The 72,089-nt window shown below is 47.6% G+C and overlaps 1 protein-coding gene across 1 annotated transcript; it reads right to left on the bottom strand.

Annotated features, from left to right (window-relative positions):
* Positions 1-36,920: 36,920 nt before the first annotated feature.
* Positions 36,921-44,625, bottom strand: LOC127034035 (C-factor-like). The gene is made up of 6 exons (XM_050922460.1): positions 44,461-44,625; positions 43,023-43,074; positions 42,129-42,316; positions 39,067-39,225; positions 38,228-38,338; positions 36,921-37,136 (listed from the first exon to the last, which is right to left on the bottom strand). The coding sequence occupies exons 1-6, from the start codon at positions 44,605-44,607 to the stop codon at positions 37,023-37,025; spliced, it is 771 nt and encodes a 256-aa protein (XP_050778417.1). The 5' UTR covers positions 44,608-44,625; the 3' UTR covers positions 36,921-37,022.
* Positions 44,626-72,089: the final 27,464 nt, after the last annotated feature.

Genomic DNA, 72,089 nt, shown 5'->3' with positions numbered 1-72,089 from the left:
GAGACTGTCCAGTTTGGCCAATGTACATAGCAGAGGGGCATTGCTGGCATATGATGGCGTATATGACATTGGTGGATGTGCAGGTGAATGAACCAGTGATGGTGTGGCTGATCTGGTTAGGTCCTGTGATGGTGTCGCTGGTGTAGATATGTGGGCAGAGTTGGCATCGAGGTTTGTTGCATGGATTGGTTCCTGAGCTAGAGTTATTATGGTGCGGTGTGCAGTTACTGGTGAGAATATGTTTCAGGTTGGCAGGTTGTCTGTGGGCAAGGACTGGCCTGCCACCCAAGGCCTGTGAAAGTGTGGGATCATTGTCCAGGATGGGTTGTAGATCCCTGATGATGCGTTGGAGAGGTTTTAGCTGGGGGCTGTATGTGATGGCCAGTGGAGTCCTGTTGGTTTCTTTCTTGGGTTTGTCTTGCAGTAGGAGGCTTCTGGGTACACGTCTGGCTCTGTTGATCTGTTTCCTTATTTCCTCGTGCGGGTATTGTAGTTTTGAGAATGCTTGGTGGAGATTTTGTAGGTGTTGGTCTCTGTCTGAGGGGTTAGAGCAGATGCGGTTGTACCTCAGTGCTTGGCTGTAGACAATGGATCGTGTGATGTGCCTGGGATGGAAGCTGGAGGCATGAAGGTAGGCATAGTGGTTGGTAGGTGTTGGGAGGCGACCATGGGGAAGTAGCCCAGGAAGATGTACCTGTCGCGCAACTGTACCAGGAGTCACTCTAGACAGTGGCAGAACACAGGGGCCTGTGCTGGAACCCGGAGTAGAGAGCGGACCCAGGTTCACCCCAAACCTCCCAACTCCTGATCAAACACAGGAGGAATTGATCTGGACTGTGGCTTCTACCAGAGGAGAAGGTCTCTGGGCTGTTTCCTGACCCACAGGGTGAATCTGTGAGGTGAGCAAATAAAAAAAAAAATTGGAGATATACCTATCTCCTAGAACTGGAAGGGACCTCTAAAGGTCATTGAGTCCAGCTCCCTGCCTTCACTAGCAGGGCCAAGTATCCTGTCAATCCGCCAATAAGCGCAGGACCCACCAAGGTAGAGGAGGAACTTTGTCACAAGAGGGACCTAGACAAATTAGAGGATTGGGCCAAAAGAAATCTGATGAGATTCAACAAGGACAAGTACAGAGTCATGCACTTAGGATGGAAGAATCCCATGCACTGCTACAGACTAGGGACAGAATGGCTAGACAGCAGTTCTACAGAAAAGGACCTAGGGGTTACAGTGGATGAGAAGCTGGATATCAGTCAACAGTGTGCCCTTGTTGCCAGGAAGGTTAACAGCATTTTGGGCTGTATAAGTAGGGGCATTGCCAGCAGATCGAGGGATGTGATCATTCCCCTCTATTCAGCACTGGTGAGGCCTCATCTGGAGTACTGTGTCCAGTTTTGGGTCCCACACTACAAGAAGGATGTGGAAAAATTGGAAAGAGTCCAGCGGAGGGCAACAAAAATGATTAGGGGTCTTGAGCACATGACTTATGAGGAGAGGCTGAGGGAACTGGGATTGTTTAGTCTGCAGAAGAGAAGAATGAGGGGGGATTTGATAGCTGCTTTCAACTATCTGAAGAGGGGTTCCAAAGAGGATCTCGACTGTTCTCAGTGGTAGCTGATGACAGAACAAGGAGTAATGGTCTCCAGTTGCAGTGAGGGAGATTTAGGTTGGATATTAAGAAATGCTTTTTCACTAGGAGGGTGGTGAAGCACTGAAATGGGTTATCTTGGGAGGTGGTGGAATCTCCTTCCTTAGAGGTTTTTAAGGACAGGCTTGACAAAGCTCTGGCTGGGATGATTTAGTTGGGAATTGGTCCTGTTTTGAGCAGGGGGTTGGACTAGATGACCTCCTGAGGTCCCTTCCAACCCTGATATTCTATGATTCTATGATTTATGTGAAAGACTGTATTTCTCCTTCTATTCTTTAATAGAAATAGCTAAAAGTTATCTTGCTGAATCTATACTCCCTAGTGAGACCTCAAGTAACCATATTTTAGATTTTAGCTCCTTTATGAAGCCAAGCAAATTGGCCCAAGAGAGATTGAAAACAATTGTTTTAAGGCAATTGCTTTTAATATTCTAAACTTGTCCCTTTTGGACCAATCTAATCAAACCGAAGTAACCACCCTCTTCAAAGTGCCTTAAAGACAAGTTCACCCATGGAAATGTGATAAATCTGTTTAGGTACTAAAGGATTGAGAACTGACGGTAGTAAGAAATTGCGGCAATTTGCATTGTTCTTTGTGTAATTGCTGAGCCTCAGCTGGTTGTGTCTATGTTTGAGTGATGAATTGTTGATTAAATATTAATATGGTTCTGGCTGAATTAATAAATTGTTAGTTGGTTAAGAGTGCGAAAGTATCATGATTTGAGAAATTCTGGTCAGGTTAAAAGTTGACCTGAAAAGAATCCAGCATCAAACAAATAAGCTAACGCTCCCTGGACTCAATAGAAAGAGGTTATCCCATTGAATCCCATTATATATTGGCAAGCCCTAACTTGTTAGGTTTCAGCTTAAAAATCCAACTGGCACCAGAACAAATTCACAGATTGAACCCCCTTACACTTACAGCAATTGGGACCATGATGGACCCACAGATGGTGGATATAAGAAATATTCCTGAAATAGTTGCTGATTTTCAGAGTGGGCTTTCTGTTCTGCACTGGGACCATTAATGGTATTCATGTGCCTATAGCTTGCGCACCACAAGGAGTACGTCAGCATGGGAGATGGATGGAGCCCCCCTTCAGGAAGACTCTGCCCCTTTCGCCTGAAACCCTCTCCCCCTCGTGGCCTGAGCACCGAGCTCCCCTGCTCCCCCTTCCCACAGCCTGAGCTCTGAGACCTCATGCCCCCCCTGCAGCCAGAGAAGTCCCAGTCCCCTCCCCCACGAGGGCCAGGCCAGCCAAAGCCCTGAGTCCTCCCCCCACCTCCGCCTGCCAGGAGCCGCCCAGGGCCAGCTGGAGCCCTGAGCCCCGCCCTCCGAGCACCCAGAGGAGCCCCGGCCCAGCCGGAGCCCTCCCAACTGCACCTCGCTTCCCCAATCCTCAAGTCACCCTGTGGGAACAGCTCTTTTCTCTTCTGGAAGAAGAACCTGAACTTTTGATATGTGCCATGCAGTTTCTGAGGTGGCTGAGAAGTCGGTATGTGCTACTGAGCTTCCTGGGTTCATCAGTAATCTCCATGTCCTTGGCCTTTCTGGCATGTTTTGTGGGCAGTGCTGGACAAAAGTAGCTGAATGAACAGGGTACATTTATCCATTCCACATGCTACTGTTTTCTGGTGACCATGCTCCAGCTGCTCTCTGAATTGTCCAAAGAAGGATGTGCTACAGACCATGATAGCAATGAGGTGATTCAGACCAGAGATCATCAGCAGGAGCTGGAGGCTGCACTGAAGCCTGCAATCTGGTAGCCATGAGCTCAAATAATTGCTCTAACAGTTGCTTCTGCTGCAATCTGTCTTCGTCTCTCAACCAGCAGTTGTGTTCCATGCCAATCTCTCCTCATGCTGTGCAGCCTCTGTATTTATTTCTACTCTGTGAACATTCTACCTTTTGGAACTCTAGTTGGGCCCTCTTGACTTGGATGTGCCAATTAGTTTGAAAAGATATCACCTGTAAATGATATTATCTCATCCCTGTCTCTCTAATTAGTTTTATCTAGCAGCTCATCTCTCATCAGCTCATCTCAGACTCTCTTTTTCTTCCTCCACAGCAAGTGGTCCATATACCCCGGCTCCTGGTGCTATGTATTTGCTCTGTGGAGCTGGAAAGGCCTTGAAAGGAGGGAGACAGAGAACTTTCTTGTCTGAGCATGGTGCAAAATACATTTCACAGTTTATGAAAGGGGCTACTTTAATTCAAGGTTGAAAGATGACACTTAGACCAATTGGCGGTGGGGCAGAGGGTGGGAGGAATGTATGAATGCATGAATTTACAAGCTGCAGTTGTTCAATCCTGCCAGGCAGGACAAGCTCTGGAGAACATTGATATTCTGGAGGTCCCTGAATAGAAACATGAAGCATGAAATTCTGTTCTAGACCATCAATGGACAAACATCTGTGTATGCTAAGGAGCTATTTCCATGTCTAGTGACTGACCGGCACTTCTCAAAATGAAATGGTCTTGTGAACTACAGAGGAACTCGTAATAAGTATGCCCTGCCCCTGAAAAGAACCGACTGGCTGGATTTCCTACTCCTGTGAGTTTACTTTCATCACAGCCAGCAATGGGTGAAAATTTGTGGTAAAATCAACAAGATGCAGAATTAGCCTGGAGATGCAGTCCAGCCTCCTTCCAAGCACCCTGCAACCATGCAAATGCCTGATTGCAAGCCAGCCATGGGACTCCTAACACAGACAAACTGACACTCTCCTCTTCAGTTCAGACTCATGCATTAAAGCCAGCAATGGACTAAATACACACTCCAGTTTTGTCTGGACTCATTACAGCCAGGTTTTGGGATGACTCATTTTACAGGCAGCCCAGAACTGTGCATGCATAGCTGAGGGGCTTGGGAGGCTATGAAATGTGGAGCAGCAACCCATACATATCCCAATCAGCACTAGTAACAATTTCATATAACTGTTCTTTCAAGTTATCCATTGTGAAGCATACATGGGAAGAGGGGAAAGGTGGGGATGTGCTAGGGTAATTGCACAAGTCCCTTCCTGAACAGAAACACATATAAATCCCAGGTTGTATTAATAATTTAATAGGCCCAGAAACCCAAACAACAAACATGGCAGCAGAAATTTACCAGGCTCTGGCTTTGGCACTTCTTCTGATGCCAGTTCTGCAGCAGATTGCTCCCCAAAGCCATCCCCACATAGTTCCTCAAGCATGGGCCCAGGATTTGAGTGTGATGTTGCACTCTGTATGAATTTATGAAAATATGCCATTGAGTGTGAAAATAATGTAACTGGAATATGCTTCATGCAAAAGGTTTCTTGTAAGTTATCTTTACAAAGCTTAGAATCTACTGAGTGTGGTCATCCTATTTGTATGTATGTATCATTCTTGTATCTGAAACTAGAAATATGAAATATAACTTTGAGGGCCTATTGTAATTATGCAAAGTGTGGGCCATTAATAGTGGTTTGGTATCTTGATGGCTCCCATCAACCAGGACAATTAACTGTGGATGGCTCTGTTTGTTTGCAGGTCTTCCTGTGAGTCAGGCTGGGAGGAATGAAGGCTTGGGGTCTCACAGGACATGTGACCATGTCACCTGGTACTGAACTCCATCTAAAACCTGGTGCTTTTCCATTTAGAAGGAGGGGTGAGGACCCAGAGAAACAAAAGATTCCCGCCTTGTGCCGAAGCTATATAAGGAGGTGGAACAGAGCAAAGGGGGCTGCAATCATGAGAAATCCCCTAGCTATCACCTGAGCTGGAACAAGGGCTGTACCAGGGGAAAGGATTGTGCCCAGACTAGGAAGCGTCCAGTCTGTGATAGAAGCTTATTGAAACATCTGAGGGTGAGGTTTTATCTGTATTCAGTTTTCTTACTGTACTAGGCTTAGACTTGTGTGTTTTATTTTATTTTGCTTGGTAATTCACTTTGTTCTGTCTGTTATCACCTGGAACCACTTAAATCCTATTTTCTGTATTTAATAAAATCACTTTTTACTTATTAATTAACCCAGAGTATGTATTAATACCTGGGGGAGGGAGGGCAAACAGCTGTACATCTCTCTCTAATAGTGTTATAGAGGGTGAACAATTTACGAGTTTATCTTGTATGAGCTTTATACAGGATAAAACAGATTTATTTGGGGTTTGGACCCCATTGGGAGCTGGGCATCTGAGTGTTAGAGACAGGAACACTTCTTAAGCTGTTTTCAGTTAAGCCTGCAGCTGTTGAGGGACGTGGTTCAGATCTGGGTCTGGGTTTGTAGCAGGCAAGTATGTCTGACTCAAACCAGGCAGGGCACTGAAGTCCTAAGCTGGCAGGGAAAACAGACTCAGAGGTAGTCAAAGCACATCAAGTGGCAGTCCCAAAAGGGGTTTTCTGTGATCCAACCTGTCACATTGAGGACTTTGGTAACTCAACCAGAGGTTAGGAGTCTATTACAGGAGTGGATGGGTGAGGTTCTGTGGCCTGCGATGTACAGGAGGTCAGACTAGATGATCATGATGGTCCCTTCTGATCTTAAATTCCTTGACTCTACATTCTGTAGTGACTCTGGTGGTGTAGCTTCTTTGGTTACTGACCTGAGTTCAGAGTTGCTTCTTGCCCTTCATGCAGCAGCTGGCTCACTTCTGGCAATGCCTGGGATGAGGGGGTTATAAGGTTGCCATCCATCCTCAGAAGTATTGTGCACCACTGGCGGCTCAGCACAATTCTCATTGCCTGATTGAATTCCTTTTAAAGAGGATGAATGACAGAATTCCCAGAGGAGCCTTTAGTGTCCTTTACTTAGCCGTAGTCTGTCCTCAGCCACTTGATCCGCTGTTCGGTCAATTCCCAATGCCACCAGCCACTTGGATATAGTTTTGTAAATGTGATCACTTGTCATGCTCTTGCTGAAGTTGAATTTCTTGCCATCTATAGCTAATACATGTTAGTGTTGGCTGTGTTTTTTCCAGTTGAGCTAGTCCTTGTGAAATGTAGGGTTAAATGCCAAGCAGCTGTATTTGAACCAGGAGGTTTGTTTCTGGATCCTAGGAAGTGAATTTTGGAATTGAAGGGCTGGGAAGCACCGTCCCAAGGGATTGTGGGATAGCATTGGCTGACTCTCCAGATCCAAGTCTGGCAACCTGGACTTAAGCTGTGTCCACACTACAAAATGCCTGCGCTTTTATCCACATCACAGTGGGACTCAGGCTCTGACCCACTTCTTTAACAGCGTCCATATGCCTGTGTCAAGAGGGGTTTCTGACCCAAATCAAATTAATTTCTGTATGGACGGAAGAGGGGCTTGGGCTAGAACTTAAGTCAAAGACTGGGCTTGGTGTGCTATGTAGACTGTCAATAACCTAGTCCCAGATTTGGACCTTAGCGTCCAAAATATGGGGGTTAGCATGAAAACCTCCAAGCTTAGTTACCAGCTTGGTCCTGGTACTGCTGCCACCACCCAAAAAATTAGAGTGTTTTGGGGCACTTTGGTCCCCACAAAAACCTTTCCTGGGGACCCCAAGACCCAAATCCCTTGAGTCTCACAACAAAGGGAAATAAATCTTTTCCCTTCCCCCCTCCAGGTGCTCCTGGAGAGATACACAGAAGCAACCTCCGTGAATCTAAGCAGAGGGAGTCCACCCTCTCTAATTCCAGTCCTGGAAACAAAAGCACTTCCCTCTTCACTCAGAGGGAATACAAAGTCAGGCTAGTAAATCTAACACACACAGATCTCCACCTGACTTCTTCCTCCCACCATTTCCCTGGTGAGCTGCAGACTCAATTCCCTGGAGTCCCTCACTAAAGAAAAACTCCAACAGGTCTTAAAAGAAAGCTTTATATAAAAAAGAAAGAAAAATACATACAAATGGTCTCTCTGTATTAAGGTAACAAATACAGGGTCAATTGCTTAAAAGAAATATAAATAACAGCCTTATTCAAAAAGAATACAATTTAAAGCACTCCAGCAACTATAGACATGTAAATACAAAAGAAAAAAAAACAATAACCCCTATTGTTTTTATGATCTCTGTACTCACAACTTGGAAACAGAAGATTAGAGAGCAGGAAATAGAAATCACTCCTCATAGCTGAGAGAGAGGCAGACAGAAGATAAAGAACTCAGACACAAACTTCCCTCCACCCAGAGTTGAAAAAATCCTGTTTCCTGATTGGTCCTCTGGTCAGGTGCTTCAGGTTACTTTTTTTCCAGGTGAAAGAGACATTAACCCTTAGCTATCTGTTTATGACATAGACATACTGTCAGTGGTTGTGAGTGGGGAAGCACTGCGGTTAAGGGCTCCAAGGGATGGCATTTGGTTTTCCTGGTGGAGGCTCGAGTCACTGTGTTAGCTAATTTTCAGAAGGATACATTGAGTGATGATCCATTATGGGGTTTGTTGGTTCAAGACTTGAGTGTGGGAACTGTGTTCCAAAAATGGATCACATGACAATCACCACACCAATTTTTATGATGCCTGCAGTTGAGAAGCGGTTCCCTTGAACACTTTGAACTGGTTAGCATGATAAATTTTATCCACTTTTCTTTTATTTCCAGTGACATAGATGAACTTAATTAAGCCAAATGCAATACAATACTGTCATAAACAGATGGTTAAGGGTTAATGTCTCTTTTACCTGTAAAAGCAGCAAAGAATCCTGTGGCACCTTATAGACTAACAGACGTTTTGGAGCATGAGCTTTCGTGGGTGAATACCCACTTCTTCAGATGCATCCCCCACGAAAGCTCATGCTCCAAAACGTCTGTTAGTCTATAAGGTGCCACAGGATTCTTTGCTGCTTTTACAGATCCATACTAACACGGCTATCCCTCTGATACTTTACCTGTAAAGGGTTAAGAAGCTCAGTGAACCTGGCTGACACCTGACCAGAGGACCAATTGGGGGACAAGATACTTTCAAATCTTGATGGAGGGAAGTCTTTGTTTGTGTTGTTTGTTTTGTTCGTTGTTCGCTCTTGGGGCTAAGAGGGACCAGACGTACACCCAGGTGTTCCCAATCTTTGTGAATCAGTCTTTCATGTTTCAAAATTGTAAGTATAGCCAGGGAAGGCGGATAAGTCTTATGTTTATTTTCTTAACTTGTAAATCTGTCTTTTGCTGGAAGGATTTTTACCTCTGTTTGCTGTAACTTTGAATCTCAGGCTAGGGGCGAGGGAGTCCCTCTAGTCTATATGAATCTGAGTACCCTGTAAGCATTTTCCATCCTGATTTTACAGAGATAAATTTTACCTTTTCTTTCTTTAATTAAAAGCTTTCTTTTTAAGAACCTGATTTATTTTTCCTTGTTTTAGAATCCAAGGGATTGAGTCTAAACTCACCAGGGATTGGTGGAGGGAAAGGAGGGGGTGGTTAATTTCTCCTTGTTTTAAGACCCATGGGGTTTGGGTCTTGGGTTCCCCAGGGAAGGTCTTGGGGGAACAGAAGTGTGCCAGACACAGACTTCTGGCTGGTGGCAGCGTACCAGATCTAAGCTAGGAATTAAGCTTAGAAGGGTCCATGCAAGTCCCCCACATTTTTTCTCTAAAGTTCAAAGTGGGGGAAAAAACCTTGACAAATACTTTTTAATACCTTTTTTAAAAGTACATTTTTGCTTTGCATTTTGATGTTCCCAGTTCTTTAGCTAGATGCCAGTGCAGTTGTTTATTGCTTTTGGCAATACTGTAGTCCTGCTTCTGCCGTGCCTGCACATCAGAATAAATTTCTGTAGTGTTAATTGCTGATAGGTGAGCTCATGATTTTGCACAAAAGGTTCAAAGTGCTAGGACCCATTATTACCCAAAGACCAATCTACATATTGCAATTGCCATTTTACTGATAGACTAGTCACAACCCTGATTAAAAAGGGCTTTGACTGAACCCTGATTATCGACAGTCAGCTTACGTGGCAATTTCTAGTTAAAATGTTGGTTCTTTTATTGATAAGACATGAAATAATCACAATCAACCAAATGTATTCGCCAATGAGTATTAGTTAAAGATTAATCAGCACAGAAAGATAAGCTCCCAGACAGCTGGCGCTGACATTCTGGTGGCAGATGCTGCTGGAGCAGACTTCCATGCAGTGAGATATGCAGCCATCTGTGTTCCCTAGTAACATGAGAGCATAGAACAATAGAACACGTGTTTTTATGCAACATGACCAAACTCTGCCCTATTTTAATGAGGTTTAAAATAACAGATATATACATAACTTCACTTTGCTGAACTATGTACAGCTGAAGTAGCATGCTTTGTTTTTATCTTCAGGTAGTAATTTAACTGGTAGTAACCCTATATTAAAAAGGGCTTTGATTGAACCATGATTATTGACCCTCAACTAGGGGGACAATTTCTAGTTAAAAGATTGGCTCTTTTATCGATAAGATGTTAAATAATCACAATCAATTAAATGTAAAATGAGTGTTAGTCAAAGATTAGTCAGCACAGAGATAAACATGTTAAATACTTTTACAGGACAGGTATGTGTATCTGGTAGTGTGAGCCCCTTCTGAGGCTCTGAACACCATTTTGACCCTGCCTCTCTCCACTCTATAATAGCAGAGCTAATTTTGACTCCATTAGGAGTCTTGTTGCATGCTGCAGAGCTGACATCACTGAGTCCTAGGTCTAAACATTAGACCTACTTTGGGCAAGTGGTTCTGAGTGTGCCAGCACTGCTGCTGCCCCCCTCACCCTGAGATCTGAAATCACTGAGACCTGTGTTAAGATGTGGGGGGGAGGTGAGCCTGAAGACATATTGGTGAGCAGCTAGTGGAGAGGTGGGCAGAGGCATGGCTAGCAGGATAACTGGTGGAGAGGAGCAGCTGTCAGGACTGCTGGTGGAGAGGAGCGGCCAGCAGGATGGCTAGTGGAGAGAAGTGGCCAGCAGGACGGCTGGTGGAGAGGAACAGCCAGCAGGATGGCTGGCAGAGAGAAGCAGCTGGCATTGAAGACGGTGGCAGAACCCCATGGAGAGGCGGAGCAATTGGCCGTCAACCCGAGCAGCGGTGCATGTAAGCTGTCCCCCATACCTCACCCCACTTCTGCCCAGGCTGGAAAGTAAACTGCAGATGAACTTCTGAATTCTGGGGGATGCACTGACCAAGGACAGAAACTGTGGGTGGGGGTGACTGTTGGGTTGCTGGACTTAAGACCCTGAGTCTAAAAGGACACTGTCAAATTTACTTGGGGATAGGTCTTTTGCTCATGGTTTGTGCTATGAATCCTGTTTGTGGTGTTTCCCCAACATAATGCCACAATGTTTTGTGTTATGGTTTGTGTTATGAATCCTGTTTGTGATGTTTCCCCAACATAATGCTGCAATGTTTCCTCCTTTATTAAAAGGCTTTTGCTACATTCAGACTCTGTGATTGCGAGAGGGGAAGTATTGCCTCTTAGAGGTGCCCAGTGGGTGGTGTGTAATTGTCCCAGGTCACTGGGTGGGAACTCGAGCCGGTTTGGCATTGTGTTATTGAAACAGAAACCCTAGATACTGAACGCGACCCTTGTTGCTGCCAATTCTGACAGGCAGAAGGTTTACATTTTTGGGGACTTGTCCGGGATCCCTGGGTCAGTACCCCTCACAAATATCCGTTGAATGTTCCAGTACATTGGGAAACAATTGTGTTTATATGTTGAGGAAATTACTGTTTGTTTAGTGGATAATATATCAGATTTGTTGGGCCCTGGCTCAGCAGCCTCTAGCTCAGGGGCCACAGCCTTGGCCGATGTTTGGGCAAAAGCACTGGGGCAAACATTGGAAAAGGTTGTGCTGGCCCATGCTACATCAAACTCTTGTCATAAGTTAAGGTTATTTGCTGGGGAAGAGGAGTTTGAACCCTGGTTGGAGCATACCACTGAAATGCTGCAAGAGTGGGCCGTACCAGATGCAGAAAAGCGAAGATGTCTAATAGAGAGACTTAGGGGCCCAGCATTAGATGTGATTCACATTCTGAAGCCTAGAGGCCCTTGATCACACTTTTGGGAGCATAGAGGGCCCTGAAGACAGTTACTGTAAGTTCCTTAATTCCCAACAAGAAAGGGGCAAGAAGGTTTCAGCCTATATACAGAAGCTGGAGAGACTGCTTCAGAGAGCTCTCATGAGGAGAACAGTGACTGCTAAGGAGATGGATCAGACCAGACTGGCTCAAATGATAAGAGGAACTCAGTATCAGAACCTGATTCTACTTCATCTCTGGCTAAGAGAATGACAGAAACATCCCCCAAGTTACTCCCAGCTGATAAAAGAGGTCAGAGAGGAGGAAGAAAGGCAGGCTGCCAGCGAGTTTTGGGAAGCCCAAACGTCAGAGCCAGCCAGCTGATGGTGAGCACCAAAGAGGAACTTGCCCAACAAATGCAGGTCGTGACAGAACAGATAGCTGAGCTGCAAAGCACCATTGACTGAGCTAACACTTCTAGGAATAAGGAGCCTCAGACTGTGGCGATGAAGTCGTCAGCATTTAGAGCCATCGACCCACCCAGGTGAAGGGGGAAAGGACAATTCTTCTGCTACCGATGTGGTCAGGATGGGCACAGTGCTGCCAGGTGCCATAATGAAGAAAATCCCTCCATAGTGTATGGAAAGCTGAGGATTAGTTGGGAGAGATTCGGTAGCTGTCAGAGGGTCTCAGGATGGGGACCACCCAGGCCTGCAGGATTTGAAGATCCCCCCAGAAAAGACCGTCCAGGTGGGATCCCTGCAGGACTGATAGGGCCTCAAGCAGAGGTCACTATGAGGATTGAAGGGGCGGAGTGTAAAGCCATGCTTGACACTGGATCTCAGGTGACTATTATATTTCAGTCATTCTACCAACAGATGTTTTGCACCTGCCTATACAGCCACTGACTGGCCTTGGTCTGTGTGGCTTCAGCATGGATGAATACCCCTATCAAGGGTAGGTCATAGTGCACCTGGAATTCCCAGAGGAGGTTGCTGGGGTAAGGGAAGAGGTAGACACAGCTGCCTTAATATGTCCTGATCCTAAAGGGACCTCTGTGTCTGTGCTGATAGGGACCAACTCCAGTCTCTTTAAGGTGCTCGTGGATTACTGCAGACGACGGGCTGGGGCCCAGTACCTGAGTACCCTGATGATCCATACGCTTTGTGCTGAAGCTTATAGGACGATTGAGAGCGCCAAGAAGGAGACATCTGAGCTACCGATTGGGGCACTGAAGTACATGGGTACAACCCCCTTAGTAGTGCCTGCAAGGACGGAGCAAGAAGTACTTGTCATGAGTACCAGGCTGAAAGGCAGTAAAGGGGCATTAGCAATGGTAGAGCAGCCGGCTGAAGGAGAGCTCCCGGAAGGAGTGCTGGTCCCCAACGGAGTCATAACCCTACCTGCTGAAGCCCAGGAAAAGGTGACTATACTGATTACTAATGAAACAAGTAGAGATGTTGTTGTGAGGCAAGGACAAAAGATAGCAGACCTCTTTGAGCCTGAATCAATTGTAAAACCCCAGTGTGAGACTCAAGTGCTGACAATAGACCCAGCAAAGTTTGACTTTGGAGATTCACCATTGTCCGAGGAGTGGAAAGATCGCCTGAGGAGAAAACTTTGTGAAAGATCCAAGGTGTTGTCATTGCATGAGTGGGATGTGGGATGTGCAAAAGGAGTAGAGCACAACATCAGACTACATGACTCTCGACCTTTCAGGGAGACATCTAGGAGGATTCCTCTCTCTGAGATGGAAGATGTGCGACAACATCTTCAGGAGCTGGCTGTGAATGGCATAATTACAGAGTCCCACAGCCCATACGCCTCACCCATTGTGGTGCTTCATAAAAAGAATGGGAAAATTCGGATGTGTATTGACTACCGCCCCCTAAACCGCCGTACTGTGGTTGATCGGTATACAATGCCTCAAGTCCAAGATGCCTTAGACTGTTCACTGGGAATCCAGGCGTTCTCTGTGTTGGATCTTCAGAGTGGATACTACCAGATCTCTCTGGGAAAGGAAGATAATGAGAAGACAGCCTTCATCTGCCCATTAGGGTTTTATCAGTTCGAACGCATGCCGCAAGGGATTTCTGGAGCACCTGCCACATTTCAATGTCTTATGGAGAAAGTTGTGGGAGACATGAACTTACTGCAAGTGTTAGTTTATTTGGATGACCTGATTGTGTTTGGAAGAACCTTGGAGGAACATGAAGAAAGAATTTTTAAAGTGCTTGATAGGCTGGAGGATTATGGTTTGAAGCTTTCAATTGACAAATGCCAGTTTTGCAGAGAGTCAGTGAAGTATGTGGGTCACATTGTGTCCCAAGAGGGTGTGAGTGCTGATCCCAATAAAACAGAAGCACTCACTACATGTCCATGTCCAAGTAACTACAGAGAACTCAAGACCTTTCTTGGATTTAGTGGCTACTACCACAGATTTGTGAAAAACTATGCTACGTTTGTAAAACTTCTGAATGATCTTACCAGGGTATACCAGTGCAGCAAGAACAAATATAAGACCAAGAATAAGAGGAGGTCCCCAAACCTCCTGTCCAGAAACACTATGGCCCCTTCCAACCATTTGGGCCACAGTGGGATGAGAGATGTGAAAGAGTGTTTCGAGAAATTACTTGTCTAAATCATGATCCAGTTCTAGTCTTTGCTGACCCAAGCAAACCATTTATCCTGCATACTGATGCCGGTTTGGGAGTAGTCATGTACCAGGAAGTGGAAGGAAAACATAAACCTGTAGCCTTTGCCAGTTGAAGACTGTCTGATAGTGAAACCCGCTGTCCCACCCACAAGCTGGAGTTCTTGGCCTTGAAATGAGCCATCACTGAGAAACTTTAGACTACTTGTATGGTGCTCAGTTCCAGGTGTGGACAGATGACAACCCACTGACCTATGGGTTAACAAGTGCTGAGCTGGATGCTACAGGGCAAAGGTGGGTGGCCACTTTGGCTAGCTATGACTTCAGCAATCAATACAGATCAGGGAAAAGCAATGTAGAGGCAGATGCATTGTCCAGGCATCCGCAGGCTCTAGAAGTTTCTATGATACCCATGGATGGAGTGAGATCTATTTGCAGTGTGAGTTGTCGAGAGCCAGAGGCCCATGAGAGCCTTCATGGATGTGGGCCTGCTCCCTGAATGCGTGCCTTCTGCCTCAGTGAACTATATTGCTTTGAACCAATCTCCCTTGCCCATGCTCATTGCAGCTGACTGGCAAGAAGCCCAGCTGCAAGATATTGACATTCGTTATACACCACTTGCCAAAAAGGAGGGGCGAAGCCCAGCTGCGGTTGTTCCACTTAACCTTGAGGGTAAATTACTATTAAGAGAATGGACCAAACTAAAACTGATTCAGGGAGGGCTACACCGAGTGACCACGGACCCTTTACCACTGTCGCCCAGGTATTGCTGGAGATATATTTCTCTGTTTATGGATTCTTGGCTCGGATACACTCTGACCAAGGACAGTAGAACTATACTTGGCATTTTATGATGGAGGGACTCTCCCTCAACTAAGTAGCACTTGCTAGGCAAGGGACATGGATTCCAAAGCCCTATGAGCTGGGAGAGGCTGGGGACAAGTATGTGTGCCTGGTACTGTGGGCCCCTTCTGAGACTCTGAACACCACTCTGATCCTGCCTCTTGCTACTGTGTAATAAAATCACTGAGTCCTAGGTCTAAGCATTAGACCTACTTTGGGCAAGTGGTTCTGAGTCTGCCAGCACTGGGGCCCCCTACTAACAGCTGAAATCACTGAGAGCTGAGTTAAATTGGTTGGACTGAAGACATATTGGTGAGCTGCCAGCAGGGCGGCTAGCAGAGAGGTGCACAGAGGTACGGCTAGCACAGAGGAGTGGCCAGCACGATGGCTGGCAGAGAGGAGCAGCTGGCATTGAAGACTGTGGCAGAACCCCATGGAGAGGCGGGGCAATCGGCCGTCAACCGGAGCAGCGGAGCATGTAAGCTGTCCCCCATACCTCACCCTACTTCTGCCCAGATGGGAAAGTAAACTCTGCAGATGAACTTCTGAACTCTGGGGGATGCACTGACCAAGGACAGAAACTGTGGGTGGAGGTGGCTGTTGGGTTGCTGGACTTAAGACCCAGAGTGGAAAAGGACACTGCCAGTTTTACTTGGGGATAGGTCTTTTGCTCATGGTCTGTGTTATGAATCCTGTTTGTGGTGTTTCCCAATATAATGCCGCAATGTTTTGTGTTATGAATCCTGTTTGTGATATTTCCCCAACATAATGCTGCAGTGATTCCCTCCTTTATTAAAAGGCTTTTACTACACTCAGCCCTGGTCTACACTACAAGTTTAGGTCGAAGTTAGCAGCGTTAGATCGATTTAATCCTGCATCTGTCCACACAACAAAGCCATTTTTGTCGACTTAAAGGGCTCTTAAAATCAATTTCAGTACTCCTCCCCGGACAAGGGGATTAGCACTGAAATCAACCTTGCTGGGTCGAATTTGGGGTAGTGTGGACGCAATTTGACCGTATTGGCCTCCGGGAGCTATCCCAGAGTGCTCCGTTGTGACCGCTCTGGACAGCGCTCTCAACTCAGATGCACTGGCCAGGTAGACAGGAAAAGCCCCGAGAACTTTTGAATTTCATTTCCTGTTTGGCCGGGGTTAGAGGGCTTATTCCTTCACTCTCACCCTTCCCTGGTCCTTCTCGCATGAACAGAGAGCAACAATACCCGAAGGCCGAAGGTGCAAACAATTCGATGTTTATTGGGGTGAACTTCCAGCAAGCTTAAATTCAAGTTCCTTTTCCTTATTTTCGAATCCCAATTTACTGAATTAACCTGTAATGCACACACAGAATTTACACGTCCCCTTTTCCAATCCCCTGTTTATACCTTTTTATTTGCGTGCAATGAACCCACTCCCGTCCTTCATTTTCAGTACCCGATAATAGCAGACTGGGCGCTAGCTGGTCAAGGACAAGATAGGGGCCCTTCCATTTAGGAGCTGGGAATGGATGGTGTTGACCAGGAATTTTGTACATCGCAAGGTCTCCCACCATGAGTAAATTACGATCCCCGGGCAGGTCATACCATGCTTTGACTCTTGCTGCTCCTTGCTCGTCTCGGCAGGCCTGCTGTACCTGTTTTACATGGTTGATTAGAGTTAAAATTCATTCTTGTGTTAAACCGTGTGTAGTGACTTTCCCAGTTACTGGGGTAAATAGATTTTCCCACCGTTCCACGGGCCTTCCCATGAGAGCCTCATATGGAGAAAATCCTGTGCCCTTTGATTCTCGGGCCTTTATTCTCATTAAGACAAAGGGCGGTAACTGTGACCAGTTTTTTCCTCCCATTTCCACTCCCTTTCTTAGCTCACTTTTAATGGTGCGATTCATGCGTTCCACCTGCCCTGCAGCCTGTGGGTGATAAGCAATATGGAACAGCTCCCCTAACAGATCTGACCGGAAAGCAGCTCCTTGGTCTGAGTCAATCACCTTTGGGACCCCCCAGCGAGTGAATACCTCATTTACCAGTATTGCAGCAGTTACCCAGGCAGTTTGATACTTTGTGAGGAAAGCTTCCACCCACCTGCTGAAAGCATCCACTACCACCAACATGAACCGGTTTTTCCTGTGATCCGGTGGTAGAGGTCCTGTGTAATCAAATTGTATTCTTTCCCAAGGTCCCCTTGGGGCTAGTTTCGTTAATTTTCCCCTTAGGACCTTGTGAGGTGGGTTGTTTCTGGCACAATCCAAACAACATTCCAGATGTGATTTTAAATTAGCTGCCATTCCTGGCCACCAGCACAACCTTTTTAAAGTTCCCAGTGCCTCATCAAACCCGAGGTGTCCCCCTGCCAAGCTTCCATGCACCCAGCTTAAGAAAGCCATCCGCCTTCCCTGAGGGCACAGCATTACTGGTCCCTCAGCTGTCAAGACACACCAAAATCCTTTCATTAGTTCCACCTTTGGCATATTTTTGTTCCCAAGTTTTATGATGCCTGCCAGTCCTGGGTTAGATTTTTGCAACTTTCGAATTTGTCCTTTTTGATCTGTATCCACCCCACTTGTTGTTATCACTGCTACAGGCACATTCTCTTCTGGCTCCCAGGGCCATGGGGGTGCCTATGTTGCAGCCCGCTTGGCCTCTGCATTGGCCTGATTAGTCCCTTTGCTTAGGGGTCTTGTTTTCTTGTGTGCCTTTATCTTTACCACATTGATCTGTGTAAAACGGTGACTGAGCTCCTCCACTCGCTTCCACCAGTTAGCCTGCTTGATTGTGGAGCCATCTGTTGCCCTGAAATGATTATCTGCCCACCTTCTTAGCATTAATGTGGCCCCACGAAATAGATAATCTGAATCTACCACCACCCAACATTCTGGCTTAAATTTGGGATCCACTTTATTTAAAGCTGTTAGCAAGGCTGCCAGTTCTCCTTTTTAGTGAGAAACCCATAGTGCTGACTGTCTCATTTCCTCTGATTCCCACAACAGCTAAACCTGCAGTCTTCTGTCCCCCCTGATACCTACAACTTCCATCTAAAAACCATACCAGTGTCCCCTCCTTTACCTGATTGGGGTTAGCTACCCGAAACACCTGAAGTTGGGCTTTACCTGGGCTGGCTTCACATTGATGTGGGGTGCCAGCCAGATGGAATCCGGCTACCCAGACTATGGGTTCCTTTAACACTTCTGCTTTAATGTTTTCTGCCCGTAGAGCCAGCCACCATCTGGCAATACGCTGCCCACTCACTTGTCCCTGTAAGCTAGTGTGCGTGTTTAACAGCCTCGGGGGGTCCTGATGAGATCGGACTATTAGTTTCTGCATCCCTGTGAGGTATTTGAATTTTCCTACCCCCCAGTAGATGCACAACAGCACCTTTTCACACCATCCAGACTTCAGTTCCACAGCACTCAAAAGTCGAGAGGCAAAGGCCACAGGTCGGTCCTTTGCTCCATACTCCTGTGTTAATGCACCACCAATGGTAGTGTCAGATACCAAAGGGTACAAATAAAAGAGTTTCTCCCCATCCAGGGAGGCCAGCACTGGAGCACTGGCCAGGTTTTCCTTTAGTGCTCTCACTGCCTTAGTACACTCTTCTGACCATTCCCAAGTTGAGGTTTGGGTTAGGTCAAATAGAGGCTGGGCTATTTCTGCATAATTGTCCACAAAATCCCTGCAAAATCCAGTTAGACCCAGAAAACTCTGCAAGCTTTTAACATCCTTTGGCAGTGGTAGGGACTGGATTAGTTACCCCTGTCCCTTATTGATTTCCTTTCCCATCTGGAACACTTTTACTCCTAAGTAGGTCACTTTTGTTTGTCCCATCTGAGCCTTTTTTCCATTGACCTTTAACCCCACTTTTGCCAAAGCTTGCAGGACCTGCTTGGTTAGTTTCCTGTCTTCCTCCTCTGTCTTTGACATTAGCAACAGGTCGTGTACATATTGTATGCACCTTGCAGAATCCACCCCCTCCAGACCTGTCTCATGTATCTGTGAAAAATTGCAGGGGAGTCCCGATATCCCTGGGGTAGGACTGTCTAACAGAATTGTCTGCCCTCCCATGTGAATGCAGTTTTATACTGACATGAAGTAGTTAGTGGCAGAGACCAAAACCCATTTGCTATGTTCAACACAGTGAACATTCGGAATTGGGGTCCAATGCGGGCTAGCATTTCAGGGTACGCTGCCACTACTGAGGCTGGTGAATTGGCCAGAGCATTTAGTGCCCTGTAATCCACAGTGAGGCACCAGGTGCCATTTGGCTTTCTCATTGGCCACACAGCAGCACTGCAAGGGGATGCAACCGCTCTAATCAGTCCCCTCTGTTCCAATTCCCCAAAAGTTGCCCCCACCTCTGCCAATGCCTCCCGAGCAATAGGATATTGTTTCTGTGGGGGAGGGTCCCCTCCCTCTAGTAGTACCTCCATGCTGCCCCTACCACAATCCAGGTTATCCGTGGTCCACACAGGGATGTGTTCCCACCCAGCCGGGGGTGGTGGGAGGGCATGTGCTGCTTTAATGGTCATAGTGGCTATCCCCACAGGAATGGTATAGCCCTGACCATCCTGCATCTGCCCCAGTAAACACACCCAATTGGCTAAGTCCAGTACAAGTCCCAGCTTGCGTAAATCTCCTGCCCCCAATGGATTTAGCACATCATTACAACCCCACATAATCTCCCCTTCCCCCCAGATTCCTTTGATCTGTCCCCACCTCAGGGTTAACTGTGTCTCCCCTCCCGTTGCCCCTACAATTGTCACAGTTCCTTCTGAGGGCCTTCCCTGCCCCCATGTGGTTAAGCTGATGGCTGCTCCAGTGACTATCAAAAAATCCCTCATGGGACTCCCTTCGATTGCTCCCTGGAGCTTGGGGCAATCAGATGCATCCAGTCCTAAACTGAGAACATGGACAGGATGTCTCCCAGGGCACCCCTAAATCACAGCACCCACCTCTGTCCCTCCCAGTGGTTCACAGGGCAGGCGGGGGTCCTGGCACCGAAGACATTCCTGTCTCCAAGCAAAATTGTGTGTCTGGCATTTCAGGCAGTCCCAGTCCCCTGGCCTTCGGGGCCATGTTCCCCCTGATCTGGTAAGATCCTGGGTAGTTAGTCTAGCCTGCAGTCTCTGGATCTGTTGCTCTATAGCTGCCCGCTCATCCCTGACTACCCCCCCAAAGCCACGACCTCGCCCTCTACCTCCTCCCCTCCGGGCTGACCCACCCCTTTCCACCTTGTACTGATCCCCTTCAGTAATAACATGGTCCGGCTCTCCCCCCGATGCATCTGTCTCCACACATCTGCCTGTTCCAGAAACCGGAGGAGCTGTTTGGGAGCAAGTTCAGGATGCTGCAACCTTAAATGTCCCATGAACTGAGGATCGCTCAGCTCCAGCCATGTTTCCAGCAATTCCACACCCCTACCATGCTCCACACCCCCACCAGATCCTGGTGCCCCTGTCTGGGGTATCACCCATGGACCGTCCAGGGGATCCACCCAGCACCGTGCCCATACCTGTATGCGATTAAGTGCATCTCGCCCTATTTCCCCAGGGATTCGCTTCATCTTATTCATCCCCGCAGTACCAGAGTACACTCCAAACAACTGTTTTGCCACCTGTCCAGGGATTAGAAATGAGTGTGCCACCCTTGCCACATCAATTCCTAAGGTGCCCCGTCCCAAAAGACTACGCCATATGATCACCTGGTCCTCACGAGTTAGACCCTCCATCTCCCTGCCCACCTCCACTAGCCACAGCACAAACTGATCCCAATCTTCCCTGGGTACCTTTCCCAAATGGCCCAGTACTGCCTCCTGGTCCTTCAGGGAGAAGGGGCTGCCACTCACCTATCCGATGCGATGTATTCTAGTCACTGCACCAAGATGTTAGAGAGCTTATCCCTTCACTCTCACCCTTCCCTGGTCCTTCTCGCATGAACAGAGAGCAACAATACCCAAAATCCGAAGGTGCAAACAATTCAATGTTTAATGGGGTGAACTTCCAGCAAGCTTAAATTCAAGTTCCTTTTCCTTATTTTCGAATCCCAACTTACTTCCTGTTTGCCCTTAATTTATATAGTAATATTTTCAGCTATACCTTAACCAATCATTCTACAAAAATTTACCTAACCAATCCTAACATATTGTAACATGATTAGCTAACCAATTATATCCCACCACCTTAATTAGTTTACACCTAGAAAAATTAATTATACAGCAGACAGAAATAATCACAGAACCAGACAGAGACCATGCAAATAAACATACAAAACAATACAGAAGTGAGGATTTCACAACTACATCTATACAGACATAAGGGTTTTCCAGCTGTGTCTATTGTTAAGTGAGTTCTTACCAGACAGGAAACTATCAAACTACATTTCTAGGCTCTTCCCTTTCTCTGGAGGCGATAGATTGAATCACCTTCCTAACAGCCCCAGATTGCCTAATTTTAATATGACTAGTTTGTAATGTGAGGACGTGACCATACATTTCCCAGTTTATGGCTGCTAAAGAACCAGGCCTCAGACTGTCACAGTAAGAGAAGGCCACTACACAGACAGTGATTTTTTATTCTTTCTTTTATACTTCTATAACTAGCTAAGTGACAAGAATACACCTAAATTCTTAAAGTATAGGCCTTTGCAGACAGGCCTGAATATCTGTATCCTAACAGCCGGCGTGGCGAGCTGCTCAGCACAGGTGACCAAGCAGAGCTCATCAGCACAGGTGACCATGCAGTCCCAGAATCGCAAAAGAGCTCCAGCATGGACTGAATGGGAGGTACTGGATCTGATCACTGTATGGGGAGACGAATCCGTGCTATCCAAAACTCTGTTCCAAAAGACGAAACACCAGAATATTTAAAAAAATCTCAAAGGGCATGAAGGACAGAGGCTATAACAAGGACCCGCAGCAGTGCCACATGAAACTTAAGGAGCTGAGGCAAGCCTATCAAAGAACCGGAGAGGCAAACAGCGACTCTGGATCAGAGCCCCAGACATCCCGTTTCTATGATGAACTGCATGCCATTCTAGGGTTTGCCCCTACAGCTACCCCAGCCTTGTGTGTGGACTCTGACAATAGATTCTCATGCAACAGGGATGTGGGTTTTAGGGATAAGGCCACTAATAGGGGGAGAAGGTAGCTCAGTGGTTTGAGCATTGGCTTGCTAAACCCAGGGTTGTAAGTTCAATCCTTGAGGGAACCATTTAGGAAACTGGGGTTAAAATCTGTCTGGGGATTGGCCTTGCTTTGAGCAGAGGGGTTGGACTACATGATCTCTTGAGGTCCCTTCCAACCCTCATAATCTGTGATGAGGATATTGACAATAGTGCATAGCATGCAAGTAGAGAAAACATTTTCCTTGACAGCGTGAAAGTAGAATGAATTATATAGTAAGAATAGAAAGGATTAAAGAAATGTTGTCTGTACCTTTAAGCAAAGTTGTTGGAATGTTGCAACCAGGTGTCAGGAATACAGACATTAACATAGAACAATTGCACCGTTTAAGGGCAATTGGTGAAGCATTAGCCTTAGATCGATAACAGTTAGTAAGGAAATAGGATATGCATGCTGTGCCCCAGGTAAATTTTACTGTTTTGATTTCTTTGTCCCTTTGTCTAAATTCCCGCTCTTTTATCTGTATAAATAAGACTGTTTGGGCCTTGCATGGCCACTCATATATTCTGAATGTTATTGGCAGAGCGCTGCGCTAATAAACAGAGTGGTCTGACAAATTGTGAGTCCTGATTCTAACTTTGACAATTTGGAGGTTCCACTGAGATGGCAACCGTCTTCACTGGGGCTGTGTGATTCCTGACTGTTTTCGTGGGATGATCGTGGCAGCCGGCACCTGGGCATTTGGCCCAAGCGGTCCCCCACTAGAGCGGAAAGGCGCACAGCCACAGTGAGGTCTACGCCATCGAACCTATTGGTTCCCACTCTGTTCTGGTAGGGATCCTGGGATCTGACATCAGGAATCTGGTCAGGTAATTATTTCTGTGTTTTGTCCGGACTGAGGACTGTCCTGTCTCTGTGTCTATCTGTCCTCTTGTGGAGTGTTTGAGTCTGGGTGCCGTCTCAGTTTGGGGATCGGCCGACCAAGGGGTTCCTGTCCCCGCGGTCTGAGTGAGTGGAATCTGCACAATCGCAGCCGCACCGTACTTTGGGTAAAACCCCTGGTGTGAAAGCAAGGAAGATTGAGGCAGTAGTCTGTGGGCTCCTTTTGTGTGTTGCGCTGGGCATCGCTCTGACGAACCCGAATTTCCTTCTTGCATGATGGGTGTGTGAAGTCCTCCTGTATGGGTAACCAGACGTCTAAGTCGGGACAGTTCCCTAAATGAACGCCGGCTCATTTTATGTATTTAGGATGGGTCCAGACTCCTGTAAAAAGGGTCCAGACTCCTGTAAATTTTTGGGAAAATGGTCTAGGCTAACTCAGGGGGATCCCAAAACTCATTGGCCACTGTTAAAATCTTGGAACAAAGACTGAGTGGACGTCTTAAAGGACAAACTCGGCCAACCTAAAACTAAATTGGCTAAAGGAGAGGTTAATTGTTTCATGCAGTGGTGGGAAGAAGCATATCGTAGGTGGACAAAATCAAAACTGGCCTCTCTCAATTATTCAAATAATAAGTTAAAAGCTTTATTAAAAGCCTCCTCTCCCACCACCAGACCGAGCGCTCCCCTTTACCCCGTTCTCCAGACCCCGGATCGATCCAACCCCCTTCATACTCCCATCGCATTGTAAAAAGGACAAAAAGCTCCTTGTTCTTGTCCCCTTTGTCTGCCTCAGAAACTGATTCGTTAGTGTTCCACTACCAATTCAACAAGAGGGGGGACTCCTCATCTAGCCCCCACCTTTCCTGGTCCCTTTCCTTGAACACTTCTTTCAAAATTGTGAGGTGACCGCAATAGCACTCACAAACGGTTCATTGGGAAAAAAAAAAGCAGGATCGGGCCCAGACAAGCAGGCAAGCAACAGATAAAGAAACAGGTTGAAAGCCCTAAGGGAATAGTGTCAGGAGTAAGAAAAGCAGTAAGTGCAGGCATGAATCCCTGGAACAATACTTAAAATGGTGAAATCTGAAGTGATAAAGGTGTCATTTTGGGACATAAACAAGTGATTTAAGGGAAGAGAGTGAAAAGTTAACTCTACAGAGGCTGGAGAGAATTAAGCAGTTAAACTTTGTGGAAAATGTTAAAAAGGACCATGTTAAAGAGAGAATTCTTGGTTTCTTTGCAGCCATTCTGAAGGGAAAATGGGCCCTTTTCCAGAAGAATGCCTGTAAATCATCCAAATATATATACAGCTATGTAAAAACAAAGTAGTGTAAAGAAATGTTAAGGAAAAAAAAAGTGTATGTATCTATTTGTCTGTGAAAATATGTAAAGTTCTAAGAATCTAAACCAGCACATCTGGTTTGTAAAACTCCTGTTTTGTAGGGATAAGATAAATTGATTTTGTTTTTGTTTTTAATGCCACTAAAAATTCATTTAACTCTAATTCAAAGTTGCAAAACTGACAGACCTTTTTGCAAGACACAGGCAATTAGTGTTGTTTGGCTTTGGGGTTTAGCATTTAACCCTTAAGGGGTAACTTCATTCTTTACAAAAATTAAAATGTTTTTAAATAAAGACCAAGTCATGGCTGCAATAGGGCAGTCAAAATCAGGAGAATAGGTAGAGATTCTGGAGTCTGTTTGTTTGTTTGGTTTGGTTTTTTTTTTGTAACAATAGCAGATAAGAGCTGTAGTGAAAGAATAAGAAATTAACAGTGACCCTCTGAAGCAACAGCAGAGGTGAGGTGCACAAAAAAAAAGAAGCAATGTTAAAAACACTGAGCCTTAATATGGCTCTGTGGAATCAGACTGTCACTTTGATAAGGATACATGAAAACTCTGTAAGAACAAAAGAAACAGTTACACCTTATGTAAAAATTGATATGGCTAATGTTTTTAAAAAGTTATAGTATACAAGGAATGTGCATTTTCCCTCGGACATGTGCGGTGTATATTGTAAAAAGGGGTAAAAGAAATGCAAATGAAACATGCTGCTGAATTAAAATCCTATTAGGGCTCCAAAAAGAGCCGCAATAGGCTGTTTTTTTTCTTTTTCAGATCCCTGTGTGTTAAGACAGAGTCGCTGAGCTCTGCTGATGGCTTTGAATCCAAAAGTCAAGCCTGTGTTGATGCAAATTACCTAACTGGTAAAGAAAGGTGAGAACTGCCAGCACAAAAGAAGCTGCAAATAAATAACATACCTGGTCAGCAAACAAATTACCTACATAAAAGGCATGGTATAACAAGATACCTTTAATAGATTTGATGCTAATGTTATTGTTAATATTAAACATTGAAATAAATTTAATGTTAGTAAGTATGCCTGTAACAAGTTAGAGTGTATGATTTTTGGAAAAATCCTTTAAAGTAATATGGTAATGATGCTTCTCAGCTATTATCTGTGAATAAACTTAAAGTTTAACACAGCAGGAAAAACATTACAAACCTGGTCTGCTATATAAGAGGAAAAACTTGAGGTACACCACCTCATGAATTTAATAACTAAACAGTGGAATAATTTCCGCCTAACCCTTAAAAAGTAGAAGCCATTAAAACCCGGCCTCCCTATAGAACAAAAAAAAAAACAAAACACAGGAAAATATGGGGTAATTCCCCTGTTTTGCCTGCTATCAGCAAGGGTATTTGTAAAAGAAAGGAATCTTTTAAGTAATAATCAATGCCACCCCAAAAAGGGATAGAAAAATGTTATTTTTGTCTTTCAGATAATCCAAAGTACTGTATAATGGGCTATGTGTATGTGTTAATTCTTGGGGAAAAGTGTTTAAAAAGTGTTAGCAACCTACTGGACCATTCATATTATACACACAAATGGGGACATGTTAAGAATTGCCACTACAGAAAAACATCACAGCTTACCATTGTTATAACATATTTTCTGGATGGTTTCCCACAACTACTGGCATACTAATGTTACTACCCCTAATTGTGTTTTTGGTTTCAAATTGTATGTGTGTAATTGAAATGTTTACAATGTGCTGGTGGATAGAACAAATGTGTGCAAAGCTAAAGCCACAGGCCCAAATCATCTCCCAGTATTTTCTATTACATGGATTAAATAAGAAGTGACACTGGCGATTAATAATCTTAGTGTCAAAAGGGGGATAGGTAGGAGCAGGATTTTATAATGTCCCATAAAAATTAAAGTATAATTTGATTTCATCCTGCTAGCCACTTTTTTTAAATAGCAGAAAGAACTGACCCCCTGGGACTATAAGATTCTGTTTTCCCATATGCATTACAAATTGGGCCCCCTCTAACTCTTTGTTTTAAAATTTAGATAGTAAGAGACAGGATTCTCTATTGTGTCTATGTTAAGTAAATTAGAGAAACATTGAAGGCCTGAGTCTCAATGTACATTGTCTTAGTTATCAATTGTAAAACTTAGCAAGATTTAATTTGCAATGTTTTTTTTGTTCGATATAAAATACTACTGTTTGTATTCTCAATCTATTTGTGTGAATGAGGAATGTATGCATCAGGAAAAGATAATGTGTGAAGGCCATTATTATAGCCAGAGTCAAGGGACAGCTGTTAAACTGTCTGGCATCTCAGAGTGGATACATGCTTCGCAGTGTAAGAATGCACCACCCCCAGTGAACCAACCACCACCTCAGGACCACGCAGAGTCAATTTTTTGACTCCAGAAGAAGACGTAGAGGAACAACCTGCAATACCTTACAATCTACGCTCTCATAAGGGTTGCCAGAAGCAGATGACTACATAAAGCAAGGCCCAAGAAGAAGCAGTAGTGAGCCTAGCGCCTGCTGCCTGGTGGACATAAAACTGTAACTGCAGTTCCCTCAGTTGAGGTTGTCAGAACCAGAAGGGCCCTGCCTCCAACATGCGCCTCTGGTGGTGCCTATTCTTCGGCTGCTGGTATCTTAAGGTCTGGGGAGTCCACAATGACAATTCTTTTATCCAGCAGCAAGTGTGGATAGCTCAGACCCTTATTATTTCTAAATGCTGGGTCTGCAGCCACATCCCAGCCCACTCTCAAACTGGTGTTCCTGTCCTGGCTATCCCACTCAATTCCCCAGACCTCACTGGAGGACCTTGTCCGTTTAACACAATATGGAACAGTAATGACACCTGGGAAGAGGCTATTGGCAGTTCCTTTATCCCACTTGGGGGAGTAATACACCACGCAAAAAGACTCCTAAGGTTACAAGCAGTGGTTGAAATAATGGCAAATGAAACCGGAGAAAGTTTAAAAACCCTGGCCAAAGAAACAGGGGTGATCAGACAGGTTGCCCTCCAAAACCGTCAAGCATTAGACATAGTGCTGGCGGCCAAAGGAGGGACCTGTGCTCTCATTGGAAAAGAATGTTGTGTTTTTATACCTGACAATACCAATGAGGTAATAGATCACGCTAGCCACTTAGAACAAATCGCATATCTTCCTCATGAAGAGCTGAGTTCTTTATGGAAGTGGCTAAGTAACCTGTTCAATTTCTCTGGCATAGGAAACTGGTTGTTTCAGGGAGCCCTAACTATCCTGTTTGGAATCTTAGTGATTTTTGTATGCTTTCAGTTAATCTCCTGTTGTATCCAGAATTGTGTCACCCATATGGCTGCCCCAAAACAGAGTGCTAATATTTGATTTTGAATATCGCTGATGAACTAAGAGATAAGGAACGGTTAATTTGTGGAACTCAGTAAGGGTTGGTCATGGCGTGCGCCTGACCAAAAGGAGGGATTGTGAAAGTAGAATGAATTATATAGTAAGAATAGAAAGGATTAAAGAAATGTTGTCTGTACCTTTAAACAAAGTTGTTGGAATGTTACAACCAGGTGTCAGGAATACAGACATTAACATAGAACAATTGCACCATTTAAGGGCAATTGGTGAAGCATTAGCCTTAGATCGATAACAGTTAGTAAGGAAATAGGATATGCATGCTGTGCCCCAGGTGAATTTTACTGTTTTGATTTCTTTGTCCCTTTGTCTAAATTCCCGCTCTTTTATCTGTATAAATAAGACTGTTTGGGCCTTGCATGGCCACTCACATATTCTGAATGTTATTGGCGGAGCGCTGCGCTAATGAACAGAGTGGTCTGACAAATTGTGAGTCCTGATTCTAATTTTGACAATTGCCAGGAATTGTTTATCACCCTGGAGCCAATACCCACCCAAGGCAGGCTCCTAGACCTCAAAGGTAGAGAAAGGACCTCTGTAAATATTGTACATGGTTTAAAAGCAAGCATGTTTAATGATTAATATGCCCTGTTAACATGCATGGGGATGGAGCATAAATCCTCCAGGGACATCTCAATGAAGCTCTCCTAGATGTATTCCCAAAGCCTTTGTAAAAGGTTTCTGGGAAGGGCAGCCTTATTCCATCCTCCATGGTAGACATTTTACCACACCAGGCCAGTAGCACATAGTCTGGAATCATTGCATAACAAAGCATGGTAGCGTATGGTCCCAGTGTTTGCTGGCATTCAAGCAACATCTGTTCTGTATCTCTCTGTGTTATCCTCAGGAGAGTGATATCATTCATGGTCACCTAGTTGAAATAGGGGAATTTTATTAAGGGGGACATTCAGAGGTGGCCTTTCCTGCTGGGCTGTTTGTCTGCAGCTGAACAGAAATAATCCCCGCTGTGCACCACGCAGTGAGGGGAGGGGTGAAGCGATCATCCCAGAGAATAGGGTGGGGGGAAGGGGTTAGCTGGGTTTGTGCAGCATGTTAACCCCAAAACTGAAGCCCCTCCTTTTAAATGGCCAACCCAATGGATGATTGGTATGGGAAATGAGAGCACTGCTGTTTGAAACCATGTAATGTTAACAACTTGGTTCACCGTGAAAAAGTCTACCCATTGTTCTCTAAAATACTACTCTCCCATTTTTTCCCTCCCACAGCTGCAAATGTTTCAACGCTTTCCATATCATCTCCATCCCAGAGTGCTAGCAAAGATTAGAAGGTGAAAAAAACACACTTGCGATGAAATGTTCTCTGAGCTCATGCAGTCCTCCCACAATGAAAGAGTCCAGCAGAATGTGTGGAGGCTGACAATGTCAGAGTGCAGGAAAGCACAAAATAAATGCAAGGATGGGGGGGGCATGCGAGAGGACAGGTGGGGGGATCAAGATGATAGGTGGCATCAGCAGGATGAAAGGAGGCAGGAAGCAATGCTCAGGCTACTGGAGGATCAAACTGATATTCTCCCGTGTATTGTTGAGGTGCAGGAAAGGCAGCAGAAGCACCGACTGCTGCTGCAGCCCCTGTGTAACCAACCGCCTCCCCAAGTTCCATAGCTTCATCACCCAGATGTCCAAGAACGTGGTGGGGAGGTCTCTGGGCACCCAACCACTCCACCCCAGAGGACTGCCCAAGCAACAGGAGGCTGGCATTCAATATGTTTTGAAGGATGCTGTGGCCTTGTTCTTCCTTCCTCCCCTCCTCTACCACTCCACCTGGTGCCTCCCTTCTCCACCACCCCTCCTGGGCTACCTTGGCAGTTATCCCCCCATTTGTGTGATGAAGTAATAAAGAATGCATGAATTTGAAATAACAATGACTTTATTGCCTCTGCAAGCAGTGATTAGGGGGCAAGAAGGGGGCAGTTGGCTTACAGGGAAGTAGAGTGAACCAAGGGGGCAGGTTTTCATCAAGAAGAAACAAACAGAACTTTCATGTCGTAGTGTGGCCAGTCATGAAACTGGTTTTCAAAGCTCCTCTGATGCGCAGCTGTGCTCTTCTAACTACCCTGGAGTCTGGCTGTACGTAATCAGCGGCCAGGCGATTTGCCTCAACCTCCCACTCCACCATAAATGTCTCCTTACTCTCACAGATATTGTGAAGCACACAGCAAGCAGTAATAATGATGGGAATATTGTTTTCGCTGAGGTCTAACCGAATCAGTAAACTGCGCCAGCGCGCTTTTAAATGTCCAAAGGCACATTCTATAATCATTCTGCACTTGTTCAGCCTACAGTTGAATAGCTCCTGACTACTGTCCAGGTTGCCTGTGTATGGCTTCTTGAGCCATTGCATTAAGGGGTAGGCTGGGTCCCCAAGGATAACTATAGGCATTTCAACATCCCCAATGGTTATTTTCTGGTCTGGAAAGCAAGGCCCTTTCTCCAGCTGTCATAACTATAAAGGGAAGGGAACAGCCCTCCTGTGTACAATACTATAAAATCCCTGCTGGCCAGAGACACCAAAATCCTTTTACCTGTAAAGGGTTAAGAAGCTTAGGTAACCTGGCTGACACCTGACCCAAAGGACCAATAAGGGGACAAGATACTTTCAAATCTTGGAGGGGAGGGAAGGCTTTTGTTTGTGCTCTTTGTTTTGGGGGTGGTTTGCTCTTGGGACTAAGACATCAATCCATGCTTTCCAAATCTTTCTGAACCAGTCTCTCATATTTCAAACTTGTAAGTAACAGCCAGGCAAGGTGTGTTAGTTTCATCTTTGTTTTCTCAACTTGTAAATGTTCCTCTTTTGCTAAGAGGATTTACTTCGGTTTGCTATAACTTTGAAACTAAGGCTAGGGGTGGTTCCTCTGGGCTCTAGGAATCTGATTACCTTGTAAAGTTATTTTCCATCCTGATTTTACAGAGATGATTTTTACCTTTCTTTAATTAAAAGTCTTCTTTTTAAGAACCTGATTGATTTTTCCTTGTTTTAAGATCCAAGGGGATTGGATCTTAACTCACCAGGAATTGGTTCGGGAAAAGAGCAGGGATGGTTAAATTCTCTTTGTGTTAAGATCCAAGTGCTTGGATCAGTGTTCACCAGGGACTTGGTGAAGAAGTCTCTCAAGACTGTCCAGAGAAGGCAGGCAGTATTTGGGAGTGGTGGCTGCAAGACCAGATCTAAGCTGGTAGTTAAGCTTAGAGGTCCCCACATCTGTACCCTAAAGTTCAGAGTGGGGAAGGAAACCTCACACCAGCTGTTCAAACAGACCAGAGTTCCTGAAGATGCGAGTGTCACGTGCCTTTCCTGGCCATCCCACGTTGATGTTGGTGAAACGTCCCTTGTGATCCACCAGTGCTTGCAGCTCCATTGAAAAGTACCCCTTTCAGTTTATGTACTCGCTGGCTTGGTGCTCCGGTGCCAAGATAGGGATATGGGTTTCGTCTATCGTCCCACTACAGTTAGGAAATCCCATTGCAGCAAAGCCATCCACTATGACCTGCCCATTTCCCAGAGTCACTACCCTTGATAGCAGCAGCTCAGTGATTGCGTTGGCTACTTGCATCACAGCAGCCCCACAGTAGATTTGCCCACTCCAAATTGATTCCCGACTGACCGGTAGCTGTCTGGCATTGCAAGCTTCCAGAGGGCTATCGCCACTCACTTGTGAGCTGTGACGGCTGCTTTCATCTTGGTATTCTTGCGCTTCAGGGCAGGGCAAAGCAAGTCACAAAGTTCCATGAAAGCACCCTTGCTTAGGCGAAAATTTTGCAGCCACTGGGAATCATCCCAGACCTGCAGCACTATGCAGTCCCACCAGTCTGTGATTGTTTCCTGGGCCCAGAATCGGTGTTCCATGGCATGAGCCTGCCGCATTGCCACCAGGATGGCCAGGATGACCAAACTTTGAAAGCAGCAGGGCCAGCTCCAGGCATCAGCTTATCAAGCAGGTGCTTGGGGAGGCAACTCCGGAGCGGGGCGGCACTTTCAAGTATTTGGCGGCAATTCGGCGGCGGGTCCCTCACTCCCGTTCGGAGTGAAGGACCTCTTGCTGAATTGCCGCAGATCGTGTTTGCGGTTTTTTTGTTTTTCTGCTTGGGGTGGTAAGACCCCTGGAGCCGGCCCTGGAAAGCAGTCTGTGTCCATGTCCTCATCACTCTTGTCACCATGCTGCCATCTCCTTCTTGCTTGTTTTTGCAGGTTCTGGTGCTGCATACACTGAAGGATAATGCGCGTGGTGTTTACAGTGCTCATAACTGCCATGGCGATCTGAGTGGGATCCATGCTTGCCGTGGTATGGAGTCTGCGCAGAAAAAGGCACGAAATGTTCTCAGTCATTGCTCTCACTGTGGGAAGGGCGACTGATGACATGACTTACAGGGTTGGTTTACTGTACTGTTCCCGCAGTCTTGCCCCATTGGAATTCTGGGTTGTGCACCAGTGCCTGATGGGGCAAAAACATTGTCGTGACTGGGGAGGGATAGTTCAGTCATTTGAGCATTGGCCTGCTAAACTCAGGGTTGCGAATTCAATCCTTGAGGGGGCCACTTAGGGATCTGGGGTAAAATCAGTACTTGGTCCTGCTAGTGAAGGCAGGGGGCTGGACTCGATGACCTTTCAAGGTCCCTTCCAGTTCTAGGAGTTTGGTATATCTCCAATTATCATTATTTTATTTATATTATTCTGGGAACATGTCATCAGGCACTCATCCATCCATGAAAGCAACAGCAAAAAAACTTTTCTCACCTTTTTTCCTGGGTTACCAGTGCCCACGACATACCACGGAGCCCGCCCAGCTCACCGTCACCATACGTCTCCTGGGTGCTGCTGGCAGACGTGGTACTGCAGTGCTGCACAGCAGCAGCCCCTTGCCTTGCCCTGTGGACGGCAGACGGCACAACATGGCTGCTAACCGTCATCATCATCCCATGGGTGCTCCTGGCCGACCTCGGTTATGTTGGTCGGGGGTGCCTGGGCAGACATGGGTGCACCTGTTGGCCTCGGTGAGGTTGGCCGGGGGTGCCTGGACAAAAATGGGAATGACTTCAGGTCATTCTCTTCTTTAAATGTCGTCTCATGGAGATTCAGTCTTGCCTTGAATATCATGCCAGCTGGAGACTTCTGCCTCAGGCTGCTCTCCCAGGCCTTGGCTACACTTGAGAGTTACAGCGCAATAAAGCCACCAACAGTGCTGTAACTCACTCCTTGTCCACACTGGCAAGGCACGTACAGCGCTGTATCTCCGTGGTTACAGCGCTGCTTGTACTCCACCTCCCTGAGAGGAATAACAGCTGCCGTGGAGCGGCTGAGATGCTGCTGCTCCAGTGTAAATGGGAAGCAACCTTATTACACAGTGATTGACCTCCGGACACTCCCCATAATCCTTTTAGTGAAGGTTCCCCTCCTTGTTTTGTTGTGAACTCCGGACTCCTAAACTGCTTATTAAAAATCCAAACACAGCTCCTGTTTGCTGTGAATGAGCAGAAGTGTGTGGGGGGGCTCCCTTTGGAATACCCACAGCTAGTGTTTGCTTGAAGAGGGAAGCGGCGCCGTGCGTGGGAAGGGGGAGGGTCCGTTTTGGCGAGTGGCTGCTTATCTGGTCTGTGAGAAAAAAACAAACAGCTGGGGTTTGCTTTTAGTGAGTGAGAGGGGTGGAGGAGGAAGAGGGGGTCAGAACTTGCAAGGCAGCTGCTGACAGTGTTGGCACTCCAAAAATCCACTCTGTCTCCACCCTACCCCTTTTGAAAAGCACATTGCAGCCACTTGAATGCTGGGATAGCTGCCCATAATGCACTGCTCCCAATGCCGCTGCAAATATGGCCACGACAGAGCGCTGGTAGCTGTCAGTGTGGACAGACTGCAGCGCTTTCCCTACTCAGCTGTACGAAGACAGGTTTAACTCCCAGCGCTGTACAGCTGCAAGTGTAGCCATACCCCCAGTCGGCAGCACCACGCAGTCGCACCTACCCCAGCCTACCCCTTGCTCCCATGGCTCATGAAGCCTGGGCAGGAGTAAGGAGCAGTTCAACTATACGCTGAGCAAGTGCAGAATAGTCATTCACTCTACTTCCCTGTAAGCCAACCGCCCTCCCCTCCCCGCTTTGATCTCTGCTTGCAGAGGCAATAAAGTCAGTGTTGTTTCAAATTCATGCATTCTTTATTACTTCATCACACAAATGGGGAGATAACTGCCAAGGTAGCCTGGGAGGGGTGGGGGAGGAGGGAAGCACAGGGGTGGGATAGTTGTTGGGGCACCCCTAGAATGGCATGCAGCTCATCATAGAAGTGGCATGTTTGGGGCTCTGACCTGGAACAGCTGTTTACCTCTCTGGTTCTTTGGCAGAATTGCCTGATATTCCAGGCAGGACTGAATCCCCATTAGATGAAACTTAAAGAAGAGAATGACCTGGAGTCACCCTCATTTATGTCCAGGCCCCCCCGGCCAACCTCACTGAGGCCGGCCAGGATTACCCATGTCTGCCCAGGCGCCCCCGACTGACCTCACCAAGGCCAGCCAGGAGCACCCATGTCTGCCCAGGTCCCCCCGACCGACCTTACCGAGGCCAGCCAGGAGCACCCATGTCTGCCCAGAAGCCCCCGACTGACCTCACCGAGACCGGCCAGGAGCACCCATGTCTGCCCAGGCACCTCTGACTGACCTCACCAACCTCACTGAGGCTGGCCACGAGGAACCAGGAGACAGCTGCAGACAGTACAACACAGCTGCTAACCATCTTTGTTACCTTGCAAAGGCAAGGAGCTGCTGCTGTATAGCACTGCAGCACCCTGTCTGCCAGCAGCACCCAGGAGACGTGCGGTGACAGTGAGCTGAGCGGGCTCCATGCTTGCTGTGGTATGGTGTCTGCATGGGTAACCCAGGAAAAAAGGAGCGAAACAATTTTTTGCCGTTGCTTTCATGGAGGGAAGAGTGTGTGCGTGTGTGGGGGGAGGGGGGCTGATGACATGTACCCAAAACCAGCCGTGACAATGTTTTTGACCCATCATGCATTGGAAGCTAAACCCAGAATCCCAATGGGCAGCAGAGACTGTGGAAACTGTGGGACAGAGACCACAGCGCAAAGCTCCGAAAGTCGATGCTAGCCTCTGTACTGTGGATGCGCTCCATCGACTTAATGAGCTTAGTGGAGACACACACAATTAACTGCATCAAATGGATTTCTAAAAAATCAACTTCTATTAAATTGACCTAATTTCGTAGTGTAGACATACCCAGAGACACTGTGCTTGCGAGAGGGGAAGTATTGCCTCCTAGAATTGCCCAGGGGTTGGTATGTAATTGTCTCACGTCACTGGGTGGGTGCTCGAGCCGGTTTTGCATTGCATTCTTGAAACAGAAACCCAAGATACTGAACCCAGCCCTTGTTGCTACCAACTCAGACAGGCAGAAAGGTTACACTAGCAACACCTATCTGCTGTTTATTATTTTCACATACCTCAGCAAAATGCTATTTTTTCTCAGTGTACTCCAAGAGCAAAAGCTTACACACCAGCTTTAATATATTTTAGTATAGAGGATGCTGGTATAGTACAGAGGATGCTGGGGGAAATGGTTCACTTTAGCATAAATGTGGATTATCTCAAAAATACCTAATATTGGACAAGTAATTTTAGGAACATGCACCTTGGTGAAGGGCTCAGAGCACCCTGCCTCTGCCCAGAACTCAGCCTCTCTCCCTCCTTGGTGTGGTCTAGTGATTACAGAGCAGAAGATTGAGAGTTAAGTTCCAGGGTTCAGAAAGAGACACTGAACACCTCTCTCTCTCAGGATGTTCTCAAAAGAACAAGTAGCCAGGCCTGTGACAGCTCCCTGCAGCATTCCCTCAATTCACCCACACTCCTGATTACTCCCAGGCAGTTGGCACCAAGATAGGGCTCATACCTCTCACCTTGTGACACCTGATAGCAGATGCTTCTGGAGCAGACTCCCGTGCAGTGTGATGTGCAGCCACCTTCATTGTCTGCTGCTGGAGCAGGGTCAGTTCATGCACCACGGGCCTTGGCTGCAGACAAACCCAGATAACAGGTACCTGGTACGTGAGGGTGAGCTGGGACAGAATTGGAGGAAGCCCTTCACCCCACAGCTCATGTGGGCAGCACCACGATCCCCAAGGGTGGCAGCTGCCCCATGTGCTCCAGTCTGTGGATGTCCTCCAGGTTGGCTCCTTCCTGTAGAGTAGAGTCTCTTCATCTCCCAGAAGGGCCAAGTCCCCCCATGTAGGCCAGTGGGGAAGACTCTCCCTTTGGTGTTGGTGCTTCTCCCTCTCCTGGTTGGTCTCACCCTGTATGGAAAGCCCACTCTGGCTCCATGAGCGAGCCATCCCCTGTGGATCCTCCTGGCTCTCCCTTCCATGCGCAGGGAAAACGTGACCCCACCCCCACCTCCTGTAGAACTGCCCTCCACAACCAATGGGCCTACTGGTCTTTCCCCTGGGTACATGCCAACCAGGTAGGCAACAGGAAGGGAGGGCTCCCTCATCCTCAAGGGGTCCCTCACCCCACGAAGTGACTCCTGGCCACCCCCATCCCAGCACCCTCTGTGCTGTTTTGAGGGTAGGGGCACCATGGACCAGGTTACAGAACGTGGGCCTGTATGTCTTGGTATGGCTAACTCAATACATTGCACTAGTGTGGGGAAAGGGGTGTGTGTAACGTCCTGTGGGGTCTCTCTGGGATCGCTTCCCTGAGGCAGTGACTGCTCAGTGTGGTGTCTGTTTCTGGGTGAACTGGGCTCTCCTTAGATGGGGGATTGCAAGTTAGTCTGGGCTTCAGGACTTGGGATAAGGATACCCCTTAACAACTCCGGGGCCCCCTCCAAAGACTCTTGAAACCCAGCTGCAGTTGGCCTGATAGAAACCCTCCCGTAGGATGTTCCCTGGAGACCTGAACAACCTGGTGTTCTTCTCACACCTGGCAGTCTCAAAATCCACCCCCAGCCTGCCCAGTGGCCTGCTCACCCTTCTCTATCCAGCAGCTGCTCAGCTCCTCCCACACAGGCCAGCTCTGGGCTTTGGCTGTGGTGGGAGGAATCAGTGAGAACCACCACATGGAGCCATCCCCTACACATCAGCTCCACCCGTAGCGCAGCCTGTGGCTGTCACGCCAGGCCAGGCAGGGCTCAGACACGGCTGTTGCATTGGAACAGTGGGTTTATTGAGGACACAGGCACGGCTGACAGCGCGGTCACTGGAACGGCCTGACCCAGGGCTCCTGTCGCGTGGCCAGGGGGCGTCTCACCAGGGAAGAACTTTCCCTTCCCAGCTCACGAAGGCCCCATTGTCCTTCTCAGAGAGTGTCGCGAGCACGTTCAGGATCCCTCGGACACTTGCATCCACCGTCAATGGGGCCTGCATGGGGCAAAGGAGAGTAAGGGGGAGGAACTTGCCCTGGGGATGGCCAAGGACACCATGTGCCCAGGGGAAAGATCAGGATCGGCTCCAGGGCTGGCCCAGGGGAAGGGATCTAGAGCCTTGCAACAAAACTGGAACCTGATGGGACACAACTACAGGTGTCGGACTTGGGTCAGGTGGAGTCTGAAAACAACCTGACACACTCTGACTGGGGTCTGTGGTCTCTCACTATCTTCTTCTGCCGTGGGATTGGTGAGGTGGTGGCTGCATTTCTGTGCTCCTGCTGGCCACTACCACCTCACCGCACTGTGCATGCTGTGGAGCGAGTGTGCTGATTACTGGCAGCCCCTCTTCCCCGGCAGCACACACTGCACAGCGAGGCGGTGGTGGCTGGCATGAGCAGGGCATGCAGCCACTCCATGCTGACCCCACGGGCGTGAGGCAGCTGGAGATGGGGGGCTGGCATGGGGCATGCGAAAGGGAAGCCCCCACCAGGCTGAGCCCAAAGGACAAGGTGGCAGAAGTGATATAGACACAAATTCAAGGGCAGCGTCAGGTTCAGATCGGATCTGGTTTCAAAACAACCTGACATTCCTGGATTGGTTTGGGTCTAGTTGGGTTTAAAATCTGGCCCAAACTATCAGATCTGGCCTGGTGCTGGTCCAGGCCGCTAGGTGCCCATGGGTGAGGCCAGGATCTCCCTGGGACAAGCCAAAACCATGAGAGGCCAACCCAGGTCACTGTCCCCTGATGCTGGGTGGGGAGCTGGGGCAGGATCCCCATGCAGATACCTGCAGACAGGTGCCCATGATGACCAGGTCCCACCACCCCCAGCTCCCCATGGCAGCAGATCTGCTGACGTTTGCTTTGCGATGCCAGGAGCCAGAGGAACCAAGGAAGTAGCAGTAGGGGGGTCAATGCCCAGGACACAGTGCTGAATCCCCGGGAGGTGGGATCTGATGACAGGCTCATTGCGACAGTTTTCCTCCATACAGGTCGAAAGTGGAGGGGGTGACAGGTTACGATGTAACCAGTCGCCCTACGATGAACATGAGGTTACAACTGGCCTCTCCGAGCAAGGTACCTACCATGAAGCTCCCCATGTCAGTCTGCACCCAGCCAGGATGGACAGCGATGCTCAGGATCCCGTCTCCTCCATACCCCAAGGATTGGCACTTGGTGAGCATGTTCAGAGCAGCCTGTGGGCGAGACACCATGAGCAGAGACAGGAGCATGTGGGGATGGGGAATGAGCCCTACAGGAAATGACCCCAGATCCTGAGGGCAGGGAAGGGAGAGACAGACAAGCGGGTGAGGACCCTGGTGTGAGTTGCAGTCTCTGATGCTCGATGGGGACAACAAGGTGCTCTCAGTGGCATGGCCATAGGGAAGGGGATGTAGCTGCACTTCGATCAACCACAGCTACTACATAGCTTCGGGGGGCTGTGACAGCTGAGTACAAGTTAGAGCAGTGCTGAGGCTCCTCTAGGTTATGGATGATCAAGGGTGGGAGCAGAGGGAAGTGTAAATGTGGTATCGATTCGCCTTTGTTTTCCCCCAAGGGTTCACCAGGGGCAGAAGAGGATCTGGTCCCCTCAATTTAAACCTAGTGACAGTCTCTCAACTGGGTGTATTTGCCCCTAGGAAAGGCTATAATTAATAGCTCCATAGTGGCACTCCCCTGTCTGTGCCGAGACTGGCTAGTGTAGGGCTGAGGGGCCCCATGCGCCTCCCAGTGTGGGGATTTCCCTGATGGGATACACACGATGGAAGGTTCCTCACTGAGGGGAAATCCCGGAGCTGACCTGAATTCCAGGCAGCTGAACAACAGCTGGTCCCACCTGGCACAGCAGTGGAAGCTAGAAGGGCTGGGCAGGAGGGCAGGGAACATGGGGAAAGCACTGAGTGACACTGAGCACGTCCTGTACCTTGCTGCAGCGATAGGCGATAGCTTGGCCCAAATGCCAGATAAAGACATTCTGGATGGAGCCAGCCTCGCTGGACATGTTGACAATGGCTGCCTTGCTACAGCTCAGCCCCTTCTGGTTGCTTCCCTGGGCAGCCTTCTTCAGCAAGGGCAGGAACGCCTGGGCAATGGGGAGAAAAGAGCACCCCGGGGTCAGCTTAGGAGAAAGGACCCCGGGTTGTGAGGCAGTGGCACCGGAACAGAGAGGGCCAAGGGGCCGTGGCCTCCCACTTTTGAAAGTGGACAGGCCCAGTCCCCTGCTCCTCCTCTTGCCTCCAAGGCCTCACCCTCTGGTCAGGCTGGAGGCTGGAACCTGGCCAGGTAAGAGTGGACCAGGGAGCCATGGACCCTCCATCTGCCCGGGGAGGGGTGGTAGTGGTGAGAGCAGCCACCCGTCTGTGTCCCTGACCTTCGGCCTCCCCACTCAGGGCAAATGGAAGGTCTGCGACTCCCCTCTTACCGGGGCTCAGCTATGGCTCTTTGGCCACCGAGGCTCTGTCCCAAACCAGGCCAGACGCCAGAACCAGGTTGGGATAAGGGTCACACGGGCAGCTGTGGGGAGCTGTGGGCTTTCCACCTGCACCGGCTCTCCAATCCAACTATGGCTTCTGGCTTGACCGGGAGGCAGGGCTTTGGGGGGGAAGAGAAAGGGCAGGAGCAGGGCCATGGAGGGGGCAAGACCTCATCACCCCCCAATTTAGGCAGAATCCATTGCCTGTGTTGTGAGGCTCCTCACCACCACCTGCCCTTAGTGGGAAGCAGTCTGGGTCTGTACCGGCTGTGGATCAGCTTCCTGAAACCACCAGCCTCTAGCAGCACAAGCCCTGCCCTCCAGGCCCCCGGAGGCCTCTCTCTCTATACAGGTTAGTGATAGACACACACAAACTCCAGAGCCCTCCTAGTGTTCCCTGCAGTGTCCAGCCCCTTGTCCACTGGCAGAAACACCAGGCCTGCTGTTCCCAAAGGAAAGGATGCACCAGCCAGTAAGATTGAGCCCAGGATCATCACTTTGCTTAGCACCGTAGCACATAGATCTATTTATAGTGAAAACAAGGAGACGTTTATTATCAAAGACCAGAAAGTCAAGTGAATGAGAGTAAGAATTTTGGAAACAAATGGTTACACAGAAAGCAAAATCAATAACACGCTTTCTAGGGAAGATTTAACTAGGAAGTCTCCTCCTGTCGAAAGAAGCTTGCCTCACCCAAAGTTCTCTACGTTGTTTTCAACCAAGCCTGGCTGGGATCCCTTTTCATGAAGCAAACTCCCTGCGTGTTCATTTTCTCAGTGAAGGATTTCACCATGTCTTCTTTGTCCCTCATATATACTCAGGCAAAGCTTTGATGTGTGTACACACCGACGCACCCATACCCGCGCTTGTGTTTTCCTGTTACTTTTCTGTCTTTGAAGTTTTCACAATCCTTCATTAGCATTCAGTTTTGACTGGTGAGAGGAGACCCACTGGGAACTAAACAATACTTAGTTTCTATGGAAACTGCCAGGTAGATAAACATTTCTTTTCTGACAAGAAACCTGTGTATGGACATAACTCCTTATCCAGCATCTGTATGTGCATTTCAGCATTATATTGATGCCCAGGGTGACACCGACTTTTATTGGAGACCTCACATGCTGCTCTTTGGTGAACAAGAATGCACACACCAGACTCATCAGGGCCCTGTAACCTCTTGCCAGTGGGCATTACGAGGTTTCTGTGTCATTGTGGGTGCCCTGCACCTGAGGGTCAAGCTCTTGGCTTGGCCTGCCAACACGTTGGACCTCTGCCATCTGCCACTTCTGGGGAGGTTTGGAGGAAGCAGTCACTGCGTTGCTCGGCTGCAGCTCAGCACACACTGTGCTACATTCACAGTTAAGTTAGACTCATCCCGTGAACTGCATCTAAGGAGGCTGAGCTGCTGCTGAATCGGAAGCTGTAGGTGGAGGAAGGGTCCAGAGAGGCCTGAGAGCCTTAGACAGAATCTAACAAGCAATAGATGCATTTGGCAAAGGAGTGAAATTCACCCCTGAGAATCCCCTTCCTACTACTCTACTGGGGACTATTTATTGAAGAGAAAGGGTATGCTGCAGAACCCCCTCCCTCCTTTTCTTCAAGTAATTATTCTAATGGAGACTATTTGTCATGGAGAAAGGATACTTTGGAAACCATCACCACCCTTTGTTTTAAGGGAACGGAATCTACTGTGGGAGCTGGACTCTACTGGTTTGTAGCCCCAAGAGGGGCAGAACTAGGGGTAAATCCACAAAAGGATTAGGTGCCTAACCTCCAGATTTAGACACCTAATTCCCAGTTTTAGTCATTGCTGTGATCCACAAAACCATTGCTCGGCGGCTGCCTAATTGTGCAGGTGCCTAACTTTCTGCTGTTAAAGTTCCCTAGGCCCCCAAGTTTCTCACTCTGACCATGCGCCCTGTAGCCTCACTCTCAACATCCAAACACCATCTCCTGGCTGAGCTCCAGAGCGATCCTCAAACCCAGAGAAGACAGGCATTCCTCCACTTACCTTGCCTGTGGGGCCCGATCTGGTGGGCATGCTCAGAGGCCACTTAACTACACACAAAATGGCGGAGGTGGAGGAGATAGAGACCTCTCTTATAAGCTAACTCGGGCTTTGTGCATCACATTGTTCTTGCAGCAATCATCTATATGCTCAAAAGTTAGGGAGTATTGCGAAGCCAGTCCACCTGTAGATCTTGGCCTATGGATTCATTTCTCAGGTGGTTAAAGTCCTACAATCACAGAATATCAGGGTTGGAAGGGACCTCAGGAGGTCATCTAGTGCAACCCCCTGCTCAAAGCAGGACCAACCCCAACTAAACCATCCTAGCCAGGGCTTTGTCAAGCTGGGCCTTAAAAACCTCTAAGGCCCTGCAGCATGAGGTATAAACAACCAAAGCCCCCCACATTGATCCACTAACTAGAATCCAGGGGAAGGGAAGATTTCTAGCCTAAGCAAAATCAAATTCAAGTGCAGCCGGCAACGTGCCCTTGGTCGGAGTTCTTACCTGGCTCACCAGCAGGGGTCCCGTCACATTTGTTGTGTACATCAGGGACATGTCGTCCAGCGTCTCAGACTCTAGTGTACCATTCCCCCCTATCGCAGCATTGTTTATCAACAGATTCAGTCCTGAGCCTTTCAGATGCTCCTCAACTCTGGTTGCTGCCGCCTTGATGCTGGCTGGGTCTGTAGCTTCTATACAGACAGAGCAGGCGGTTCAGGTGCATGATTCCTCCTCCCGCATGTCACCCCATAGCACACCCCACTCCCAGGCATCAAGGGGCTTCTTCCAGCAGGAATGAGAGGTAGGAGAGGGGCTGGAAGTTGGGGGGGAAAGTTGCTGCTGGGTCAAGAGAAGTGGAGTTGTACTGGGGCAACAATAGGAAAGGATAATGATAATAAATAATAATAATTAGTTATTTGGACAATCTTAGTAGGAGATTTGAAAAAAACCTCAATTTATTGTAATTAGTGAATACTTCAGATGTGTGTAGTTGATCTACATTAGACAAAGAACTGGAATGATCTAAAACTATTTTTGAATGCATTGTAGGTGAGAGAACTGATCAGCTGGATGTGTGAAGCTCCATCCCAGAGGTGGGACTGCATGACAGAGCTGCCCAGGTGTGATTGGCACATGAGGGACCTGGCACATGGTGGCCCTGGAGCTTTCCCAGCCCACCCAGGTCTATCCGACCTCTGCAGGGCTCCCCACTCACACCCACCTTCTCTGGGGCTGGCTAAGGAGTCAGTGGGCTCTGAGTGATTATTGACTCTGGTCCTGTTCTCCCCACTGAGATCTGGAGGGCAGGGAACGAGGCTATGGCGGGGGACAGGGAGTGGGGAACAAAATAATCCGGGGAAGGGAACCTCAACTCTGGGTCCAGAGCAGGGCACCCACCTAGCGCAACGATCACCAGGTTTGGATGCCTGGACACCAAGTTCTTCAATTGCTGGAAAAGAATAAAGTCAATGATTATTGAGAGAGCCGCCATCCCTGGGGATGGCCAGGCTGGGCTGAGTCCAGCTCCCTGCTGCTACCTGGGGCCAAGTCAGTATCTTATTGCGTTGACTCTGAAAAGCCCCTACGTGCAGCACCCAGCTCTGGCTTTCCGGGTCTATGGAGGCGTCTGTCTGTTCCCTGAGCATTTAAAACGCCATCATCTAACTCAGTGCGATCAAGTCAGGGACACAAACCACTTCCCTGTCAGTAACACACCTGTGCTCTCTGCCCTCTCCCTGCGTGCGCTCCGGGAGTCTGTGACGCCGGGGGCTGGTCAGGGCACAGTCACTGCAAGGAGCAGCTGGGACATTGTGAATGAGGACCCTGGAGAGGAGCAGGGCATTGGGGGGCAGGAAGCAGGTTTAGGAATTATATGGGGATGGGGGGCAGGAGTGAGGCTGAGTGGTTCAGAAGACAGGGATGGGGTTGGGGGCAGCTCCCCTAAGATGGGGCAGTTGTGGGGAAGAGGAGTCCTCACTCGGGAGCCAGGGGAAGGGAGTGTGGCAGTGTTGCCAGCTCTCGTGAACTGGTTGTGAGTGAGGGTTTTGGCGATGACACAAGAAGGAACTCTGGTTCTGCAGTTTCCCAGGGTGGGCATGTGGGCAGAGCTCAGTGCAAGAGCCTCGGGGCTGAAGACATAGAGCAGCCCTGCCTCTATGTAAGCGTGGCCCTAGAGCAGACAAAGGGTCTGGGGCAGTGGCAGACAAGGGAGGGGGGAGTCAGGGAAGTGGTGCCATGGAGGCTGAGCAGAGAAGTGCTGCTGCTGGGTTGGACAGCCATAGGAAATGGATGGCCGTTCCCCTGTGTGAGGGGGAAGGAGACTGAAGACGGGGAGTGGAGTTGCCATTGGAGCAGCCAGGGAGTGCCGTGCATTTAGTGCACATTAAAGATTGACATTTCCACCTGAAATGATCCACGCACACATTGACAGAGGGATAGAGGGGAGTTACAAAGTCACAGGACAGACTAAAAAACTGATTTTCTAAAAAGTATCATGATTTTGGGGGTCGGACACATGATTGTGTCTCTCCTGAGGCTGGCAGTACTGGGTATCTTTCCACCGCAATCACAACGTGTAGAAGCTGTACAAGCTGGCCAGGAGCCCCTGGGGAATTACTCAAGGGCTAGCCTGTGCTGCTGCATCCTCACTGCTCCGGGACTCGAGCTACCTCTGTTAAAGCTAGCTCGGGTGTAGCTACAACCCTCAGCCTGGAGCCATGTCTGCAGTCACCTCCTCCCCTGGCACGTTGCTCTCGGAGCTGAAGGCTTCTTCAGATTCCCCTCCCAACCCACCGCCATGTACAGCTAACTCCATCTCACCTCGCCCCGTTCTCACCTGCGCTCGCTCTCCCTCCGGGTCCCGGCAGGTCGCAAAGACCCACTCGGGTGGGTTTGATTTCTCCAGAAACTGCTTGACGAGCTCCAGGCCGATTCCCCGATTGGCCCCAGTCACCAGAAGGCTGCGGACATTAAAGCCAGCCATCGTCCTCGCCTGCCGGTGCCCCAGCTGGCAGGGCCTGTGCTCAGCGAGAGCTGGGCTAGTTCTGGCCCCCACGTCCCCTGCACCTGGGTTTTATAAAGCTAGGGCTTGGGAATGAGCTCTCTGCTGCCATCTAATGGAATGAGACAGATCTTATTTGTATATTTGTTACCCATCATCTCAGGGTGAACAGTTTGGCTGTTTTGGTTACTAGTTATTGAAGTTTTGGGAGCAGGGCCTTTGAAGGGTTGGTCTCCTTATTGTGTGAAAGGGCAGAACAACTGTACTCAGCACGCTCTGAGTAAGGAGTCACCACAACCATGATCTGTTTTCCACAGCTGGGCAGTGGTGTTGGAAACAAAACAGGGAGAAACTGGGTGGGGGAAGGGCATGTGCTTGGAAGTAAGGACTTTGCTCTAGAAATCTATGTGAGGTTTAATTTTCTCTACAAAGTGACGATAAGGCTGTGTGAACTGGGAAGGGTGAACTCTGATAAGGACGTAAATCTGAGGCCAGGTGCCTGTACCGGAGCCTGATTTGGGATGTTGATTAATGTATCTGCTTAATTTAATTGTACTTAATTAATATTCATAATAATTATTATGGATATTAATTAGTATGGGTTTAGGCTCACCAGTTTGTTTGATCAGAAGATAAAAGTTCTTCCTGAATCAGTCTTCACAGAGTTTATAAAAGGACCTTCGGGGATATGACAGGAAGCTCACACTGAGACAGATATAGTTATAAAGACCTTTTATTAAAAATCAATGAAATAGTAAGGAAATGGTAAAGCAGTTAGAATTACAGAGTTACAATTGTATTACTGTTATTCAAGAGATACATATGATAATGTATCTCTTGAATATTATGTGCTGCAAACTTTGGTTAATACACTCTGTTTTAATAAGGTAGTGTTGGAAGATACGGGACGATGCCTCTGGCAGTTCCAACTTCACACCTCTAGAAGAGGAAGCTAATGCAGAGCTGTTAAAGCTGTTTACTCTCTAACTTAACTCAATAAGCCTTAAGCTGAAATAAAGCATAGGGAAACCAAGCTTAGGCCTGGTCTACACTACGAGTTTATCTCGAATTTAGCAGCGTTAACTGAATTAACCCTGCACCTGTCCACACAACAAGGCCCTTTATTTCTCTATAAAGGGCTCTTAATATCGATATCTGTACTCCACCCCAACGACAGGACTGAAATCAGTATTGCCATGACAAATTAGGGTTAGTGTGGTCGCAATTCGACAGTATTGGTCTCCAGGAGCTATCCCACAGTGCACCATTGTGATCATTATGGACAGAAATCTGAACTCAAATGCACTGGCCAGGTAGAGAGGAAAAGCCCCATGAACTTTTGAATTTCATTTCCTGTTTGCCCAGCATGGAGCATTGATCAGCACAGGTGACCATGCAGTCCTAGAATCAAAAAAAGAGCTCCAGCATGGACCGTACGGGCAATACTCATCCTCTGTATGGGGAGATGAACCTGTTTTATCAGAACTCCGTTCCAATAGACGAAATGCCAAAACATTTGAAAAAAATCTCCAAGGCTATGATGGACAGAGGCTGCAACAGGGACTCAACACAGTGCTGCGTGAAACTTAAGGAGCTGAGACAAGCATACCAGAAAGCCAAAGAATCAAATGGACACTCACAGAGGGAGGAGTGACTAACGACTGTAGCTATTCCACAGTTCCTGCACTCTCTGAAAACCATTTGATTCTTGGCTGAGCTCCCAAAGCCTGAAAGGTCAAAAACATTGTCGCTGGTGGTTCAGGGTATACGTCGTCACCCAACCACCACCACCACCACCACCACCTCCCTCCATGAAAGCAAAGGGAAAAAAAAAAGAAATCCTCTCTTGCCTTTTTTCAGTGTCACTGTATGTCTACTAGATGCTGCTGGCAGACGTGGTGCTGCAGTGCTACACAGCAACATCCTCTTCCCTTCCCTTCCCTTGCGGAGGGCAGACAGTATAGTAGGACTGGTATCCATCATCGTCGTCTTGTGGGTGCTCCTGGCTGGCCTCAGAGAGGTTGGCCGGGGGCACCTGGGCAAAAATGGGAATGACTCCAGGTCATTCTCTTCTTTAAGCTTTGTCTAATGGAGAGTCACTCCTGCCTGGAATATCATGGCAGCTGGAGGCTGCGCTCCCCTCCCCCCTTTGATCTCTGCTTGCAGAGGCAATAAAGTCAGTGTTGTTTCCCATTCATGCATTCTTTATTACTTCATCACACAAATGGGGGGATAACTGCCACGGTAGCCCAGGAGGGGTGGGGGAGGAGGGAAGCAACGGGTGGCATTGTTGCAGGAGCACCCCCTAGAACGGCATGCAGCTCATCATTTCTGCAGGATGTCTGGGGCTCTGACCCAGAGCGGCCATTTGCCTCTCTGGTTCTTTAGTAGGCTTGTCTGATATTCTAGGCAGGACTGACTCTCCATTAGAAAAAAACAAAGAAGAGAATGACTTGGGGAGTCATTCCCATTTTTGTTTATGCGCCCCCAACCAACCTCACCAAGGCCAGCCAGGAGCACCCATGACAGCAGCAGATGGTGCAGTGTGACTGGTAACTGTCATTGTCAACTTGCAAATCAGACAGTACAGCAGGGCTGGTAACCATCTTTGCTAACTTGCAAAAGGCAAGAGGATGCTGCTGTGTAGCGCTGCAGTACCGTGTCTGTTAGTAATATCCAGTAGACATACGGTGACAGTGAAAAAATCTGAGTTACTGCAGGTAATCCTTTTCTGAGTGCTGGCTGGTGAGTCTTGCCCACATGCTCAGGGTTTAGCTGATCGCCATATTTGGGGTCAGGAAGGAATTTTCTTCCAGGGCAAATTGGCAGAGGCCCTGGAGGTTTTTCGCCTTCCCCTGCAGCGTGGGGCATGGGTCACTTGCTGGTGGATTCTCTGCAGCTTGAGGTCTTCAAACCACAATTTGAAGACTTCAACAACTCAGGCATAGGTTAGAGGTTTATTATAGAAGTGGATGGGTAGGGTTCTGTGGCCTGCTTTGTGCAGGGTGTTGGACTAGATGATCACATTGGTCCCTTCTGTCCCTAGAATCTATGAATCTATGAATCTTTGAAAAAAGGCTGAACGGGCTCCATGGTTGCCATGCTAGGGTGTCTGCCCAGGCAGTCCAGGGAAAAGGGTGCAAAATGATTGTCTGCTGTTGCTTTCATGGAGGGAAGATTGACTGACGACATTTACCCAGAATCACCTGTGACACTGTTTTTGCCCCCATCATGCATTGGGATCTCAACCCAGAATTCCAATGGGTGGGGGAGACTGCGGGAACTATGGGATAGCTATGGGATAGCTATCCACAGTGCAACGCTCCGGAAATTGACGCTAGCCTCAGTACATGGATGCCAAATTAATGTGCTTAGTGTGGCCACGTGCACTTGACTTTATACAATCAGTTTCCAAAAACCGGTTTCTGTAAAATCGGAATAATCCCATGGTGTAGACATACCCTTAACCTAGGCCTCTTAAAACTTAAAGTTTGAAAAGAAATAAAGTACTGCCTATTAATAGTTAATAGCCGTCGTAGATGGGTAGCATCAACACGTTGTTGAAGATGGAGACATTGAAGAGTAGATAGGTCGGTAGATTGCCTCCCAAAATGGTGAGATGAATCGCCTTTTAACATAAGAACATAAGAACGGCCGCACCAGGTCAGACCAAAAGTCCATCTAGCCCAGTATCCTGTCTGCCGACAGCGACCAATGCCAGGTGCCCCAGAAGGAGTAGACCTAACATGTAATGATCAAGTGACCTCTCTCCTGCCATCCATCTCCATCCTCTGACAAACAGAGGCTAGGGACACCATTCCTTACCCATCCTGGCTAATAGCCATTTATGGACTTAACCACCATGAATTTATCCAGTTCCCTTTTAAACGCTGTTATAGTCCAGCCTTCACCACCTCCTCAGGCAAGGCGTTCCACAGGCTGACTGTGCTGTGTGAAAAAGAACTTCCTTGTATTTATTTTAAACCGGCTGCCCATTAATTTCATTTGGTGACCCCTAGTTCTTGTATTATGGGAATAAGTAAATAACTTTTCCTTATCCACTTTCTCCACATCACTCATGATTTTATATACCTCCATCATATCCCCCCTTAGTCTCCTCTTTTCCAAGCTGAAGAGTCCTTATTTAATCTTTCCTCATATGGGACCCTCTCCAAACCCCTAATCATTTTGGTTGCCCTTTTCTGAACCTTTTCTAGTGCCAGTATATCTTTTTTAAGATGAGGATACCACATCTGTACGCAGTATTTGAGATGTGGGCGTACCATGGATTTATATCAGGAGAATAATATATTCTCAGTCTTATTCTCTATCGCCTTTTTAATGATTCCTAACATCCTGTTTGCTTTTTTGACTGCCTCTGCACACTGCGTGGACGTCTTCAGAGAACTATCCACGATGACTCCAAGATCTTTTTCCTGACTTACTGTAGCTAAATTAGCCGCCATCATATTGTATGTACAATTGGGTTTATTTTTTCCAATGTGCATTACTTTACATTTATCCACATTAAATTTCATTTGCCATTTTGTTACCCAATCACTTAGTTTTGTGAGATCTTTTTAAAGTTGTTCACTGTCTGCTTTGGTCTTAACTATCTTCAGCAGTTTAGTATCATCTGCAAACTTTGCCACCTCACTGTTTACTCCTTTCTCCAGATCACTTATGAATAAGTTGAATAGGATTGGTCCTAGGACTGACCCTTGGGGAACACCACTAGTTACACCTCTCCATTCTGAGAATTTAGAGGTCTTAGCCAGAGGCCAGAGACCTTAGCCAGCGTAATACTATGACAAACACCATTAAAAATCCTTTAAAACCCTTATCAGAGACAGAAAAGGAGGAAAATACAGTTCTAGCATTTGAATTGTAAAATATTAAGATCAGTTTTTATTTTAACAGCATCTTTTTCCCTTTGGCTGGGGAGAATTTTTAGAAAGAACCCCTCCCCCCGTATTTGACAGTTGTATAGATGGTGTCACACTCCCTGGAGTGGCTCACAGTTGTGAGTGCCAATCTCAGGTCACGCTGGCAGAAAACAAAGGCAGACACCCCAAATTGGTGATTTCACCAAGCCAGTAACAAATGTGCACTCTGGGATCACTCTACCAGTCTTACCATGGAGTCACCGACAGTCTCCGTAGACTCCAGCCTACCTTGCTACCCAGACAAATGGAACATTTTAGGTTTAAATAACCTTTTGTCACAATCACACCACATCAGGTTTCTCCCAGTCCCAAAAGCCCAGTCTCTTACCCCAAATCAAATGATATTACAGATCTTACACCAACGACAACACTGACAACCAATTCTATAGTAAACTAACTATATGTTAATTAGCTAGAATGAGGGTTAGAGAGGTTAAAGCAGATAAAATATAAAAACAGGTAAATGACAGTTTGTAACTCCAAATGGTGGCAGTGATGTAATAAACTGCCAGTTTCCCGAAAGTCTTCCAGGGCTACGCTGAATAACTCTGGGGTTCTCTCTCTTCTCGTTCAGTTATTTCGCCCCATTAGAATCCAAACGGTCCAGAGACACAGGATCCTTCTTTGAATCCATATTTATAGTCTCTTCACACAGAAAGCAAGCTGAGAGGCTCTTCCCAGGTGGGTTTTTCCTTTGATGACAATGACTTTTGACCTCTGACTATATAGATAATGGTCACTTGCTTTGAAATTAGCATTTTCCTGTTAAAAGTCCTTAAGTCTTTCATTAGCATTTCACAAGGTTTCTTTGATGGGTAATTCAGTTACAGGAGTATACACAATGTAAATGTTTGCTGTTGCATTATAGAGAAATAATAAGTGCCAACAATACAAGTAATGACCCATTAGTTTTCATGACGTTTAAACACCCAACGCACTCTTCTGCATTCAACAACTACTCTGATCTACCCTAATAGCAAGTAAATTGACCTATGGCCCTGGCTTGACCTGGTCTGCTGTCCTCACAGATAGCATTAAAAAGACAAAACAAGACAAGATCCTAAAAAGACAAGACAAACGCAACTAAGATGGGAGAGAACATAACAGCAAAGAGAGAAAACGTAGTTTTTTCTTCTAGGAGTGTTCCTGTGGGTGCCCCACATTAGGTGTCTATGCGCCCGGCGCTTGTAATCAGAGATCGTGGTAGCAGTGTCAGGTTGGGTGACGCACGTGCCATCGCCGTCTCACGCCACTCCAGACCATTACATAGCACTGCACGACCAACCATCTGTCAGTTCCTTCTCTATCTCCTTTGGCTTGAGTTGTAGCAATCAGCAGCACCCTCACTTAATCTTTAGATAAGATAGTTTATAGCTGGTAGTATATTCAGTAGGTAGATAATTTCCCCCATTATACTTACTATATTTATTTTCTTACAAATAATTTTTCCCTTTTCTACCCTTATTCCCCATCAGTAGGAGGAGACGTTTAGGCTCCCGTAGAGTTACTACTCCCTTCTTTTTGAGACAGACTCTCTCCAGCATGCCCAGATCACCGGGCTTCAAATGCTGCCTAACTTGCAGGCTGGCAATCCCGGTCCTGCGGTGCCTACGCAGCATAGCACAAGGCCTTCAGCACCAGCAGCTAAAACTCACACTCTCATACCACCAGCGACACTGACCTCGGTACTGACACTAATGGTTCCGCACCAATTCCAAAGATAAGCAGACCTACTGGTATCCTCAACACTGGAATCTCTGCTCCTCGGTACTGATGGCACTCCATCTCGCTTGGTACTGAGCCACTTGACTTCTCCATCTATGTCAGCTCCCCCTCTGTCTAGTGACGTTGAAGACAAGGAAGGAGTGATATATACACCTCATCACTCCTCACTCAAACCTGAACTATCCAATTACCAGAGCACCACTAATCCACAGAGGCACATGCCTGGTATGGGCACCACCCCCTATGCCATTCCCACTGAACTGGCCCTACTGGGATCCATGGGCAATGTACAGGGCTCAACATTGCAAGCCCCCTAGACAACCAAGATCAAGAGCTCCATGATCTCCATCACCACCTACCCCAGCACCTTCACAAATGTAAGCAGAGTCAGGATAAGCTCTACCCTGACATCTGGTGGAAAGAATGTGAGAGAGTGTATTTGCATAGGCACGCCTACCCTATCCCAGACTGCTGAGCGGTGGGACTGCTTGGTGACAAATGACTCACCCTCAGTTGGGTGGTACTTGCTAGACAAGGGACATGGGTTCCAAAACCCAGTGAAAGGAGAGAGGCTGGGAACAGGTATCTGTGCCTGATGGTTCAGGCTCCTTGTGGCCCCAGAAGCACCAGTTGCACCCCCTCCTCTCTCCACTGTGGAATGTCAGAGTTGATTTTTTTTATTCCCTCAAGAATCTAAATACAGGTTACTGAGCTGAACGCACTTTGGGCTAATGGTGCACTAGCACTGGGGCTCCCCCACTAAGAGTTGAAATCACAAAAGAGCTGAAATGACTGAGCTGAGAGCACTGAGTACTGTGCTAACTAGTGGGGGCGCCTGAAGATATGCTGTGGAACAGAGCAGCTGGCGGAGTGGAGCAGTTGCGGGGACGGCTGGTGGCAGCAGAGCGGCTGGCAGAGTGGAGTAGCTGTGGGATGGGTGGAGCGGCCCACAGAGCGAGTGGAGCCGAGCAGTTTTGCAGAGCAGCTCATGGAGCAGAGCAGCTGGTGGAGCGGAGCAGTTCCTGAGGACGGCTGGAGGAGCAGAGTGGAGCAGCTGGTAAAGCGGAGCAGTTCGTGGAGAAGGCGGAAGCAGAACCCACGGAGAGGCAGGGCAGTTGGCCCCGGACCACGTAAGGTGCCCCTTTCTACCCAGGCTGGGGGGGAGGGACCTCTACAGATAAACTCTTGAACTCTGGGGTGGCATTGACCAGAGACTTTTGGGTTGTTGGACTTTGGGGTGATTGGACTTAAAACCCTAAGGGGAAAATGGACAGTGCCAAATGTACTTGGAGGTGGGTTTTTGTTTATGGTTTGTGTTATAACCCTGTTTGTGGTGTTTCTCCAATGGGATGCCACATTGATTCCTTCCTTTATTAAAAAGATTTTGCTACACTCAGACTCCATGCTTGCGAGAGGGGAAGTATTGCCTCCTAGAGGCGCCCAGGGGGGTGTGGTATGTGAGTGTCCCAGGTCACTGGGTGGGGGCTCGAGCCGGTTATGCATTGTGTTACTGAAACGGAACCCCTGGATACTGAACCCGGCCCTTGTTGCTGCCAACTCAGAGGGGCAGAAGGGTTACATTTTTGGGGGGCTCGTCCGGGATCCCTGGGTCAGTACCCCTCGCAAGCACCTGTTGAGTGTTCCACTGTATTGGGAAATAATTAAGTTTATATTTTGAGGAAACTACTGTTTGTATAATGGCTAATATGTCGGGTTTGTTGGGCCCCAGTCCTGCAGCCTCTAGCTCAGGGGTCGGCAGACTCAGCCTATGATTGGGCAAAAGCACTGGGGCATATATTGGAAAAGATTGTGTTGGCCTATGCTACGTCGAACTCTTGTCGTAAGTTAAGGTTATTTGATGGGGAAGAGGAGTTTGAACTCTGGTCGGAGCATACTACTGAAATGCTGCGGGAGTGGGCCGTACCCGATGTAGAAAAGCGACGATGTCTAATAGAGAGCCTTAGTGGCCCAGCATTAGATGTAATTGGCACCCTGAAGCTCACTAACCCTAAGGTCAGTGTGAAGGACTGCCTAGAGGCCCTTGATAATACCTTTGGGAGCGTAGAGGGCCCTGAGGACAGTTACTGTAAATTCATTAATTCCGGACAGCAAAGGGGTAAAAAAATTTCAGCCTATATACAGAGGCTGGAGAGACTACTTCAGAGAGCTGTTATGAGGGGAGCAGTGACTGCTGAGCAGATGGATCAGACCAGACTGGCTCAAGTTGTAAGAGGGACTCAGTATCGGAACCCAATCCTACTTCATCTCCGACTAAGAGAACGGCAGGAACATCCCCCAAGTTACTCCCAGCTGATAAAGGAGGTCAGGGAAGAAGAAGAAAGGCAGGCAGCCAGCAAGTGTTGGGAAGCCCAAACATTGGAACCAGCCAGCACGACGCCACTGCCAATGGCCAGTGTACTGATGGTGAGCACCACAGAGGAACTTGCCCAACAAATGCGGGTCCTGACAGAACGGATAGCTGAGCTGCAAAGCATCATTGACCGAGCTAAGATTTCCAGGAATAAGGAGCCTCAGACTGTGATGATAGAGAAGTCAGTATCTAGAGTCACTGTCCCACCTCGCCGAATGGGGAAAGGACACTTCTTTTGCTACCGGTGTGGTCAGGATGGGCACAGTGCTGTTAACTGCCATAAGGAAGAGAACCCCTCCTTAGTGTATGAAAAGCTGAGGATCAGTTGGGAGAGATCCAGTAGCTGCCAGAAGGTCCGGGGACGGAGACCACCTAGGCCTAGAGGATTTGAAGATTCCCCCAGAAGAGACCAACCAGCCGGGATCCCTGCAGGACTGATAGGGCCTCGAGCAGAGGTCATGGTGAGGATTGAAGGGGCGGAGTGTAAAGCCGTGCTTGACACTGGATCTCAAGTGACTATTATATTTCAGTCATTCTACCAACAGATGCTTAGGCACCTGCCCATACAGCCACTGACTGGCATTGGTCTGTGTGGCCTCAGCATGGATGAATACCCCTATCAAGGGTATGTCATAGTGCACCTGGAATTCCCAGAGGAGGTTGCTGGGGTAAAGCAAGAGGTGGACACCGCTGTCTTAATATGCCCTGATCCGAAAGGGACTTCTGATGTGTCTGTGCTGATAGGGACCAACTCCAGTCTCTTTAAGGTGCTCGTGGATTACTGCAGACAACGGGCTGGGGACCAGTACCTGAGTACCCTGATGATCCATACGCTTTGTGCTGAAGCCTATAGGAAGATTGAGAGCGCTAAAAAGGAGACATCTGAGCTACCGATTGGGGCACTGAAGTACATGGGTACAACCCCCTTAGTAGTGCCTGCAAGGATGGAGCAAGAAGTACTAGTCATGAGTACCAGGCTGAAAGGCAGTAAAGGGGCATTAGCAATGATAGAGCAGCCGGCTGAAGGAGAGCTCCCAGAAGGAGTGCTAGTCCCCAGTGGAGTCATAACCCTACCTGCTGAAGCCCAGGAAAAGGTGACTATACTGATTACTAATGAAACAAGTAGAGATGTTGTTGTGAGGCAAGGACAAAAGATAGCAGACCTCTTTGAGCCTGAATCAATTGTAAAACCCTAGTGTGAGACTCAAGTGCCAACAATAGACCCAGCAAAGTTTGACTTTGGAGATTCACCATTGTCCGAGGAGTGGAAAGATCGCCTAAGAAGGAAACTTTGTGAAAGATCCAAGGTGTTGTCATTGCATGAGTGGGATGTGGGATGTGCAAAAGGAGTAGAGCACAACATCAGACTACATAACTCTCGACCTTTCAGGGAGAGATCTAGGAGGCTTGCTCTCTCCGAGATGGAAGATGTGCGGCAACATCTTCAAGAGCTGGCTGCAAATGGCATCATTACAGAGTCCCGCAGCTCATATGCCTCGCCCATTGTGGTGGTCCATAAAAAGAATGGGAAAATCCGGATGTGTATTGACTACCGCACCCTAAACCGCCGTACTGTGGTTGACCAGTACACAATGCCTCGAGTTCAAGATGCCTTAGACTGTTTGCTGGGAAGCCAGTGGTTCTCTGTGTTGGATCTTCGGAGTGGATACTACCAGATCCCTCTGGGTGAAGAAGATAAGGAGAAGACAGCCTTCATCTGCCCTTTAGGGTTTTATCAGTTCGAACGCATGCCCCAAGGGATTTCTGGAGCACCTGCCACATTTCAACGTCTTATGGAGAAAGTTGTGGGAGACATGAATTTACTGCAAGTGTTAGTTTATTTGGATGACCTGATTGTGTTTGGAAGAACTTTGGAGGAGCACGAAGAAAGACTTCTTAAAGTGCTTGATAGGCTGGAGGATTATGGTTTGAAGCTTTCAATTGACAAATGCCAGTTCTGCAGGACCTCAGTGAAGTATGTGGGGCACATCGTGTCCCAAGAGGGTGTGAGTACTGATCCTGATAAAATAGAAGCACTCACTACATGGCCACGTCCAAGCAACTACAGAGAACTCAAGACCTTCCTTGGGTTTAGTGGTTATTACCGCAGATTTGTGAAAAACTATGCTACGTTTGTAAAACTTCTGAATGATCTTACCAGGGGATATCAGCCCAGAAAGGACAAATCTAAGACCAAGAATAAAAGGCCTTCCGTGCAGAGACACTATGGCCCCTTCAAACCCTTTGGGCCATGGTGGGATAAGAGATGTGAAAGGGCTTTTCGAGAAATCATTACTTGCCTAACTCATGCCCCAGTCCTAGTATTTGCTGACCCAAGCAAGCCATTTATCCTGCATACTGATGCCAGTTTGGAGGGTCTGGGGGCAGTACTGTACCAGGAGGTGGAAGGCAAGCGTAAACCTGTAGCCTTTGCCAGCTGAGGACTGTCTGATAGTGAAACCCGCTATCCCACCCACAAGCTGGAGTTCTTGGCCTTGAAATGGGCCATCACTGAGAAATTTCGAGACTACTTGTATGGGGCTCAGTTCCAGGTGTGGACAGACAACAACCCACTGACTTATGTGTTAACAAGTGCTAAACTGGATGCTACAGGGCAAAGATGGGTGGCCGCTTTGGCTAGCTATGACTTCAGCATTCAATACCGATCAGGGAGAAGCAATGTAGATGCAGACGCATTGTCCAGGCGTCCACAGGCACCACGACTTGCTGTGATACCCACGGATGGAGTGAGAGCTATTTGCAGTGTAAGTCGCCGAGAGCCGGAGGCCCATGAAAGCCTTCATGGATGTTTTGCTGAAACTTTGGGCCTACCCCCTGAATGCGTGCCTTCTGCTTCAGTAAACTATATTGCTTTGGACCAATCTCCCTTGCCCATGCTCAATACGGCTGACTGGCAAGAGGCCCAGCCGCAAGATACTGACATTCGTGATACACTACTTGCCAAAAGAGAGGGGCAAGGCCCAGCTGAGGTTGTCCCACCTACCCAGACGGCAAACTACTATTGAGAGAATGGACCAAACTAAAACTGATTCAGGGAGTGCTACACCGCACGACCACAGATCCTCTACAGAAGCAACGGAATCAACTAGTGCTGCCAAAAGATTACAGAGCCCTGGCCATGAGGGCCCTGCATGATGACTTTGGACATTTAGGGATGGAGAGGACCCTGGAACTTATCCGCAGTAGATTCTATTGGCCACGGATGGCTGAAGATGTTCGCAGGAAATGTGAGACCTGCGCGCGATGTGTTCAAAGGAAAACTCTGCCCACGAGGGCTGCATATCTGAAGAACATCACCAGCAACAAACCTCTGGAGCTGGTTTGCATTGATTTCTTGTCTTTAGAAATGGACAAGAGGAATATTGGGAACATCCTAGTAGTGACCGACCATTACATGCGATATGCGCAGGCATATCCCACATGTGATCAGAGGGCCACCACTGTCGCTCGAGTACTGTGGGAAAAATATTTCTCAGTTTATGGATTCCCAGCCCGGATACACTCGGATCAGGGACGAGATTTTGAGAGTCATCTTCTGAAGGAGGTGCTGAGGATAGCAGGTATTAAAAAGTCGAGGACAACGCCTTACCACCCACAAGGTGACACTCAGCCAGAGAGGTTCAACCGAACCCTATTGGATATGTTAGGGACTTTGCGGCCAGAGCAGAAGGCAACCTGGAGCCAACATGTTGCATTTCTGGTGCACGCCTACAATGCCACAAAGAACGATGCTACGGGGGTCACCCCATATCTCTTGATGTTTGGGCGAGAACCAAGACTACCCATAGATTTGTGCTTTGGTGTATCAGAGGATGGCGATAGCTATGAAACCCATCAGCAATATGTATCCCGACTACGAGAAAAGCTACGGGATGCTTATCACTTAGCTACGTCTGCAGCTCGGAAGAATGCAGACCGCAACAAACAGCGATATGATGCTAGGGTGCGTCTGCAAGAGCTCCAGCCAGGGGACAGAGTCCTGCTGCGAAATTTGGGTATTGCTGGCAAACACAAGATAGCTGACAGATGGAAGGCAATACCTTACTTAGTGATGGAAAAGCTAGGAGACCTGCCGGTCTACAAGATCAAACCTGAAGAGGGTCCAGGGCAGACCAAAACCGTGCATATAAACCTTTTGCTCCCTGTGGGAGAATTGGTAGGCAGCTCTTATGAGATGGGCCACAACAGGGCAACTGGGCAGAACGAAGGTGCTGTACCAAAGCCGCCTTCCAATGTGGACAGCCGGCCTCCTGCAGCTAACCTACCCCTACTCAGCACATCTGACAGTGAGTCTGAGGAGGAAGACACAACCATGGTGTATCCTGGGATGAAGACAAGATTTCAGTCTCGATCCGCTGAATCAGAAGAGAGCACATCCTCTTCCACCCTAAACCCTATGGCAGAAGTATTTAGGCCCATTCCTGACATCCCTGAGCCACTGGTAGGACCCCCGTGTAATGACTTACACAGGCTATTGGACAGTGGTAACATACAGATGGAGGATGTCCAGAGCACCTGCGACCCTCCACTGTTAGAACTAGAAATTCAGGAGCCTATGCCAGTAGCTGAGGGGAACTCACAGGAAACCTCCCCATCCAGCACTCAAGAGGATGTCCCCCCTACCATAGCAACAGAGATTCTCAATAGGCGAGACAGGGTAATAAGACCAGTGAAACGGTTAACTTACAATGCACCTGGGGTGATTAGTGAGGAGCCTATACATTTAGCACACAGGTTTGTGAAAGCTAAAGTGGGCTATCTAATGCCTTTTGAAGGGGACCAATAAGTTGGTATAGTAGGGAATGTGATTTGTTGGGACGACAAATTCTTGGCTGGGGGGAGGATGTAAGCAGAGTCAGGATAAGCTCTATCCTGACATCTGGTGGAAAGAATGTGAGAGAGTGTATTTGCATAGGCACGCCTACCCTATCCCAGACTGCTGAGCGGTGGGACTGCTTGGTGACAAATGACTCACCCTCAGTTGGGTGGTACTTGCTAGACAAGGGACATGGGTTCCAAAACCCAGTGAAAGGAGAGAGGCTGGGGATGGGTATCTGTGCCTGGTGGTGCAGTCTTCTTGTGGCGCCAGAAGCACCAGTTGCACCTCCTCCTCTCTCCACTGTGGAATGTTAGAGTTATTTTTTTTATTCCCTCAAGAATCTAAATACAGGTTACTGAGCTGAACGCACTTTGGGCTAATGGTGCACTAGCACTGGGGCTCCCCCACTAAGAACTGAGATCACTAAGAGTTGAAATCACAAAAGAGCTGAAATGACTGAGCTGAGAGCACTGAGTACTGTGCTAACTAGTGGGGGAGCCTGAAGATATACTGTGGAACAGAGCAGCTGGCGCAGTGGAGCAGTTGCGGGGATGACTGGAGTGGATCACGGGACAGGTGGTGGCAGCAGAGCGGCTGGCAGAGTGGAGTAGCTGTGGGATGGGTGGAGCGGCCTACAGAGCGAGCGGAGCCAAGCAGTTTTGCAGAGCAGCTCATGGAGCAGAGCAGCTGGTGGAGCGGAGCAGTTCCTGAGGACGGCTGGAGGAGCAGAGTGGAGCAGCTGGTAAAGCGGAGCAGTTCGTGGAGAAGGCGGAAGCAGAACCCACGGAGAGGCAGGGCAGTTGGCCCCGGACCACGTAAGGTGCCCCTTTCTACCCAGGCTGGGGGGGAGGGACCTCTACAGATAAACTCTTGAACTCTGGGGTGGCATTGACCAGAGACTTTTGGGTTGTTGGACTTTGGGGTGATTGGACTTAAAACCCTAAGGGGAAAATGGACAGTGCCAAACGTACTTGGAGGTGGGTTTTTGTTTATGGTTTGTGTTATAACCCTGTTTGTGGTGTTTCTCCAATGGGATGCCGCATTGATTCCTTCCTTTATTAAAAAGATTTTGCTACACTCAGACTCCGTGCTTGCGAGAGGGGAAGTATTGCCTCCTAGAGGTGCCCAGGGGGGTGTGGTATGTGAGTGTCCCAGGTCACTGGGTGGGGGCTTGAGCCGGTTATGCATTGTGTTACTGAAACGGAACCCCTGGATACTGAACCCGGCCCTTGTTGCTGCCAACTCAGAGGGGCAGAAGGGTTACACAAACACAAGAGGATGTGACTGAGGACATATCTGACCAGGAAGTCTTGCCACCTGCAAACCTCTCATCTTCATCACCAGATGAAACTATAATGCCCCCACCGCTCACCAAAGAGGATGACTTCAAGGCATTTCAGGAACTCTTCAAAAGGGTGGCAGAGTCCCTGGAGATTTCTCTAGAACAGGTAGCTGAATCGCAGCATAAACTACTAGACATATTTCAGTCATCTCCCTCAGCAAAAATAGCATTACCAATCAATGATGCTGTTATGGAGCCTGCCAAAACCATCGATCAGAGACCAGCAATAGTACCTCCAACATGCAAAAGACTGGTCAAGAAATACTATGTGCTATCTAAAGGAGCTGAGTTCTTATTTACACACCACATACCACACTCACTAGTGGTGGAGGCAGTAAACAAGAGAGAGGAAAAGAACACTACTCTGGAACAACCCCGTACAACAGAGATTGGAAAAAAGTGAGACTTCTTTGCCCCAAAATTTGTTAGTCTGCAACAGTTCCGCATAACGGTAACCCTTCTGCCCATCTGAGTTGGCAGCAACAAGGGCCAGATTCAGTATCTAGGGGTTCTCTTTCACAACACAATGAAAAACCAGCTCAAGCCCCACCCAGTGACCTGGGACAATTATATACCACCCCCCTGGTGCCTCTAAGAGGCAATACTTCCCCATTGCATGCACGGAGTCTGACTGTAGCAAAATCCTTTTAATAAAGGCAGGAAACAATGCAGCATTATGTTGGGGAAACATCACAAACAGGATTCCTAACACAAACCATGAGCAAAAGATCCACCCCCAAGTAAGTTTGACAGTGTCCTTTTCCCCTCAGGGTCTTAAGTCCAGCAACCGAAAAAAAAAATCACCCAAAGTCCCAAAAGTCCAACATCTCAAAAGTCTCTTGATTCCAGCAACCCAAAAATCACCAAAAAGTCCAATAACCCAAAAGTCTCTGTCCCTGGTCAGTGCAGCCCCAGAGTTCAAAAGTTTATCTGCAGAGTTTTACCTCCCAGCCTGCCTGGCAATGGCGGGGGGGGGGTCCATGGGGGTGTTAAAGGGCAACTTACAGTGTCAGAGGCCGACTGCACCACCTCTCTGTGGGGTTCTGCTTCAGCCTTCATCACGTGCCACTTTACCAGCCACTCCACTCCACCAGCCATCCTGTGAGCCGCTCCAGCCATTCAGCAAACTGCTCCATTGGTCGCTCCACTCCACCAGCAATCACACAACCTGCTCTGCTCTGTCCCCCATTACTTAACACAGCACTCAGTAATGTCAGCTTATGGTAGGGGAGCCTCAGTTCTGGTGCACCATTGGCCCAAAGTGAAATCAACTCATCAGCCTGTAACTAGATGCCTAATGGAATCAAAATTAGCTCTGATATTCCACATTGGAGAGAGGAGGTGGTGCAACTGGTGTTTTAGGCCCTCAAAGGGGGGAGGGGGGTCATACATGCCAACCCTAGCCCGAGCCTACCCTCTCAATCCACTGGTTTTTTGAACCCAGGTCCCTTGTCTAGTGAGTGCTACCTAGTTGATGGCAAGTCCCTCTGTCATAAAACAGTTCCACTGTCCTTGATTCACGTAATCAAGGCAACACTTTATTCTTCCTGCCCCAATAAGAGAGAAACCGAGGATCCTACAGCAGCAAAAGTGATCATTTGGGCTGCTGTGGGCTCATGCTAGGTGGGGTGGGTGTGCCTATGCAAACAAGATCAGCCCCTGAAGTTCTTTTCCACAACTCACCACAATTTACCACTAGATGTCAGGGTAGAGCTCACCCTGACTCTGTTTATATAACTAACACACACACACACACACACACACCATCTATTTTAAAATGTCAGGATTTATTGACAGTTTACCTGACGAAAAAAATTTAAAGCTAATATCAGCAAAGGCCACCTTATCGCCAGGACAGCCCTGCAGGCCTCACTTGGCTTCACAGACATGGCCACACAATCAAAAATCTGTGGTCATGAGCTGTGCATCATGGCTTCGTCTTTCAGAGCTCCCCAGGGAGGTCCAGTCAACAGTCAAGGACCTACCCTTCGAAGGCCAAAATTATTCGTGGTCAAACTGGACAAGTCCCTCCACACCCTTAAGGACTCAAGGGGAACATTAAAATCCCTGGGCATCTATACAGCTGCAAATTAAAAAAAAACTAGAGCAGATATTATACCCAGAGATTTCGACTGATGCCACATTCGCAAACACACAGGCAGTATGACCGGTGCTGCGAGCAAAGGCAAACTAGACATTGACAAAACCCAAACCAACCTTTGACATCCCAACAATCCACCCAACACAGCAATTTTGAAGGTGTGGTTGAGGGCACGAGACAACTGCACATTCTAATGCTGGAAACAGAGACTCTCTCCTGACTATTTGGAGGACACTTGTTCCTGTTTCACCAAGTCTGGTGCAGCATCATTACAGATAGATGGGTTTTGGAAATTATCCAAACTGGTTACTCCATCCCCCCTCCTCACCCTCACTCTCTATCCCTCTTTAGGGACCCCCTCGTGAGTCACTGCTGCAACAGGAAGTAAACCATCTCATTCACTGTGGTGCAGTGGAACCGGTACCAATGCAGCACAGAGGGAAAGAGTTCTATTCAAAATATTTTCTCACAGAAAAAGATAGGCAGATGGGGGGCCCCATCTTAGATCTCAGGAAACTCAACAAATTTGTAAAAACACAACATTTTAAAATGGTGACACTAACACCATAATTCCAGTGTTAGAAAAATGGGCACTGGCTCTCGGCCCTCCATCTGCAAAATGCGTATTTCCACATTAAGATTTATCCATCACACGGACGATTCCTGAGGTACATCCTAGGGAAACAACTCTTCCAATACAAGGTATTACTCTTTGGCTTGTCAACAACTCCAAGGGTTTTCTCCGAAGTTTTAGTAGTGGTGGTGGCAGCACACCTCTGCAGACACGGAGTCATACTTCCATACGTGGATGACTACCTCATAAGGACACCAACACAACAAGAAGCAATAAGCATCTTGCAGAGTAGGATAACCCTTTTCACAAGCGTAGGGTTACAAATAAATGTGCAAAAGTCCACACTGATTCCTGTCCAGAAACTGGAATTCATAGGGGCTTCTCTTGACTGTTCAACAGCAACACCACCTCAGCAATGCTTCATCACACTCGTCAATTTAATTTCGATGGTGATGGGCCCCCCACAAACATCTGCCAGAACATGTTCACTTCTACTGGGACTTACGTCAGCAATGACATTTGTTGTCAAGCACGCCGAACTTCACAGTAGATGCCTGCAAGCCTGGCTTTGAACAGCATACATACCACCCAGACACAGCCAAAGCAGACATCTTATAATGCCATGCAGGGTAAAATACTCCCTAAAATGGTGGGCACAACCCAAGAACATCTGTACAGGAGTCCCAACAACAGAGTCTAAGGCACGATGGTAAAGGGGGGTTCCAGTCACTCTCCCTTTTCACAAATATCATCGAGTCTGTGTCGTGGTACATGTACCGCTCTACAGCCTGTCTAGCCAGTTGTATAGTTTTAAGCAGGTGTAAGTGGTGGTGAAACCGGCTACTTCCAAGACATGCACATTGTTTCATTGTCGCTAAACTTGCAGGATGAAATCTTTTAATTGGGGGAAAAAAGGACCTGAAAGAGTTCATCTGGGTCTCTCACCATGGTGATTGATATTGGGTGGGTTTGTTCTGTGGGCGAATTTACCCAAAAGACAATTTTAAAACAGTTTAGCAATTTGGCACTTGCAAGGGTTAAACGTGATGTCGTGTTGGCATAAGCACACACTTTCTTTCCTATAGAAATCATTAATGTACTTATTTTCTTTTTCTTCATCTGTACACCAGCTGGGATACCTGAACCCTCTTGTTTCTGACAGAGGTGTAATTTTATGTACTCTGAAAACAGTTTGTCAGATTTTTCTTCAAAATGCCAGATTTAGTAGATTTTAGCCACCCTATACCCCTTGAGTATGGCCACATTTAATTCCACTGTGCACCAAGTCCCAGGATGGCCCTCTCCTTCTCAGTATGGATGCAAATCTCCTGCTACTCAGTTTCTGCACAGGTTCAGCATAGGGGGAACATAAGTTTGCCACCCACTCAGACAGGTAACAATGGGAAAGAGAGGCCTCTTGGGAGGCACTCTATAAGTTTTGCAATTCCAAAATAATTTGTGAGGGGTCTACATTTGTTCTAAACACTATCAGGGTGTCCAATAGGGTATTCTTTGGTTTTGTTTATGAAAGGCTCCAGGCTGATCAAATCATAATAGTGGATTTCTTCACCAGGGTTAGGTTTGTAATACAGGAAGATAGCTTTAGACCTCCCCCCTCAAAAAAGCATCCCTAGGCACCAGAGTCTGAGGCAACTGGGCTTTGTTTAAGAATCTGCAGGCTCCCTATCTGCTTCTATCATTACTTCCCAGGGTTCTGGCCAATGTTCCCTCCAATTTTTTCCATCTATGTGTGGAATGAATTTTGTAATGTGCACCGAGGTACTGTGTGGCTGTGTGCCACCAGTAGAAACAAAAAACCTAGATATAACAGTGACCATAGGGATAATTACTCCAGCCAGGACAAATTAATTAGGCATTTTAGAATCCACTACTCAAAGAATTAAATTTAAATGTAAGATAGAAATAAATAATTATGAAATACATTGACCAGCCAAAGAACTAAAATAGCTCATTCTGAAAGAATAAAATTACAGAGAATATATGTGCATTGCAGGAAGGACCAAGCAGTAACAACAAACAACAATAACACAAGCATGTGTTGGGAAGTAAGTGTGAAAGACTGTGTGTGTGTTTCACTCAGAGACTCTGTGTGTGTGTGTGTACACGTACAGACAGAATGTGTGTGGTAATCATCAATGCCTGTGAGGAAACCACAGGCTACCACACCAGAAAACGTCAGGACTGGTTTGACAAAAATGATGCTGAAATTGAGCAACTCAACAATGAGAAGAGAATAGCATTTCATGCTTGGTAGAATGACACAAATTGTAATATAAAGAGAGGGGCCCATGTCAAGGTGAGGGCGGAAGTACAACGTAAAATCAGAGATCTCAAGAACAAATGGTGGACTGAGGAAGCGCAAGAACTCCAACATATTATGGACATCCACAATACATGTGGTTTTAGTTAGTGCCACCAAGGCTGTTTATGGGCCAGTTTGTTATGCTGTGAACCCTCTTCGCTCTAAGGATGGAACCACACTTCTGAAGGACAACAAAGCCATCAATTCTCGCTGGAAAGAACATTTTGAAGCTCTCCTTAACTGTAATTCTATGGTTGTAGAAAAGTCCTTGAGCAAATCCCTCAAAGACCATTTAGGGATGAGCTCGGAGACCCTCCCAGTTTGTATGAGGTACACAATGCCACCATGCAGAAGAAGAACAAGGCAGCAGGTCTAGATGGGATACCTGCTGAAATCTTCAAATACGACGGACCAGAGCTAATTTGGCAGCTTTACCTGCTTATCCTTAAATTCTGGATAAAGGAAGAGATAACCAGTGAAATGAGGGATGCCTTGATTGTCACCCTCTTCAAGAAAGGGGATAAAGTGGATTGTGGAAATTATCATGGTATCTCCCTCTTTAGCCATTGCAGGCAAAGTTCTGGCACAGATCCTTGCAACCTGCCTTCTGCCCCTTTCTGAAGAAATTTTACCAGAGTCAGAGTGGTTTCCAGCGATGCCATGGAACTGCGGATATGATCTTCACAGCATGGCAGCTGCAAGAAAAGCGAAGGGAGCAAAAGCGACCACTGTACACGGCTTTTATTGATCTAACTAAAGCCTTTGATTCAGTGAATTGCCGCGCCCTTTGGACTGTACTTTCTAAGAGCGGATGTTCTGATAAATACATCAATGTCCTAAAAGTGCTTCATGATAACATGAAAGTGACTGTTCTGAGCAGCACTGGCTCCCAGAGTGAACCTTTCAAAGTACAAACAGGAGTCAAACAGGGCTGTATCATCACCCCAACAGTGTTTGGGCGTTTTATTGATGTCACTCTTTACCTAATTGCGGGGAAGTTTACAGCTGGCATCGAAATCATTTACAGAATGTTTGTTCAGTCTGTGAATCCCAGTCATCTTCAATAGAGAAACACTAGCTCTCACTGAATCACTATAAACAAAGGGCACATTTTCAAACACACCAGGCTGGCACTGAACAACACTTCCTTCCACTCCTTGTCTTTTTTCCTCTTAAATTTGATTTTAAAAGTCTGTAAATATAAAGTATTATTAGTACCCATCAGCATCTGGATTTCTCATCCTTCCATCCATGTCAATAAAAGGGCTCTGGGGATGCAGGGGTCTTGGGCAGAGGGGTTACCCTCGGGTCTGATGAGCGTCCCCTGGTTCTACATAGAAGAGACCCCCTCTGGCTGGGGAGTGGTGGTGGCTGAAGGCTATGCTCTGCAGAATGGTACAACCCCTTCACGTAGCCAGGTACAAGCACTCTACGCAGTAAGGTGCCGCCTCTCACCTTGTACATGTTGGTTCGAACAAAACAACTCTATCCATCATATTACCCTTTTGCCCCTGTCATTGGGATGGGTTAGTCTGTTCCTTGTTATCTGTGTGGAGTGCACAAGTACGCGAATGTTCTGATATTTGGTGTCCAGTATCTTTTAGCTATGTCTCTTTCTGCAGCATCAGCCCTTTTCTTGCCAGCTTCTGTGAGCAGGGCCTGGCTCTGGTTCACAGCTTAACTTTGCTTTAACCTTGCACATCTGCCAGTTGCAGCATGCCCAGCACCCGGCTATGCACTGGGTGGTCGTGGTTGGGACCTGGCAGCAGAGGTCTCCAAGCAAAAGCTAGAAGCAACCTCCCTGCACTCGTGAGGCCAACTTTCAAGAGAACTCAGCGCACGGTCACCAGTCTCTCAGCATGCAAAATAGCATGAGTCATACCTTTTAAGAAATAACATTTCTGGCCCTCTTTTGTTGTCTACTGAGAACTGAGCCCTCAGGAGTCACATTTTCAAGTATTTGCCCCAACCACAAGAGCTAATACTTTTACTTGTTTAAATGAAAGCTGAGCGCCTCCCCCAATCCCATGACTCCAGCAGCTGGGGCTTTAAGGGAAAACAAGTATTGGGGGACTCAGCACTACTGTCAGGATGATGCTCTTGTGGTGAATGGGGCTAGAGGAAGATGGTGCTTTCTACATGCTGCTGACTGGGTGCTGGGAGCATGGAAGTGAGATGACCAGTGAGACACCAAGACGTGGGAAGGAGGATAAAGTCCAGCTGTAAATGTCCTGGCCCCCAGAGGCTAGCTCAGCCCTGCAGCATGTCTCCCATCTGAGACAGATGTGACAGTGCTGGGCAGATGCAAGAAAATGCCAGTCTCTCCAGGCTTGTTATTCCTCGCAGTAATATTTACCCAACATGCGTTACAATTGTGCTGGCCAAGTCCATTTCTTCTGTGAACAGTGAGGGGCAGAGATGGCTCCTCTGGCTCGGAATGTCTTGGTGACTGGATCCAATCGGGGTATTGGGCTGGAGCTAGTCAGGCAGCTAGTGGAGGGTCCAGACCCTCCCGAACACATCTTTGCAACCTACTGAAACCTGGATGGATCAAGAGGAAAGGTATGAGAGCCAGGTGAGGGCTGGGGGGTCAGAGAGGAGGTCTCTGAAGCAGCTATATGGGGAAGGGGTTTGTCTATCTCAGGAGTAGGCAACCTATGGTGCACATGCCAAAGGCGGCAAGCAAGCTGATTTTCAGTGGCACTCGCACTGCCCAGGTCCTGGCCACCGGTCCGGGGAGCTCTGCATTTTAATTTAATTATAAATGAAGCTTCTTAAACATTTCAAAAACCTTATTTACTTTATATACAGCAATAGTTTAGTTATATATTATAGACTTGTAGAAAAAGACCTTAGGAAAATGTTAAAATGTATTACTGGCATGCGAACCCTAATTAGAGTGAATAAATGAAAACTCAGCACACCACTTCTGAAAGGTTGCCGACCCCTGGTCTAACCCAATGGACCATCAGCGCTCCCAGCCTCCAGGGCACGTGCTCCCCTCAAGGCACTGAGCGGAACCAGCAGCAGTTATGGAGATGCTTTCTGCAATTGCTGGCAGGGTAGGCTGGGCACTCTTGGCTCCACCTGGGACTGGCGCTGGGAACGTCTGCATTAGAGTCTCTTTTGAGCAGCAGGCTCCTTCCCAGCCTCTCAGCTGCGGCTGTTGGGTCTTCAATTCAGCACTAAGGTTTGTGCTGCGGTTAGGGCTGATGGAAACAAACGAGGGGGCAAAGCAGGCTGGGTTAGTGGCAGTGATTCCTGAGCTGGCCCTTCAGCACTAGCCCATGTGTAATTCACCACCCCTCCTTGCTGCCCAAGGGCCCTTGGGGAGGGTTTGACTCCAGCTTACATTTCCCTTCTGCCCCTTTTGTTAACCTCAGGGCTGCAGAATCTAGGCTGGGAGCAGGGACTGTGCCCTGCAACAGGAGACTTCTGCTGTGCCTACTCCCTAGCACTGACAGAGGGTCTCCTCTTGATCCCCCTCTGCATCAAGGGAGGTCCAGCTGCATTGCCCATGAACCTCTCTCGAGCCAACTGATGGAGCTGAGCCTGAGAGAGACACTCGGGGTTTAACCTCGTCAGTTCCCGTCTGCTTTGGAAGCTGGCAGGAAAGACGCCATCTGCAAGTGCAAAACTGCCACCGGCACAGTTGATTCTAGGGCTTAATCATACCAAACATTGGTGACTTCAATGGAGCTGCACCAGCTCCACCGCCCGAAAAGCTGGCCCAGTAGAAGGAACGTGTAAGGGTCCAGGCAGACGCTATGCAGAGGTAGCTGTATGTCCAGCTGCTTGGCTGTGTGGGTGTCTGTGCACTAGGGGGCAGGGCTAGGGCATCGCTTGCAGCAGCCGGAATATTGGATGTGCCATTATTTGTGCTCTATTCGGACTTATTGTTCTAATTCCAGCTTCTTTTCTTGCCCCGTTTCCAGGCCCTGCAGGAACTGGCTGCCAAGTACCCCCCCGGGGGAATGATCACCCTGCACTGCACGGTCTGTGTGCTCAGCCTCAGTTAGTAAAGGGATTCCTCCTCTTGCTTCATACACCCAAAAAAGTATCATTCCTCTGTCCCCAGGCCTCACCCCTTGAACTGTATCAGGTACTAAAGTCAGGTGATTCAAGCAGCAATAAGGCTCATCCTCAATTATCTACTTTAAATAATAACCCAAATAAAACTTGCTACATTGGAAAACAATTGGCATTTTGTCCTGGGGATACAAAAGTGCCCAAAAGGGTCAACATCTTTTTTAAAATGGTTCCGACATAACAAAAGTTAGAATGAAAAAATGTAATTGTAAGGAATTATGCAAATTAACAAAATTTTAAATTAATAAAATAAAATAAAAGGCCAGAAAATTGTAACTATATTAAGGTTAATTCTCAGGAAAGAGTTTAAAGAGCTCAGCTTAAAAAATTAAAGAACAGTATCAAAATACAACAAAAAAGCAACTGCTTTTGTTGCAACTACTGTAAGTGAAAAACAAGGTTGCCCAAAACAATGTAGTTAGGAGAAAAAAAATTCCTTTAAAAAAAGTCCAAAAATCTTTAAAAATTAATTAAAAAAAATCACAGTCTTGAAAAAAGTAATAAAATTGCTTAAAAACAGTAAGAATCTGGGGTTTCCCAGCCTCTCTTAAAATGGCCCTCTCCTTAAACACAAAATCTTTAAATAAAGGCAACCAGTTCAAAAAAAAAAAAAAGTAACACAAATACTCCTGTGCTACGAACACAAATAGTAAGAAAGCCTACAATGGTTAGCCCCAACATTTGGCATTTAAGTCATATAATTAGGTTGACTCCACCAAGTGCTAATGTTAATTCTTACCTAACTGTAACAAAAAAAATTAGCTACAACTTTCAAGCCAAAAGGGATTAATTCTCACAAACTTAAATAAAATACAGCTATTAAAACCCATATTTAAAAGTGCAAAACCAAAGTCCATTAGCAAAACTTTACAAGAAACAGAGGATGGGAACTTTAAACATTTTCTAAGAGGCTGGCAAACACTCCCTGTACTAATCGGGTGAACCATAAAAACAAAGGCACACTTTGCAGGCCAAAAAACAAAAAACCAAACCCTCGGTATAAGAGGCATGTTTTTAAGGTGCTTTTTATGCAGGGCCCCAGTCCTCAAATACCAAGTCTTGTTTAAACAAGTAACCCTAAAACAAACTAAAAAAATACAACTAACCAAACAAGGCAATAAAATAAACAAAGCTAATCTCTTGTATCCACCTAAGTAATGCCAATAACTAACAAAGAAGTAAACATAGCACTACTCAAATGGGTTACACCACACAAAAATGTGGGTTTTGAAAGCAAAGACACCTGCTGTCAGGAACCGGGATGTGGGCAGTCCTGCCTAGTGGCTGGAGTAGGAGTCAAAAGGGTAATATGATGGATAGAGTTGTTTTGTTCGAACCAACATGTACAAAGTGAGAGGCGGCACCTTACTACGTAGAGGGCTTGTGCCTGGCTACATGGAGGGGTTGCACCTTAGTACGTCAGGAGTGATGTGGAACTTGTTTGTACCTGTGTATAAGAATGCATCCCTGGGGCGGTGTCTTTGTCCGGCCAAGGGGGCAGTGGCAAGTCCCGCCACTGACTGAGCTGAGTCCATTGACCGGGGACACATATTCGTAGTATGCCCTGAGTTAGACTTAGGCCTTGGCTACACTCACACTTTAGAGTGCTGCAACTGGGGTGTGAAAAAACACCCCCCTGAGCGCTGCAAGATACAGCGCTGTAAAGCGTCAGTGTAATCAGGGCAGCAGCGCTGGGAGCGCGGCTCCCAGCGCTGCACGCTACACCCGTAAGGGATGTGGTTTACATGCAGCGCTGGGAGACCTCTCTCCCAGCGCTGCCGCTCTGACTACACTCACACTTCAAAGCGCTGCCGCGGCAGCGCTCCCGCAGCGCTGCCGGGGCAGCGCTTTGAAATTCCAAATGTAGCCATACCCTAAGAAATCTACAGGGAACCACTATTGTGCCCAATAAGGCAATAAACCTGGCTGACGTCCCTTGGTACCTTACTAGACTCTGTGGTCATTGGGGGTTCTCTTCGGGTCTGCTGTATCAGCTATCTTTGAAGAGCTGGGGCAGCACACACAGGGAACCCACGCACGCAGCCGAGTGATATCAACATTGAACCTAGAGCAGAGCACCAAACCAGTAGCATCTGACAACACTGGTGACCCTGACGTCAGACAAAGACACCGCTCCAGGGATGCATTCTTATACACAGGTACAAACAAGTTACACATCACTCCTGACATATTGAGGTGCAACCCCTTCACGTAGCCAGGTACAAGCACTCTACGCAGTAAGGTGCCGCCTCTCACCTTGTACATGTTGGTTCGAACAAAACAACTCTATCCATCATATTACCCTTTTGCCCCTGTCATTGGGATGGGTTAGTCTGTTCCTTGTTATCTGTGTGGAGTGCACAAGTACGCGAATGTTCTGATATTTGGTGTCCAGTATCTTTTAGCTATGTCTCTTTCTGCAGCATCAGCCCTTTTCTTGCCAGCTTCTGTGAGCAGGGCCTGGTTCTGGTTCACAGCTTAACTTTGCTTTATGCTAGCAAAGTCTTGACCATTACTTTAGTTCAGGCCTTAGGCCTCATACCAGGCCTCTGATACCAAGGTTTATGTCTCAGGGCCTCCTCTTACTATAAGTGTTGGTGTTTTGTGTGGGAGGGAAGGTAGAAAACACAGAGACTGGGGCCAGGCAAGATTGGAGAGGGAGATGGAGAGGCAGGAAGGGAGCCAAGCAGGGCCAGCAAGGGCTCTGTCCATGACCCTGGGACAAGCTAGAGGCAGTTTGTGGGTCTGGCGCTGGCTAAAGAGGCGTGGGGACTGTACACTAAGAAGCTGCTCCTTTAGCTCTTGGCTCCCCCTGCATTCGAAGGAGCAGGACACCAGGCTCATCAACTTCTGCTTCCCACTGGAACAGCCCCAGGACCTGCACTTTGACTAGCCGCTTGGCTCAGAAAGGGGCAACAGGACCATGGCCGAGCTACCCCGCCGGTGGCAGGGAAGGCGGGGCCCCATCACAACTGCCATGTCCATAGCTCGGCCCCACAGCTCAGGCAGGTCCCAACACCACGATTGAGGAGGTTTGTTGGGGTTTTGTTTTCATCAGGAGTTTCTGCCCCTTCTGAAGAGGGCAGCTGAGGAAGCTGGAAAAGAGGGACTGAGCTGCAGCAAGGCAGCAATTATCAACATGTCCACTAAAGT

This window comes from Gopherus flavomarginatus, chromosome 14 (assembly GCF_025201925.1).
Source record: "Gopherus flavomarginatus isolate rGopFla2 chromosome 14, rGopFla2.mat.asm, whole genome shotgun sequence".
Taxonomy (NCBI): Eukaryota; Metazoa; Chordata; order Testudines; family Testudinidae; genus Gopherus; species Gopherus flavomarginatus.
Note: the sequence above shows the minus strand (reverse complement) of the source record. Positions and strands in the feature narration are given on the sequence as shown.

Excerpts from the sequence above, each read along its gene's own strand:
- LOC127034035 (XM_050922460.1), bottom strand. The coding sequence starts at position 44,607 with ATGGCTGGCTTTAATGTCCGCAGCCTTCTGGTGACTGGGGCCAATCGG. Across the intron at positions 38,339-39,066 it reads TCGCCTATCGCTGCAGCAAG|GCTGCTCTGAACATGCTCAC; the intron begins GTACAGGACGTG and ends TCTCGCCCACAG. Across the intron at positions 37,137-38,227 it reads CTGACATGGGGAGCTTCATG|GCCCCATTGACGGTGGATGC; the intron begins GTAGGTACCTTG and ends TGCCCCATGCAG.